General features: G+C 41.0%; 1 protein-coding gene across 1 annotated transcript; it reads left to right on the top strand.

Moving 5' to 3' along the window:
• Window positions 1–25643: 25643 nt before the first annotated feature.
• On the top strand, window positions 25644–63736 carry PLRG1 (pleiotropic regulator 1). Its single transcript, XM_075550903.1, is given in 9 exon segments — window positions 25644–25757; window positions 27302–27368; window positions 62103–62668; window positions 62670–62713; window positions 62715–62815; window positions 62818–63262; window positions 63264–63421; window positions 63424–63582; window positions 63585–63736. Coding segments are annotated over 9 exon segments (1806 nt in total).
• The last annotated feature ends 8353 nt before the right edge of the window (window positions 63737–72089 follow it).

Below are 72089 nucleotides of genomic sequence, written 5' to 3'. Positions count from 1 at the left end.
AGGCCCACCTTTCGCATCATCAGTGGCTATGTGTTGGAAATGTCAATATGTTTTCTTTGATTATTCCGGAAATCTATGTTTTTTGTTAGAAAATAAAGTAAACCCTACCTCTTTTAACCATATCACTACTCTTTACAAGGCATGTAGACATTCAGTCAAAAAGGATTGCTACAAAATCGTAGAAACCTTTATTAAACCATATTAAACAGTGTTTCTCGATACAGCCTCCATCTGGCTCTATACACGTCTGAAGACAAGAGATTTTATTTCTCCAATCCTTCTCTGAAAAGGTTTGTGCTTTTTTATTTGTACCACATCAAAACAGCAGTCTTACCAGAGCGATTCAAATCCTGTTCCTGTTCAGTGGTCTTTGAGTTTCGGAAACAAAACCGAAGTCTAAAAGGGCAAGGTCAGGGCTGCAGGGAGAATAACGTAAGGTTTCTCAACAAAATTCTCACAGGAGAGTCCTGTTACCTTCCAGTAATGTTGTGGTGGTTAGGGACCACAGTCGGCTCCACCCCATAGCAACCCTATGCACAACGGAACAAAACAGAACAAAGTCCTGAGCCCCATTGAGGCAGCGTGGTGTCAAGCCATCTTGTCCAGGGACTTCCCCTTTTTTACAGCCCCTCCACATTACAAAACATGATGCTGCTTTCCATTAACTAGTCTCTCCTGACAATATGTCCAAAGTATATAAGATGAAATTTTGCCATCCTTGTCTCTAATCCTTAAAGAATGCTCTGGCCTTTCTTCTCCCAATAAAGATTCATTTATCCATTTTACAGTCTAGCTCTAGCAAAATTCTTCTCCAACACCACTCTAAAAATGCATAGATTCTCTATGATTTTCCTTATTGAATGTCCAACTTTCACATAAATATGATGCAATGGAGACTAGCATGGCTTGAGTCAGGCACCACTCAGTCCTCGAAGGAACATCCTTATCCTTCAATACTCTAAAAAGGTCTTCTGTATCAGATTTAAAATACATCTTTTGATTTGCAATATATCTTTTGATCTCTTGACTGCTGCTTCCATGAACATTGATTGTGGATCCAAGACAAAATTCTTAACAACTTCAACCTTTTCTCAGTTTGTCATGATGTTGTCACCTGTCGGCCCAGTTGTGAGAGTTCTACTCATTCTTACCTTGAGTGGTCATCATACTGAAGGCTACAATCCATGACCGTAATCAATAAGTGCTTTAAGTCCTCCTCACTTTCAAGAAGCAAGGCTGCCATCTGCAAACCACTGGGTGTTAATAAGCCTTCCTCCAATCCTGATGCCACATTCTCCTTCATACAATTCAGTTTCTCTGATTTTCTAAGCATATAGATTGAACACGTATGGGTGAGAGGATACAACACTGATGCACACCTTTTCCTATTTTAAACCGTGCAATATTCCCTTGTTCTGTTTGCAAAACTGCCTATCAAGTGCTGAATTAACCCCAATGAAGCATCCCAGAATTCCTATTCTTCTCACGGTTGTCCACAGTTTATTGGGGTTCACACAGTCGAATGCCTTTGCATAGTCAATGAAACACAAATAAACATATTTGTTGTATTCTCTGTTTTCAGCTAAGATCCATCTGACATCAACAATGATATCCCTCGTTCCACATCCTCTTCTGAATCCTGCCCAAACCGGCTGTTCCCCGTCAATGTACTGCTGCAGCCATGGGTGGATGATCTTAAGCAACCTTTTCCATGCATGTGAAATCATTACAGAGTTTGAACATTCTGTTGCGTCACCTTTCTTTTCAATGGGCACAAATATTGTTCTGTTCCTGTCGGCTGTCTTCCAAATTTCCTGGCCTAGACAAGTATGCACTCCCAGTGCCTCTTCAGCTTTCTGAGACATTTCCATGGACATTCCGTCAATTCCAGAGCCTTGTTTTTAGCTAATGCATTCAGTGCAGCTTGATCTTCTTCCTGCATCACCATTGGCTCTTGCTCATATGCTACCTTCTGAAATGGTGGGATGTTGAGTAGGTCTCTAGGGTACAGTGACTCCATGTTTTCTTTCCATCTTCTCTCGATGCTTTCTGCATCATTCAATATTTTGCTTATAGAATCCAATAATGAGTAGGCACATTATAATTGGGGGAGGGGGAAGTTCCTTGGCTCATCTCTCTTGATCTGTGCACCAATGCACTATTTTATTTTCTTAGAACTTCTTCAGAGTAAGACTCCTTGATCATCCTGTGTCCTTTGAGAAAACCTATCAAGATTGGGTGTTTTTTTGGAGCCACCCAAAAAAGTCTACATAAGCCTCTGGAAAAATTACAGCCACCTTGGAGAGGAGGGTGGAGAGACCTGTCTCATCGACTTTGAAAAGACATCATGCTTGATAAAGTGGATGGGCAGCAAAAACAGGAAGAGCCGGGGCAAGATGGAATGACAGTGAGTGTCACAAACATCACAGCTGTGACAGCGCAGGATCTGGCCGAGTTTACTCGGCTGATCATTGATGCTTCTGATTTAAAATGGACTCAATAGCATTGAGCTACCACCATAAGGTTCTTATGAATGAGCTGACTTCTCGACCTTGAATTTAACTGGCCCAGCCGATCCCCTCAGTGGTGATTATTATTGTTATTATTATTATTATTACTCGACTGTTTTTCTAAGGCACTTTAATGAGACTGAGATAAATGTATTACCAAGAGAACTTGTCTGTAGCCACCCACTGAACACGGAGACCTGTTAAAACACAGTCTGTCGGAAATAAATCCATGCCTGCAGGAACTTGGACCCTAGTGGCAAGGCTTTTTGACTTACTCTCAAGCTTATTTCTATCTGTCACTGTCAATGATACCAAAATTATTTAAATCTTTTCAAAGTAACTTTTATTTTGTACATGCATGATTTGTGTTTGATGTTGAGCTGTTAACGAACTCTTCCGTTTATTCTACTATTATTCTAGTTTGTTCCTCTGTGCCGGCACATTCCATTTTATTCCTCTTCCATGTTGCAAACTCCACGGAACATGAAGATTAGAGGGGAAGACTGCAGTTACCTTATTCAATGTGCAGGAACTAAGCATAATTAGAAAATTTTTACGGTTGAAGAATTTAATCCCATTGTTTTACTTTTTCTTCTTGTCAATAAATAATACTTATATTTGTACTCATTTAACTAACTTATTAATACATTGAAATAGAGCATGCCATCCACATGTTTTACATGTACATTTAGAACTTTAATTTTTTGAACAAATAAGTTCTGTGTGCTTAAAATTCCTGACACTAGATAACCTTAAATTCTATTTTTCTTCAGTGCAGATTTTTCCTGACTCCCATGCTAGCTCTCCATCTTCTGCTCTCTCAGGTGCAGGAGCAGCTCCATCTGCTCTCTTGTTTGTATACCAATACTCCACAATATCTATTTCTGCAGATGTCCTCTCAGAGTCAGTCCTTTGAGAGATATTTCACTGAACCCAATTGCCAACAGAGAAAGTTTTGTGATAAATGGAAGTATTTCCTCTTTAGTTTCTCATAGCAATTTCTTGAATTGAACGACTCCAAAATAGTACTGCATACCAAGAATGTATACTTTTCCGTTGCCCATTTAATGTTTACTAAAGTAGTCGAGCTTCACGCTCATGGAAGCAGCAGTCAAGAGATCAAAAGACAGGTTGCTTTGGATTAATCTGCTGAACAAGACCTCTTTAGAGTCTTGAAAAGCAAAGATATTACTTTGAGGACTGATGTGCGCCTGACCCAAGTCATGATATTTTCAGCTGTCGCATATGCATAGGAAAGTTGGGCATTGCGTCAGAAAGACCTAAAAGAAACAACGCACCTGGGATGTTATGCTGGCAAAGAATATTGGATGTACCATGGACTGCTGTAAGGACAAACCTGTCTGTGCTGCAAGAAGTATGGCCGGCGTGTTCCTTAAGGCTAGGCTGTCACACATACTTTGGACACGTTGTCAGAAGAGACCAGTCCCTGGCGAAGGACATCATGCTGGATAAAGTAGAGAGGTGACCAAAAAAAAAAGGCCCTAATTGCAATGGATTGGCACAGAGGCTGTAGCAATGGTCTCAAACACAGGTACAATTGTGAAGACGGCACAAGGATGGACAGAGTGTGGTTCTGTTGTACACAGGGTCACTATGGGTCAGAACGGACTCAATCGCACCTAACAACAGCAACAACAAAAGGATTTTACCCTTGTGATTGGCTGCTTTACAGCTGCCAAATCTGGAGACATAAATTCTGTGCTGGGCCCGGCATCTGGTAGGGCTATGGGAATGTGGAATCAGGCATGAAGTATAGACTATGGTTACTGAATCATTGTGAACTTCTTGAGGAATGGTTTCTGGAGTATTTGTCAGGTGAGAAAACCTCTTCCTACGACATTCTAACCAGCTGGCGATGCGTCTGTTGATTTTGAAAAACTGCGAGACAAAGCACACTTGCTTTGCTAAATTCAAGGACAAGGTCAAGTATTTAGAGATTTCTAAAAGAAAATAAATGTTACCATATTCTTATTTCTACTGCCTTCAGTTGACATTGGGAAAATTCTCATGTGGTCTACTATGCAGAATGCCTTCCCAGAATAATCCAAGTGCTCGGTAGTACAGCTTACACTGTGAGCTCTCTCTCCGCCTCGCCATGTTCGCAGGCACAGCAAAGATGCACTCTAAGTACACGCTAAATGGACATCTTGGCCCAGGAAATGACAATGTCAGCAGCAGCGGCAGCATCTTTGGTAATGAAGGACGGTGGTATAAACAGGGATCGAAGCAGAAAAGTACAGCAAATTGTCCTCAGAACTCCCAGCATGTGCTGAGGCTGTCCTGTTGTGTTGATGTCCTCTTTCTCATTCTAAAGCAGTGGTTCTCAACCTGGCTAACTCTGTGACCCTTTCATAAGGTGCCTCATGGTGCGGTGACCCCTGACCATCAAATTCTTTCGCTGCTACTTCAGAACTGTAATGTTGCTACTGTCATGAATCGGGCAACCCCTGTGAAAGGGCCCTTTGACCCCCAAAGGGGTCACAACCCCCAGGGTGAGAACCGTAAGGTTTTCTGCTATGATGGCCTGTTCTCTTTGGGATACTTGTATTTGGAGGTCAATTTCTCACATGTCAGGAATCTCACTGAACATGATAGTAATTTGAAGAGTTTTATGAAAATGCCAGCCCATTAGTGGTATTGTGTACTTAACATTTTGTCCAATAAAAGCCACCTTGTTCAAATATTTCAAGTTCATGCAACATATGGCACAAACCAGAGACCAATATGAACGCATTAAAATTTGGAAGATCAGAATGATTGGGAAATAATAATCAAAATATAAAATAATGATATTGCAATTGAATTCAATATTAATATAGTCATATGTTACCTTCTTGAAGATTGATAATTCATAACTGGATTCATAAAACTAAAGGTAGAACTAGAATACTAGAGAAATGGGTATTCTTTTATTTATTCAAATCTATGAATTTATTTTTTAATCATTTTGGGGGGCTCTTACAGCTCTTATAACAGTACACACATCAATTTTATCAAGCACATTTGTACATCAATGTGCCATCATCATTTTCAAAATATTTTCTTTCTAATTGAGCCCTTGGGATCAGGTCCTCGTTTTGCCCCCCCCCACCTAACCCCCATCCCCAATCTCCCCACCCTCATGACCCCTTGATAAATTATGAAATATTACTTCCATATCTTACACTGTTTGCTGTCTCCCTCCCCCATGTTTCTGTCATTGGTCCACCTCTAGGTGGGGGTTATACGTTGATCAATTCCCCCTTTCTCCCCCCTTCTGCCCCCCACGTCCCCTCCCCTCATGCAACACTCTGCATCTAGGACAAATAAACCTCTCAGGAGCAATCATGGGAGAAATGGGTGTTCTAATGATTAAAATACCTTATTTGCCTAATAAACGTGAATAATAAATCTTCCGTATACACTTCTTCATTGCTGTTACATGGCTAAGTTTTGATGAACGGATTCTAGATTATGTTTATTATTGAAGGTGGTATGCGTGGCTCAAGGGCATTGTCTCAAAGCTCAGCAGCACTATCCACCAGTAGATGTGGGTGTAGACACTGACATCTGCCTTGGGAGATTATCGTGAAGCGTAAGAGATGACTCTCAAAGTCTGATGATCCCAAATTGCAATTAATAATATCAATATTTTACCTGTCATTATCTTTAAAAGAGAATATGTGTCACAATTGGTAGTAACAGCGTACATGAAAGTGTCAACTGCAAATGGATGGAAGAAAATCACGAAGGGCACATGTAGACTGGAATGAAATAATAGTAGTCTCGAATCTCACCCCTAAAAAGAATATTATCAAGCAATCACCAAGATATACCTGCTTTTCTTTACTTCAAATTAGTCAGAAAAAGAATGCAACCCCTCTCCATGATAATGCCAACGACCACTAGGAAAACCTGTCGTGCCGCCCTGATGGCTTTCAAAGCGATCCAGGAGTAAGTAGCAGTCAAGGCCGCGGAGCCTAACACAGCCTACCCAGGTTCAGATCTAGCTCCTCCCCATTTCATTAGGCTATTCTGGGATAGTTCTTGAACTTTTCTCAGCCTCAGCTTCTCCACTCATAAAATAATACTCAATATATTATATAGTATATTATATACTCAACACGCTCCTTGAAATAATTCAGTGATATCATTTCAGACAATGCTCTTAGTACACGTTAACTGTTGTCATTATTGCCAGTACCTCATATTTGGGTTCATGGTGTACTTATAAAGCTCTCCCACAGTAGTGGCATGGAAGCAGTGACCTTGATAGGTGAATTTGTGGTTGATTGAATGGTAAATGTCCTCCAGAGCAGGCATGGATTTGAATCATTCTGGAAGATGGTGGCCTGTGGCAGGGTTTTTCCTGGATGCATGCTCCACTATAATATTTGTGAGTTAGCTAGATGAAGACATGAAAGATACGTCCTTGAATGAAGAATAGTTCTCCTCTAAGCTAGAAACTCAGAGCCTTCCACTGAGAGTACATTTAAAGAGAGGGACAAGAAGCTTCCCTTGCACTCCTGAAATGCTGATCCAACACCAATAATCAATGAAGAAAAGACGTTTCAACTGATCAGGCACGAATTTTAAAGTAACATGGTCCTCCAAACTGCAGAGGACACATCAAGGTAGAAGAAGTATCAATAAATTAAATGATGGATCGTGGTCCAAAGATATCTCAGAAAGCTGGAATGATGAAGGTAAAAGTGCTACTCTTGGGTTATCAAACTTAATGCCAACTTCTGGGCTGAGAAACTGATTTTACCTCAACTCATTAAAATGAACAAATAAAGACCGCGTTTTTTATAAGTTGGATGGTAAATCTTAGTAGACTACCAGGAGATACATGTTGCACACAAAAAGAAATTTCAAATCCGTCAGCATAAATAACACTATGGATTAAAGAAATAAAGAAAACCATCATCCCTTTCAATTGCTGGATCTTCAAACTCTAGACATCAAGCGTGACTGTGTGGTTTGAAGGGCCAATGCAGAACTGTGTTGGGCCCAGCAAAGTTGGACTGTCCTAAATAGTGATGGGCAGTGACACCACCTAGTCCCTCATTGACTTGACAAGAAACATTTTCTGTGTTGAATATATGTTGAATGCATGCAGGGCTATTCCTTCAGAATTTCTTATTTTGTTTTCTAAACAAAATCCTAGGAAATGAATTTTTGTGGCCCTATTCTACACGTGAAAAGCAGAGCCACCTCATTAACCACTAGAATGTTAATTAGGTTCCGAATCTCCTGAAGTGACGTCAACCCAAAGTCTAACTCCCACATCCAAGTTCTTGCCAGCACGCAAGATATTCGCAGTCAATAAAAAGGGGCAGTGGAACCTGGAAAGCACATACTTATCAAGGTGGAGAAAGTCACACTGACTTTCTTCACACGCGGAGGTGCTTCCTGTGTGGTTGTTGTTGTTGTTGTTAGATGTCCTCGAGTCAGTTCCAACCCAAAGCAACCGTGTGCATAACAGAATGACACCCTGCCTGGCCCTGCGCGTCCTCACAATGCTTCCGGTGCCTGAGCCCATGCGTGCAGACACTGTGACCATCCATCTCATTGAGGGTCTTCCTCCTTTTTGCTTTCTGTGTATTTTTTTCACAAAAAATAGAAATAGAAAAATTAACATAAATCCAAAAGGCCACATCTTGGGCCCAACATAAAGACTCCCAGTACTCTGCGGCAGTCAGGGCTGATCACTGGAAGGACAGAGGTAGAACCGGCCACTTGCAATAATAGCGGTGATAAGGGGCATATTCCACTCGCTGAGAAGCCGGGTTTTATGACGTTTGAGATCCCTCCCATCTCGTGTAGTTCTATCACGCATTTTACAGATGTGGCTATGCATGTACATTCCCTCCACTCCTGGCCCCTAGTTTGAGGCCAATGAATGCATTTGATAAAGTGGATGACAGGTCTATTCGTGTGGACTCTTCACATGTAGGTAAAGGAAGTCTTTTTCTTACAATATAGAATTTTTCAAAGAGCAACCGTAATAACAGCCTATTTTGTAGACGCTATTTCTCCATCTAATCATGCTCTTGAGCCTGATGTTCGTTCCATTATCAAATAACTGCTTTGAATGAACCATTGTCCCTTGGTATTAAAATATCTGCTGGTGACATTTTAGGCTTTCTCTCCTGACTACTTGTGGGAAGGGTGGCTCAGCGTTTTGCAAGAAGACGGGGCAGATGGATTTGGACGGTGTGTGTGCAGGCTGGCACTGTTTGAGGAGAAACAGCCCTGGCTTTTGCAGAGCACACATGGTGTGTGTTTGGGGTTCTGCGACAGACAAGACGGAATGGCAACTGAAGGGAGAGGAAGAACTGCACTCAGGGCAGATGTCTCTACTGGACAAGTGTGTTTCTCTCCACTGAGCGCCTCCTTTCCTTGCAGTGTCCCGCATCGGTGGGAACACATCATTCCTGCCCACCTTCCTCGTTGCCGGCGTACTTTTGACTCTTGGACACAAAGGACCCTGTTGTCGAAGCGCATCATGTGGAAGAGCAGAGGGGGCTAATTCAGGGTGATGGAGTGGGTGACGGAAGAGAGGAAGTGACTCCCTACACTTCCCATTAATGCCTGGCTATGATTTTTCTCAAGAGCTCCTGGAGGAGGCAGCACGACACCTTTAATCATATTAAAACGTTATCCCGAGACATAGTTAATAGCCATCAAGTGTAATGAGTCCTAAGATATGAAAATGGAGGGTCTAGTGCTATAAATGGCAGCTCATTACCCAGCCCCACATTTTAAAGATAGATGTGTCCGTTACTTTGAAAAGGAGAGGTTGCACGTGAGATGGCTAAGAGAAAAGGAATATCGGTGTGACGCCGAAGGTGAAGAGATATTTGCAACGGTTGAGATTTTAAGCAGGGAACTGAGTGTGTGTGTGGAGGGCCAGCACTAAGCTAATTCCACCTATTTTTATAAATATTTACTGAGAATCTACTCAGTGGTATATACTTATGAGTACTTTCTGGGATCTTAAAGGTAGACAAGACAGGTCCAGGTCACCAAGTACCATGGGTGGGATATGGATGTGGATAGATAAAGTGTATTACGTATGATAAATGCAATGAAAGAGATGCTGTATGGTGTCAGAGAAAAGATTTCTGAAACTGAGAGAAGGAATCGATGATAGCGTTAGTCAAAGAAAGAACTAAAATTGAACTCGTAATGATGATTATTATAATTCACTCCTGGCTGCCTTGTAGGCGCCATCTCGGTCTCATGGGGGGCCCTGTGTATGTCAGAATAGAACTGTGCTTTATAGGATTATCAAAAGCTGATTTTTTTTCCAGAAGTGGATCACCAGGCCTTTCCTCTGAGGCACCTCTGGGTAGACTTGAAGCACTCAATTTTCAGGTAGTAACTGAGGGAGCCCACAATTTTAATAACAGTTAACATTTATGGGAGGCTTAGTAGGTGTTAGTTACTGGGTTAAGAATTTACATACCTCATAACAAGTCCAGGAGGAAGATGCTATTAAAATCTCCACTGAGATGAGGAAAATGAGGCTTAAAATGACTAGGAACTTGTCTGCGGTAACACAGCTGAGAAAATCAAGTAGTGCTGTGCTTTGAATTCATGCAGCCTGGTGCCAAAGGCAGATTCTTAACCCCTGGTCTGTAATGTTTCCCATTTGGGCTAAGTTTGGCAGGGTAACTAATAATGCTGACAAGCTCAGGTCAGGAGCATCATTCCAAGAAGAGAAGAAGAAGTAAACGTAAGGTACCAGAGAGAGCCTTTGATTTAAAGAACTGCCCATAGCTCTCTCTAGCGTGTACTGGGAGAAATGATGGAACAATGAAAATGTGAATTAATCTCTAATTAAGGGGCTTATATGCTAACCTAAAGGGTTTGAATTTTATTACTCTGAGATAGGAGGAAGCCACTGAAGATTTTTAAACCATAAAGTGACAAAGTAAAATCTATTCCTTAGAAGGTTGATTCTGGGTGGGAGAGGATGGAGCCTGGAAGTAAGAAAATCAATTAAGAGCTATTGCAATAATTCAGGTGAGAGGAGATGAAATGCGGACAATTTGAGGTCTATGTAGAAGGAAAATTATAGATCTGATAGAGATGACTACTGAGTGAGAAAGCATGGACAAGTAAGAGATGCATGTTTAGAGATGGGGCCTTTGAAATACACAGAGATGGAAGTACACAGAGCGCCTCCTCTAACTGCGTCTCCACCAAGCTTCACACACATCTGTAGCTGCTGTTGGGAGGGGCTGTCGAATGGATCATGATTCATAGTGACCTTCTGCACAAAAGGATGAAACCCTGCCCTGTCCGCCACCATCCTCACAACAAGTGACTGCTACGTTTGAGCCGGTTTCATTAAAGCATCTCATTGAAGGTCTTCCTCTTTGTCACCGGCCCTTTGCTTTACCAAGGACGAAGTCTTTAAGAGACTGCTCATGATGGAACGACCAAAGTGCAAGAGATGAAGTCTCACTGTCCTCAGATCTAAAGAGCACGCCAGCAGCATGTCTTCGTTCTTCGGGTGGGCCATGGTATGTGCATTACTTTGGTACTTCGGGCCAACATCGAATTCAAAGGCATCGATTCCTTTTTTCTTTTTTTAACATTCCGGATTGCTTGTCCAGCTTTTGCAAGCACACAAAGTGATTTAAAATATCGTGGCTTAGGTCTGGCACATCCTGACCTCTTTGGGCATCCTTGAAATGACACCTTGGGTTTCACACATTTTCAACAAAAGGTGTTTTGCAACAGAGTTGCTTAATTATGTGAATATATCCTCGGATTATTGCTTCCATGAGCATTGATTCTAGATCCAAGTAAAATGAAATCCTTGACAACATCCATCTTTCTCTATCATGATGTTTAGCTTTGGTCCAGTGGTGAGGATTTTTATTTCCTTAGGCTAAGTTCACTGCCATTAAGTCCAGTCCAGTTCCGAATGATGCTATAGGACAGAGACTGTAATTCTTTATGAGAACAGAAGCCTTCTCTTCTCTCCACAGAGTAACTGGTGGTTTCAACGCACTGACCTTTCCGTTAGCAGCCCAACTCCTAACCCATATTGAAGGCTATTGCCTTCCATATTTATTAGTAAGTGCTTAAAATTCCCCTTGGCTTTCAGCGAGCACCATTGTCATCTGCATATCACAAGTCCTACTGCCTCATTTTTCTTCACATAATCCATCATTTTGGATGATTTTCTTAGCAGACAGATTGAATAAGTATTGTGAAAGGATAGTACTCCGACACACTCCTTTCCCAATTTTAAGCCACGCACCATTCCTTGGTTCTATTCAACTGTTCCACAGGAACGTAATGAAGGGTTCTTTGTAATGTCACCTACGTACGTCATGATCCACATAGTCATGTGTCTTGGCCTACTCAGTAAAACACAGATAAACAGCTTTTGCCATTCTCTGTCTTGAGCAATGATATCACTCATTCCGTGGTCGCTTCTGAATCTAGCTAGAATTTCTGGCTGCAATGTTTGTGGAATTAACTTCAAATCTATTATTGATGGGGGATATTAATGGTACTGGTCCCTCGCTCGTGTGTTCATCTGGTTCCTCTTTCTCTGGCCTGGGCGTGAGCGTGGCCATCGTCTACTCCGTGGGCCTGTAGTTGCTCTCTCCATTTCTTGACATAGACACGGGAGCATCTGCCGCGTCGCATCCCTCTGTGCAGTGTTGAATTTACTATCCCATCCTGTTTGGAGTCTGATTTCCCACAAATGTCTGTAGAGCAGCTTGGACTTCTTCATTCATTACTTTACTAGGCTAGGTTCTTTAGAAAAGGAATGTAGTTTACATATGCTTACTTAAAATACATTTATCTCAAGGAAATGGCTATCACGGTTGTAGAAGCAGGTTTGAAGTTCCATGAGTCAGTTGGCCGGCCAACTTGGGTATGATTTGATGAATGGAAGATCAACAGGTAATAAAGCAGCCTGCTGACACAGAGGCTGCAAAGGCTATCAATTCTCAAGATAAGGAGGCAGTAGGGTAGGTCCAAATTCAAAGAACCAGAGGTCAGATGATAAGTCAGATGCAGGATCTCTAGTCATCCTGCAGGATCACTAGATGTAGGAGATCTAGTAAAAAAAAAAAAGAGTTTTGCCAGAGCTTCCATGTATCCTGGAGCAGGCCCCCAAGGAAACCCCTTCTCAATGGATTGGATGGTCATAGCTGATTTGATAGTGGAGTTGATCTAATTATTTCAGATCTCCTCATGGACATGACTGCATCATAACTGCCAACCCACTGAGAATCAGAGGCCAGTCAATTGACACACCATCTGAACAATCACAGGTACCATCTTGATTATATGCTACCTTTTGAAATGGTTGGACATAGTCCAATTTGGGGGGTAGGCAGGGACTGTGTATCCCTTCCATCTTCTTTTGATGGTTCCTGAATTGTTCAGTGTAATTGGTTCATAAAATAATTTAATATTGCATCCCAAGGCTTTTAATTTTTCTCCAGTTCTTTCAGCTTAAGAAATTCTGAGCATGTTCTTCATTTTTTATTTTTTTAAAAATAATTTTATTGGGGGCTCATACAATTCTTATCACAATCCCTACATACATCCATTGTGTCAAGCACATTTGTACATTTGTTGCCATCATCATTCTCAAAACATTTGCTTTCTATTTGAGCCCTAGGTATCAGCTCCTAATTTTCCTCCTCCCTCCCCACTAAACCCTCCCTCATGAACCCTTCATAATTCATAAATTATTTTTTTCATATCTTACACTGTCCAACATTTCCCTTCATCCACTTTTCTATTGTCCATCCCCCAGGGAGGAGGTTATATGTAGATCTTTGTAATAGGTTCTCCCTTCCTACCCCACCTTCTCTCCAGCCTTCTGGTATCGTCACTCTCCCCACTGGTCCTAAAGGGATCATCCGTCCTGGATTCCCTGTGTTTCCAGTTGCTATCTGTACCAGTGTCCATCCTCTTTTGTTTGTTTTTTTTAACCATGTGTCTCTGCAGAGTTCATTATAATACTTTTGTTTGTCTTATCAAACCACTCTTTGGGATCCCCGTTCAGTTCTTCAGCTTCATGAATTTTTCCATTCCCTTTAGCTCCTCTATATCCTAGAGTAAGTTTCAGAGTCTCTTCTGACATCCATTTTGTTCTTCGCTTTTCTTCTTAAGGACCTTTTGATTTCTTCTTGTATCATGTCCTTGATGTCACCCACGTTTTGGCTTCTCTGCAGCCATTGGTGTTCAATGCATCAAATCTATTCTTGAGGTGATCTCTCAACTCAAGTGGGATATAGTCAAGGTTGTATCTTTACTTTCATGGACTTGTATTAAATTTCTTCCAACTTGAGCTTGAACTTGCATATGGGCAATTGATGGCCTGTTCCAAAGTAAGACTCTGATTTCATATGTAATCAACTTCAGACTGTAGATATTGATGGAAGCTTTCCATTTCTTCATCTCTATCTTTAGTACTCGATATATATTTGCATAATGTTTGTATTAACTGGTATTCACTGCGGGCACATAGATATTTTAATTTTACTGACAACATTGTGCTGCAGGAGAGATGTTGAAGTAGTATTTTGTATGATGAATGTTAGGCCATTCCTCTTCCATATGCCATTCTCAGCACAGTAGACCATATGATTGTTCAATTCAAAATGGCCAATCCCAGTTCATCTGACTCCATTAATGTCGAGGATATTGATCTTCAGGTGTTCCATTTAATTGTTGGCAGCTTTCAATTTTCCTAGAATCAAACTTTATACATGCCACATTTTAATTATTAACTAATTTTACAGCTGCTTTTTCTAATTTTGAGTCATTCCACACCAGCAAATGAAGATCCAAAAGCTTTGTCCCATTCTTATCATTAATTCTGATGCTAAGGAGACAGCTCGTCCCCTGTCACATGCTGAGTACCTTCCAACCTGAGGGGCTTGTCTTTCAGCATGACATCACTGTTCTGATGCTGTTCCTAGGTTTTTCAGTGCCTTACCCATCCTGGAAGTAGACCACCTATTTCTTATACTTAGTTCTTAGTCTGGAAGCTCTACTGAAAGCTGTCTTTCATGGGCGTCCTGAGTGGTATTTGAAATACTGGTGGCACAGTTTCCCACATCCCAGCAATGCATAAGTCACTGGAGCACAACAAGGCGACCTGGGACCTTTTGAAACAATGTCTGTGCCCTTGTTACATCCATTGAGTGATACTCTCTGGGGGTGGGCACAGGTATGTGCAATTCTTTAAAGCTGAGGGCAAGGATCTACATGTGTACCTCCTCCCTGGGGGACGGACAACAGAAAAGTGGGTTAAGGGAGACATGGGACAAGGCAATATATGACAAAATAATAATTTATAAATTATCAAGGGTTCATGAGGGAAGGGGGAACGGGGAGGGAGGGGAAAAATGAGGAGCTGATGCCAGGGGCTTAAGTGGAGAGCAAATGTTTTGAAAATGATGAGGGCAACGAATGTACAAACTGTGCTTTGCACAGTTGATGTCTGTATGGAGTGTGATGAGAGTTGTATGAGTCCTTAATAAAATGATTGTTTAAAAAAGCTGAGAACCACTTGATTTATCTTCATCCTTTCATTTTAATGATAAAAAAGCTATAGCTCAGGAAGGTGAAATAATTTGACCATGGTTACAGAACTAAGAGGCACTGACATTTGTATTAGTTTCCTGTGGCTGCTGTAACAAAGTACCACAAAGCGAATGCCTTAAAACAGCATCTAGTCATTGTCTCGTAGCTCTAATGACTAGATCTTGGGATGCAGATTGTTGGCAGCACCATACTCTTTGCAAAGGCCCTAGAAGAGGATGCTTCCTGGTCTCTGTCAGCATCTAGTCGCTTCAAACATTCCTTGGCTTATAAAGCATCACTTTGATCTCTACTCTGCCTTTACGTGGCTGTCTTTCCTTGATGTTTCTCTCTGCGCCTCTTTTTATAAGGATACCAGGTATTGAATTAGGATCCCCCTACTCTATTAGGACCTCATCTTAACCAATTATACCTTCAAAGACTATTCTCACAGGTACACTGCATATTCACAGGTACAGAGATTAGAACTTCAACGTATCTTTTGGGAGGACACAATTCAACCCATAACAACATTAATAAGATCCATACTCTATAATAGGCATGATACAAGGCCCTATGTCTACAATTGTGCTTAAAGGTCATCTACGCAGCACCTTAAGGAGTTAAATGCATCCCGTCACAGTACCAGAAACCACAATCTGGACAGATGCACACACCTGCATTGAGTTTCACCTTTGAGAAGCAGTAGAAACTCGAAATCTTGACTCCTTCTTCCCTGAGGCTGCCTTCAGCCAGAAAAGGGAAAGGCAAGACAGAACCTATCTCTTGGCTTCTTAGGCGTCTCCTTATGCTCTAGATGCTTAGTGGATATTAAGGAGGAAGGAAGACGAGTGGCTTGTGTGTGAAGCCAGGAACAAAATTAATTATCTGTGGCGTCGTGGAGGCCCTTTGTATGTCAAATCAGAACTGAGCTTCAAAGGATTTCCAGGGACTCCTTTTTTTCAGAAGTAAATCACAAGGCCTTTCTTCCAAGGCGCCTCTGGATGAACCCGAACCCTCAACCTTTCGGTTAGCAATTGAACTTGCTAAATGGTGGCACCAGCCAGGGAAGTCTCTGTAAAAGTAGACTATAGTCAATACTACCCTTCCTGTGAAGAGTACGCAAAAAGCTTAGGATGTAAGCAGACATCCAGACATTGCAGGGCCCTGGGCCAATGGTGTAGGGAAGTTGGATTTAAGTAGGACCAGGCCTGAAAAAGAAAATGACCCTCCAGGGGCAGACATTGGGTGGAACTCACCTTTGCTTCAGGCCACAGTAAACACGTGAGGAATTCCCAACCTGGGATTGTCAAACTCTCTGCCATGGAAGGGATTCTGACTTGCACAGAAAAGTCTGAATGGCAGGAGACACTGATGGAATGCATCTCAATGATCAGTTATTTTACTCTAGAGTGCTAGGAAAAAGAACTTCTCCCAATATATGCACATATATTGGGGAGCACGGGGCGGGGGGGGGGCCGTGTTCCTGGGCTTTAAAGACCAGGCTAACTGCCAGAAGATAGGCACCAATGAAAGCTGCAGGAAATGCATGGTGGAAACAGGCTGTAAGGAGTGTAAGTCAAAAGATATTGCTACTAGAGTTCTAGTTCATTCCAAGTACATTCCAGTTTTTTTAAAAAAAATAAACGTGTTTAAACATGTCTCTGAGGTCAGTGGATGGTAGCAACGTTCTCTCAGGAATAATCAGTCTCCTTGGAGTGCCTTCAGAGAAGACCCAATCTTCCCAAAAGCTTCTCAGAGGATTTGTTGAGCCAGTTCAAGTCAAGGCAGAGTAGTCAGTTCAGAAAGCTAAAGAAACTACGTCTTAGGGGACCGCCAAGACATGGGCAATCTTGGCAGTTTTTGTTGACAAATATAGGGCAATTCTGAGAAATAATTATAGGAAGTTTTATAAAAGTTCAAAAAAAAAGCCTGGGAAGTTTCACCTGGAATTTTCCATCACAGCGACATGCCTGTTCATTCTTCAAGGACAGGGGCCCTCCTACAGGAATTTCACTAGGAAACCCGCTCCTACAGACCTGATTTGGCCCCTTTAGGCTACCTTTCATGCCCCCGACTCAACAAACATTGGAAATGCATACAATTGGAGTCCCCTGAGGATGCCCACACTGCCATTTTGACATGGCGCACATCAAAGAGCGTGGACTTCTCCAAGGAAGGCTGGGGGAGGTGGAAACATCACCCTCAGAAGTGTTTAGACCTAGATGGAAGATGCGTTAAGAAGTAGTGGTTTCATCTGTTGATAGTTTTATTTCCTGCAGGTTTCTATGGTTTTGGAGAATCCTTTGTGACTTACCCTTATGTATACCTTCTATCTTCGATGGGATTTTCCAGGAAATCTTCCAGGTGCTAAGCCTGTAGGAGAAGAAATTGGCAGGCATAATTGGGAGACATAATGATAGTGGGCCCGACTTGGCATCTGCCATGCCATGAAATTAACAGTTGCAACACCAGACCTAAAGAAAGATCATAATAGAAACCATGATCATTCGTTTAATTTTCATTTTGAAAGACTCATTTGTGTGACCTTTCACTTAACAGATCTGATTTTTTAAAAGTGGACAATTTTTCCATACAACATATTTCTCTCACTATTTCCTTTAAGTCGCTCTCTGAGCAGCCATGACCATTTGCTTCTATCTTGCTAATGATTTGCCAGGAGTACCCGGGGCAGACAGAGACTTTTTTAATGTGTTAGTAGCTGGTGTTGATTGAAAATCAATCAGAAATGAGGCTAGAATCTCCTTCTCTGAAGTGATTACACAAGTCCGTGGGGAAATATGTGTGGATTTTGGAAGATTGCATTTACAGGCTACCGTTATGATGACATCACTCCCATGAAGTCAACACTTGGGTCAGAAAATAGATGCTGAAAACAGACTCTTTTTTTTTTTTTCCACAGAGGTACCTCATGCTGTCAGGATCTTGCAAACATCTCCTGGACCTGGAGCAGTATTCCCAGATATTTCGAGGATGAAAAGGATGACCATTCAATGAGCCATAAAATCAGAAGTAACTGACTGCCGCGGGAAATATCTCCAGCCTACCTGTGCAATCTTTTCATCCTTTCCTCCCAGGTCCTGGGACACAGTCCTCAGAGGCCATAAGACATGCTCAACAGGTGTGGTGGGGGGCCAGGTCCTGCCTTGCATAGGACGGTCAATTAGGATGCCAGGCAACAGGTTTTGCTGGGTTTCCAGGTTCAGTTCTCCTGCCGCCCTTCCCATCGTATGGTGCCAGTCCCCGTGACAAAGCCAGAGCAAAGGATGAGGAACATACATTGTCTCTTTCCTCTTAATGCTTACCTACCGCATTTACTTAGTCTCCCTTCCCTCATGGAGGGCTGATTTGAGAGTCAATCAACTAGACAAGTCATCAATTTATATGTATTGACCCCCTGCACGTATAGGAGAACATTGGTGATTCAATGGTTGAATTCCCAAATTTCATGTGTGAGCTACCAATTGCAATTCACGTGAAGTCGCCTCCCATCACTAAATGAAGGCTAGCATTTTGCTACCACACTATATTCAGATGGACTATAAGAAATGGTCTGGAAATCTACTTTCATATCATCCAGTGACAATTCTGGGGATCACAATAGTCTGACACACAGCTGATTATTGGGGTGGCACAGAACCAAGTAGGAATTTTTTTTCAGTTGAGTATGAGGTCACCATGAGTCAGAGGTCAACTAAAAGGCAGCTAACAACAATGGCACTCATGGTTATACACTATGTCACGCACAATGAAAGCAGAAAACACCAGAAAATTGTCGATCTGTGTTTCATTGACTATGCAAAAAGGATTCTACTTCATGGATCATGACACACGATGGGTAACATTGAGAAGAATGAGATTCCCAGAGCATTTAATTGTGCTCATCTGGAACCTGTTGAGACAGAACAAAGTTATACTGCATGGTTTAAAACCAGGAAAGGTGTGTGTGTGATGGTATCCTTTCATCTACTAATTCAATCTGCATACTGAGCACATCTTAGAAGCTGCACCATATGAAGAAGAACATAGCATGAGGACTGGAGGAATTCCCATTAACAACTTTGCTAAAAACCAAGATCTTGAAGCATTTACTGAAAAAGATAAAATCACAGCCAGCAATATAAATTACACCTAAACTTGAAGAAGACAAAAATCGTACAACTGGACCAATAAGCCATATCATGATACACGGAGAAACTATTGGTGTTGTCAAGATTTATTTTACTTGGATCCACAATCAGTGCTCATCCAAAAACAAAGAAGGTATCATTACATTAGGCAAATCTTCTTCAAATGATGTCTTTTAAATTTTTTTTAAAGTAACAATATCATTTTTTATCATTTTATTGGGGACTCATATAATTCTTATCACAATCCATACATATATCCATCGTGTCAAGAACAAATGTACATTTGTTGCCATCATCATTCTCAAAACATTTGCCTTCTACTTGAGCCCTTAATATCTGCTGCTCATTTCCCCTCCCTCCCCACTGCCCCCTACCTCATGAACCCTTCATCATTCATAAATTATTATTATTTTGTCATATATTACACTGACATCTCCCCCTGCTCTCTTCTCTGCTGTCCCTCCCCCAGGGAGGAGGCTATAAATGGTGCAATTGTTTCGTGTGCATGTGAAACAAGGACAATTAATTAAAAAGACAGAAAAAAATGAATTCTTTTGAATTATGATGTTGGTAAGGAATATTAAATGTGCTATGAACTTCCACAGAAGAATGGACAAATTTGTGTTGAAAGAATTGCAGCAACATTTTGCTTAGAAGAGCGAATGATGAGACTTCATCTCATGCATTTTCGAGAAAACATCAGGAGAGAGAAGTCCCTGGAGATGGTCATCATGCTTGATAGTGTCCCAGCTGTGAAGCCACAAGAGGAACGGATGCGTGCTGAGAATAACTGAGACAAGGGGTTGTAGGGAATGCAGGGGAGGTGGTGGGTGATAGGGAGGGAAAGGAAATTTCCGGAGTCAATCATTAAGGTGGGAGAGGGGAGAGAGTAATCGAACTGATTGTGGTTATACAACACATTTTAAAGGTGAGTTATTACCTTTGATATGATTGAATGATTGAACTACTGAATTGTATGATATGTAAATTATGTGGCAATAAAACTTTGGGGGTGGGGAATGAAAGTTGATGAACACGGTGGAATTACACAGTGGCGGCCGTAATGAACTCAAACATCGCAACGATTGTGAGGATGACGTAAAGTAAGATAGCATTCTGCTCTCTTGCATGTGGGTCAAATGGACTCAACAGCACCTCACAACAAGAACATAGCTTTGATAAAATCAAGTATTCTTTTTGAACATATGACAAAAGCTAGCACACTATAAATCAGGCTTACCCTACAAATTCTCTCCACACTGAATTTTAGGAGTCAAGTAGAAAAATCGTGAGGACTAAGGGTACTAGGAAATGCCTAAGGATTAACTTCGTGTTAAACCTTTAAGGATAGACAGAAATCAGACAGGTATGGAAGAGGACAAAAGACAGTAGTGGTGAAGAAAATGGAAGAGCTAAGCCTGAATGCAGGAAAGGCAAGAGTATGCTCAGCAATGCTATTATATAGATCCTATTGACACATGGATGGCGCAAGAGTTTGCACTATATTGTTAATCTGAAGGCTGGTAGTGCTAACCCACTCAGTACCTCAGAATAAAAGGACTGAAAATCTGCTTCCACTAAGATTACATCCAAGGGAATGGTGGGGGGTGGGGGTGAGGAAGTGGATATTGGGGAAACAAGACACGAATGAGGTACACATGGGGAGGGTGTTGCTCATGTTTCCATAGGAAAGGGAGAAAGGGGCCAGACCTCAATCTGGGGCACCAAATCTCAAGGGCAACATACTAGCATAAAGCAGCAAACTAACAGAAAGGGCTGCAGAGCTGACCCCAGCTAAGTCGACCCCTCCCACAGAAGAATGCACTACAGAGGACATCATTGAAGACACAGCTTGGGGACAGTGGCGGGTCTGCCCAGACCACACGGGAGCAAACTAAATGGGAAAGAGAGAGAGAGAGAGAGAGAACTGCAACCTGGCCCACCTAGCCTCGAGAACAACATTGCTGCTCAGAACAGCTAAGGCACAGAGAGGACCGACAGGCTAGCCCCACCAGGAGACACAATGCCCCTCACTGAGCCACAGTGCCAAGAGGAACAGCACTGGAGACACAAGAAGAGCACAGCAGAGCACCAAGGGGAGCAAAGCAATGAAGTTCCCAAGGAAACCCAAATATAGACTTTGGAATCAGTGGGCAGGGTGTGGCACTTCACCAGATCCAATTGGAAAACAATCAGAAGGGCCAGCAGACAGATCTGAAACTATTTATAAGAATTTTTCTTCCTTCTCTCATGTCTATCCATGTAGGATAGGCAAGACAACCGATCCTAAGGAGAAAACAATGGGGCCTACATCTCTGGGGGACAAGGGAGAGGAGGAAGCGGGAGAAAAGGAGGGGGTAGCCAACAAATTCAGGGACAAGGGGACAACAAGAGACCTAAAATCAATGAGGAAGAACATGTAGACTACCTGGTGGGGGGTGATCAAGTGCAATGCAGGTAAGAGAAAGTACTGAGAGTCGAATGAAGGGCGAACATGATAGTGGGGCAGAAAGAAAGGAAAAAGAAATAGAGGAAAAAACTAAGATGCCAAAGACATTTATAGAGGTACTAATATAGGCATGCACATATGTAAATATATGAATATATTAATAGTGATATAGGTCTATGAACATCTATTTAAATGTTAAGTATTAAGGCAGCACACAGGCATTGAGTCTCTACTCAAGTACTCCCTCAATGCAAGAACACTTTGTTCTAATAACCTGGCATTCTGTGATGCTCACCTTCCTGACACGATCACTGAAGTCAAAATGGGTGCATAAACAAATGTGGTGAAGAAAGCTGATGGTGCCCAGCGATCAAAAGATATAGCATCTGGGGTCTTAAAGACTTGAAGTTAAGCAAGAGACCATCTAGCAGAGAAGCAACAAGCCCACATGGAAGAAGCACACCAACCTGTGTGCCCATTAGGTGTCAATGGGATCATGTAACAGGCATCAGAGGACCCCAAACAAATATACTGATGCAAATGATGAGGGTCAGAGAAGAGACCCAAAGCTCATTTGTAGACAACTGGACGTTCCCTCACAGAAGGATCACAAGGAAGGAACGAGTCAGCCAGGGTGCAGTATAGCACCAATGGAACACACAACATTTCTCTAGTTTTTTAAAGTTTCCTCCTCACCACTATCATGACCACAGTGCTACCTAACAAATGCATCTAGACCAGAACATGTACACTAGTACAGATAAGAGCTCCCAGCACACGGAATCCAGGACAGAAAAACCCCTCAGGAGCAGTAATGAGAGTTGCAATGCTATGAGGGTGGGGGAAAGGAGGAAGAGAAGGGGGAGAAATGGGGAACCATCTACAATGATAGATGTATAGCCCACCTCGAGGAGGATGAACAATAGAAATGTGGGTGAAGGGGGAGAGTGGATGGTGGAAGATATGAAAATAATAATAATTTATAATACATCAGGGATCCATCAGGGTGGGAGGATAGGGAAAGAGAGAAACTAATGCCAAGGTCTCAAGCAGAAAGGACATGTTTTGCAAATGATGACAGCAACATATGTAATAATGAGTTTGATACAATTGATGTATGGATTGTTATAAGAGCTGTAAGAGTCTCCAATCAAATGATTTATCTGTAAAAAAAAAAAACTTACAGCCAAGAATCCATGTTTGATTTTATAGCACATGGCTTCTTTGATGGGAGTCTATTATAAGCCAAGTGGCAATGGCAACAATTGCTCCCTGCTTCCGTGTCTAAGGTGTCCCTCTTCATCTACAGGGAGGGCATCTGTGTTAGTCCCAACATTGAGAAGTATTTATTGGAGTAAGCATTTATTTCCTTTTAATTTCTTATTAATCCTGCTGTGAAAATCCCTGGGAGAGGTCATCCTGAATAGAGAAATGATTAAACTGCTCGTGGCCCCGAGAGTATTCGTCTGCAGACGGTTCACAAAGTGGGCCTGTTGTTGTTAGTTCTTGAGTCAGTTCTGATTCATAGCCACCCCATGTGCAGCAGAACAAAGCCTTGCCAAGTCCTGTGACATCCTGATTGCTATACTTGAGACTATTGCGTTGCTCACTGTGTGGTTTGAGAGCCTTCTAGCCCAGGACGATATTCAGCAATGACTCATAGGGCTTCCATTGGCTAAGTTTTCAAAATACACTGCTAGGTGTTTCTTATTATTTCTTAGTCTGGTAGCTCCACTGAAACCTGTGTACCATGTGCGGCCCTGCTAGCATTTGAAATACTAGGGTATAGCTTCTAACATCTCCACAACATATAAGCCACCCAAATACAGCAAAATGGCACAGGGCGGTGGATAAGGGAGCTTTGAGGCCCTGCCCACATATACTCTCCAAATCCATGCGCCCCCACCCCCTACACACACACACACACACACACACACACACACACACACCTATCAAGCGCTAACTAGCTCAAAGCAGCCCAGCCTGCTGGAGCCCCCGGGGTAACATGGAACCAGTAGTCCATTAGGGTCCGGTAATCACCAAGGCACTTCATTGCTTCACTGAGTTGGGTGTATTGCTTGGGGAGATTTCTGTAAGAGAGTGGCATCAGTAGCTGCACAGATGTCAAAAGGCATCAGAAAAAGGATCCATCATGGGAATTATTACTACACCACCATGTGCATCGCCCGGGACAAAATACAAATACTGCTGTAAACACAAAAGAGCTGCTTGGAGCTTTCTTTGTCACCCTAATGGGATTGAGAGCAGTTCTGCTCACTGAACACAAGGTGGAAAAATGTTGGGCTTCAGTTCTAGTTTGGGATTCCATGCATCACTTTACATCATAAGCCCTAAACCTTAACATGAGTTGTGTGTGTGTGTGTGCGTGTATGTATTTCCTAAACAGTAATATGGGATATGTAAGTATATATGCTTTGAAGGTAAAACTAGGTTTGGTGGAAACATAGTTTGACCACAGATAAGGAAAACATCCCATTATTTTCATTATATTACTGTTAATAGAAATGCAATTATTATCCAAAAAGATGTAAAAATACACACGTCTTTCTAAACATTCTAAGAGCTAATTCCCTATCAAGAGGAAACCTTTCAGCAAAAACAGGAAGGTTTGAAGGTGACTTTACACTCCTTAGTGAGACTCTTTCTAGAGCTAGTGCATTATTAAGAAAAGGTCAGATTAAGCTACGTCCCAAAGTGCTCTTATTTGTAAGGGTGACAAAATTGATAAGGAAACTACCCAGTCCTCGGCCACAAATTCCAGAAGCAGATGTCAGTGTCTCCTTCCGTTTGGAACACATGCCTGTTCAAGGAATTCTGCTGATGGGAAAACCCCGCCCCAGTGCCTCTCTTGGGTGCTGGAGCACTCTCCTGCATAGCTCTCCTGCTCCAGGCCCTACTCCCTCTTGCTTCTAAACCTTAGACCAAGACAGAAACCTCCGATCCAGCTCAACTCCCTGACCTGCTTTTGTTGTTGTTAAGTGCCAACAAGTCGAGTACACCTCATAGCCACTTTATGTGAAACAAACGACACATTGCCAGGTCCTGTTGAATTCTTAAAATTGTGTTAAGTTGAAGCGCATTGTGCAGTCACAGCATCAGTCTATCTCACCGAGTATCTCCCTGGTTGGGCTGACCCTCTGGTTCACCAAGGTCGATGTCCAGGCCCTGGTCTCGCCTTAGAGGACGTCCTACGCCCATGAAACAAATTCTCTCCACCTTCCTTGTAAGGAGCATTTTGACTGCTCTTCTTCGACGGCAGATGTGTGGGGTCTTTTGGAAGTTTGTGATCCATTTAATATCCTTCACTCACTTCAAAATTCCAACGTGTCACTTCTTCTGCAGATTTTCTTACTTCTTGCCTGATTTTCACATGTCTATGATGCAAGTGAAAATACCGTCGTCGCTTAGATCCCAAGTCCTCCAAGTGCCATCTCTGCTCTATAAGTCTGGCAAGCGATCTTGTGTGGCAGGTTTGCCCAGTGCAATATGATGTTTGAATTCTTGACCGCTACTTCATTGTGCTTTGATTATGGTCCAGGTAAAATGAAATCCTTGACAGTTTCGATCTTGTCTCTTTATCAGGATGTTGTTTATTGTGTGCGTTGTGAGGAGTTGAGTCTTCTTTCTATTGCGTTCTAATAGACACGGGATTACTCGTGAATCGATGCTCCAAGTCCTCTTTGCTTTCAGCAAGCAGAGCAGTGCCATCTGCATAGAGCAGGTTGTTACTAAGCCTTCCTCCAGCCCAGTTACTGCAACCGCTTCTGACAGTCCATTTTCCTGAATTGTTTACACAACCTACAGATTGAGCAATATGAAAGGTACAGCCTTGACGCACACCCTTCCCGATTTACAACCACGCAGAAGCTTCTTGTTCTTATAGACTGCCTTCCAGTCCTCCCGGAAAAGGAGTGGCTGCCTTTTGCAGACGCGATGAAGTCCTGTTTGACTGAGTCCGACCGCCTTACAATGTGTCACCTGTGCTTAGAAACGTCCATTCAGAGCCCCAACAAGAGGCTACGTCCCCTAACAACTCGCCAGACATGCGTCAGTTGCCCTAAAGCAAGTTGTGTCTGTGACTCACCTTCCAGTCGCACTTGCTGAGTTGAGTCAATGCAGACATGAAGAGGCCTGTAAATCGTATGTGAGTGTACTCTACTACAGCAGAGACGAAAGCAACACGTGACATGTCTCCCAGTAGTAGTCCCAAAATATTGCTCCACTGACCTACATCTCCTGCTCCAATTTGCCACCCAAAGAAACCTTCTCCATGCACACAGAATCTCAGTGCTTTTGTACCATACGCTAGACAAGTAGAGTCAGGTTTTCTTAAGGTTCCACCACTAGTTAATTAATCCATTAATTAAGCTTTCCAACCACTTTTAATTAAATGCCTACTCTGCTGCCAAACACTATTGTATGCAATGTGTCCCAAAGGTCATGAGAGGAAACGCTTCCCTGGTAACATAGGTCTTTCTAGTACCCAGCCATTCCCTGGAATGCTTTCCTGGAGATGGGCATTTATATCTCATCAGGGAAACCCACAGAGACCGTTCTACTCTGGCTCAGAGGGTTTCTGTTGACTCAGAATGGACTCAATGGCAGTGATTGGTTTTGTTGTTGTTGTTTTTCAGATGGATTACTATTTAAGTTGTCACAAAAGGGAGGAGTTTGTTTTAGGAACCTTCAGGATAAACATTAGTAAACAGTAGGCATGGATGGGGAAATCTGACTCTCTTCCTCTAGTTGAACATGAGCTGGATTGTGTCCAGAAGTAGTGCTGCCATCACTGTCTACATGCATGCCAAATTCTCCAGAGACTCTCCAGCAGGCAGTCACTTGGAGAAGTACCTGTGCTATTGTACTCACTTAGAAGGGGGACACTTCTAAGTTAGGAGGTTCAGCCCCTGGTTTCTCCACGGATTGTTTTAGCAGATCCATGAACAGGGCACTGAGGATGAAGCCAAGAAGAGTCATTCCCACCTGCCCACTTGCTAACCATGTACCACTGTGAAACTACTGGTCCACTCTCTTTCAATTTCCTTGAGTATAAAATGAGGATGAAAATGCGTCTTCAAATAATTTTGAACTCAAATTAGAAGTGAACGTGCTTTGTGTGAATCAAAAGAGCCCATTCGGGTGTAAAATATGAGACTCGCTAATAGGGCAAACTTGAAAATTGTAGCTTGCTGTGTGAGGTCTGTAAGTCATTGTGCCACGAAGTCACACTTTTCAGTGTTGCAACAGAACCAAGGAGTGGACTTTACCAGGGCGAAGACCGGGAATACCAGAAATGACCACAGGGAGGTAGCCGGATGAAAGAAAGGTCACAGATGATAGAATGAAATAAGAAATAGTGATGTCTATGTTGTGAGATTCCAAGGTTTCCATGGTCTCTCAAAGAGGCAGGAAGGGCAAGGGTTTTGTAATCTTTCTGGTCAAGTTAAGTATTGACTGTTTTATCACTCATGGGAAACTAGTAACAACATTTATGGTGAAGGTAAATGGGATTATAATTATTTCATAGCATATAATGTACACAGTAGGTGTCCGGTAATTATTAGTTCTTGTCTCTTCACCCTCTTCCCTAGGGACTACATGCAGACTTGGAATTTACGTATGCTGATGAGAGGGAATATCTGCGAAACAGTTTTCCGGGTATCTCTCACAGACTTTTGCAATTACACATTTGAATGGGCCCCTCTCATGCATGCAAATTCAACGCAAGCAATAGACATAAATCACATGCTGACCCCCGTCCCCACAGACCTGCCACTGTTGACCTCAAAGTGCCTTCAAAGCAGCAAGGTTGCTCATGAATGTGGTGTTTATTAAGGACACAGCCACCTCCTCACTGGCTCCAAGTCCGTTAGTTATCTGTGCATTTTAGTCTCTGCTCTCTGGAATTGAAAAATAACCGAGCTGCAAGAAACTTGAGACAGACTGACGACCCATTTTGATACACGGGGAAACCGAGGACCAGAAAACTGAAGTGCCAGCAAACCAGAGACCCCAAAGCACTCATTTATTGTTTCAGAAGACAAATAATTCCGAAGACCCTTCCCATTTTAAGGCCAGCATGGGCATTTTATTTTCGTGTTTTAAACAATTTTTTAGATGATCAAGATTCATCTTTTTATTTACTGGTGTTTATACATATATCATGTCATAGTCCCCACTAAGAGGTCATTGTAGAGAAGATGATTGAGCTCCACTGGGAACAGCAAGGTTTGTGGTGCCAGTCCTTTCAAAGGCTCCCGGAGCAATGTCTGGGACGAGTTTCTGAAAGGTGACAGCCAGAAACAATTCTATGAAGTACATATCTACTCTGACACACGCAGGGGCATGCGTTAGAGTTGACCCCGCAGCAGCTTGTGAACTGTCTCGTTCCTTCAAGTACAAGCAAGTCCTTCAGGCATCATAGACCAGAATGTTCATCCCCACAAACGTCGGCAGGAAACAGGAACCTGTTCATCTTGCCAGGCTTCCCCTGCTGACCCTGCTCAGCCGAAGGTCGTCAAAGCCTTTCTCGGGTGGCTGGTGGCACTAGAAACTTTCCGTTGGTTTTCAATGTGGCTACTCTGTACTTGTATCTTCACTGGACTAGCCAATCCTCTTTCTCCATTTGGCAAAACTTCTCAGAAACCTGCCTAGAGTTTGAGCCGAGTTGTAAGTATCTGGCAGATGCCCATTACGCAAACGCTTTATTATAGTGCATTAGGTTTTTCCTCTAGAATTCTGATCTCAGTTTGTGTCATGAAGGCACTCAATCCCACAGTGACTGCTCCCTGCTGTTGAGTTCATTCCAATTCCTAGAGACCACATCAGGCAGAGTGGAGTTGTGTTTTTTAGGATTTCCAGTTTCCAAGGGTGCACATCTGTGGGGGTGGGGCGTGGGAGAGGGCTTTGAATAACAGATATTTATTTCCTTTCAGTAATGAAGGCCAAACGTCCAACTCAGGGTCTTGGGTATCTCAATCAATTCCCTGTTGATAGCTGGGTTGTTTCTTGGTTTCCTGGCTTGTGGCCAGTCCTCCGGTGGCACTGGTCTCCCTCGGTGTGTGCGCCCAGAGTTGTAAGTCTTTAAAAAGGCAGAATGCCTCATCTTCTTTTCTGCCAAGGGATGGTTAGTTTGACTTGCTGACCTTTCATAGAAGCAGACCAATGCTTTGCCCTCAGTATAACCAGGGCTCCTTCTAGTGACTACAGAATCAAAACTAAACTCACTCCCATGGAGTCAGAGACAGTGCAGCGTGATTCTGGAGGACAGGGCAGAGCTGCTCCTGTGCGTCTCTGAGACTGTAACTGTGTAGGGGAGTCGAAAGCCCCATCTTTCTCCCAGTGACTACAGGAAGCTATAATAAAAAGAAGAATTACTATGCACCCCCACGTGGTAGGCACATTATATGCTAACCAATTTAACTCTCACAAATAATCCTGTCAGGAGCGTGTTTTACCCAAATCACAGTAGGTTTATACGGAGTCAGGACTGAACCCCTGCCTACCTAAGGAAAGGCTGTTTCTGGGTGCATTCTTTTCCTCGGTGGTTAAACTGCCAAGAAACTGAGGCCAAATTCATACTTTCATTTCTACTTTAATTCTGGGCAAAACCTCTGGTGGTAGACATGAAGAATGTGATGAGCTGAATTGGCAGCTTAGGTGAGCACAGACCCCGCGCTAGTAGATCTTGGCTCATCGTACTCTACTCACGGTACAGAAACACAACAACACACGCATTGCTATTGAGTCGGTTCCAGCCCTGAACAAAGCAGATCTGCCCTCCAGGGCCTCGGAACCAGGAGCACTGTCGCTTCTTTCTCCCATGGAGTCCCTGGTGAAGCCCAACTGCTGACCTTGTGGTTCACAGCCTAGTTCAAACCCACTACTTCACCAACACTCTTATATCACAAGTTGGGTGAATGTACGCAGCTCTTTAATCTGACTGGACTTTAAGTCCTCATCTGTAAAAGGAGAAGGCTGACTGGAGACTTGAGAAAACAACAGTAACAACAAAACTTTGTGTTACTGTGAAAAGGTAACTGTGCACAACTAAGTCCACCCTTGTCTACAGAGCATGTGTTTTTCTTTGTGTTGACTAATAAACTGATATCGGAATGACAAAGGGGGTGTTTGTTTTTCAAACACATCATTCCTTTAGTTCCTGATGCTTCCCCCTTTCTCCTCTTCCTCCCTCCCGCCCCCCCCCCCCACCGCCACTACCATGACCCAGTTCTACCTTACAAATCCGGCTAGACCGGAGTACACACATTGGTACAGATAAGAGCTGTCGACACATGGAATTCAGGGCAGATAAAACCTCAGGAACAGTAGTGGGAGTAGCGGTATCATGAGGGTAGGGGGATGGTGGAAGGGGGAAGAGGGAGAAAGGGGAATCCATTATAAGTTTGGATATATAGCCCTCCCCCCAGGGAGACAAATAACAGAAATGTGGGTGAAGGTAGGCAATGTCAGTATAAGACCCGAAATAACAATAATATATCATTGATCAAGGATTCGCGATGAGGGTGGGAGGGTGGAGGATGTAATACCATGGGCTCAGGTAGAAAGGAAATGTTTTGGAAATGGTGATGGCAACATATGCACAATTGTGGTTAATACGATTGAATGATGGATTGTCATAAGATTTGTAAGAGCCCTCCACTAAAGTATTTTAAGAAGACAAAAGTGGACACATGACTCCTTCTTCTTCAGATGGGCCACAGGGAAGCAGGTCTATCCCTGTGCCCACATCCATGGAGGCCTCATTGGGGGAAAGGCAGTGCCAGGGCTGCAGGCTCCCGTCCTCCCAGAATCCATGCGCTTTCCTTCACATTCTTCAGAGCAGTCGTCTTTTCATCTCAATCTGTGGCCACACAGACAGGATTTCCCTGCTTCCAAAGGGGATTCCTCTCCCCCTGGAAGACATTATGGGAGGTGCCCAAGTGCCCAGACAATGCAGCTCGGCATTCTTTGGAGGTTTTCATTCTTAGTGACTAATTGGCTCCTTGCAACCATTCATTAGGATGACACCAGGTCATGGGAGACACAATGGCTTGAGAAACATCGGAGCGGTTCTAGCGCCCCCACTGCCCAGGTTTACTCCGCAGCAGCCATTGTGGCATCACTCATCGCTGTACCACACGTGCAGCTGGTCAGGAGATTTAGCTTCACAGGAGAACCAGGAGAGCAGACACCACAGAGCCTTTGCCCAACCTCTTACAGGATACTCTATTTTATTGTTCTTGGTAGCAGCATAGACTCTGCACTGGGAGGAGGATGAATGATATAGTCTCACTTGGTCACATTGCACAGGAAGAAGCCAGTAGGAGACGTTTAATTTTTATCCAAGGTCACATAACAGTTAGTAGAGATTCGAACAAAAATCCAAGTCTCCTTTTTTCTTAAACTATGATTTATATAGCATACTGCGATGTCTGTTTAATGTAGCCCTATAAAGGGATATTATTTTAAATACGAATGGAGAAATGAGTACAATAAGCACAAATAAAACTTTCCCCAAGTTTGATATCACCAGTAACTTCCAAATAGTGCTTCTCCCGGGACAAGGACAATTAAAGGGAGAACAGTGTAACTTATAGGCATCTTGGTGGCACAGTGGTTAAAACTCGCAGTTCCTAGCACAAAGGCTGGTGATTCACACCTACCAGCAGCTTAGAGGGGACCAGACGAGGCTAGTTAGTCCTGCAAACATTTACAGGCTTAGAACACCTATGGCCTGGTTCTCCCCTCCCCCACGGGGCTGCTAACCGGAATCCACTCTGTGCCACTGAGGTATGAACACAGCAATCCAAAGGCAAACAAATTGAGTAAGTTTAAGCGGGTTCCAATTGAGCATCTGAGCTACTTCTACACGTCTACCTATGTGCTTGAGAACTTACAGAGTCATTAAAAGGCATCTAGTAGTGAATCACCACAGCAATATATTTCAATGGAGAATGCCATGGTGGAAATGAAAAACATAGATATTCTGTACCATCAAATACCCTACAATTTTAATAGAACCAACTAGCTAGAAAAAGGGAGCACTCTGAGGACAGGCTGAGATAAGTGTAGTCAGTATTGAAACAAGTGGCCAGCTAGAAACTTGAAGGATGAATAGTTGTTGTAGCTCTTGAGTGGCTCATATCACATGTCTAGCCCTTAATTCCTCCTATTATACATTTACATCATTTGTAAGACTGAAATTTTCTTTTCCAGTAGGATTTTGGGAAAATTTTTTATAGATGAGGTCGCACTTATGAGGCAACTTCTTAGTTAAATGGAAGAAGAGGAATTTGGGTAAGCAGCCTTTGAATTAATTTATACCGTATCAGCCGTCTCTTTCCATCTGTGCGACATATATAATCTTTAAACCTCTTTATTGCTTTTCCTTTTAAAATTTCCCTCTCTAATTTTAGTTGTTTAAAAATTGTTTTATTGGCATATAATACATATCATACAACTCAAAAGTTCAATCATCCTAAGAAGAGTTGTGCAATCATTTTCACTATCAATTTTAAAACATTTTCTTCTTTCTTGGACTTATTCTTGTTGGCTCCCCAATTCCCCAATTCCCCAATTTCCCCAACCTTCCCTGCCATGCCTCTCTCAAAAACAAAACGCATTGATACCGAGTCAATGCCAACTCATGATGACCCTATATGACAGGGTCGAAGTGCCCTAGCGAATTTTTGCAACTGTAACTCTTTATAGGAACAGAAGAACCCCATATTTCTCCCACATACCAGCGGCCGGTTTCTAACTGCTGACCATGTGATGGTAGCCCAATTCATATCCACTAGGACTAGGAAATTATTATTCCACGTACTGACTCTACAGATTTTTCTATAGGACATAAAAGCATAGGACAGATTTTTGGACCACAATACAGGAATTGTTGACTTGTACAGATTAAAAGCATAAGTAACTGGATATTATTTACACAACAATGCAGCTCGGAGAGAGGGCAAAAAGTTCAGTAGCACTCATTCGCTGTTGATCATTCTATAGGGTCATATGTTTTCAGTGTTCAATTCTCCTTCCAATCCTGGAAAGTCTTCTTAAACTATATACTTTAAAACTTGGAGGGTCAATACCAACTTTGGTTCCTCCTCTGGATATACCAGTATAGAGATTTTGTTTCTGTCATTACTGTCCATCAGGTGTGCTAATCCCTAATTTCCATATCATTTTGCTCATTTCCCCTAGTCTTCGCTTCCATGTTTCTGAGAGCGTTTGCAGAAGCACTTCTTGAGGCTTTCCATTTGACTTTCTGTGATAATCTTACATTTTACTTCAACTCTTTCTGGGATTCTGACAGCCTTTATCAGTTCTATTACCTGGCTTTTTACAATGAGCTCTTCCGTCTTATACCTGTGCTCTTGTTTTATGTGGATAGATTACTTTATTCATTTTTAAAGTTCATGATGACATATTCGATCACAATTATTGATTATCTCAAATCATTATTTTTCAAATAGGAGCTTTCCTCTTTTATCTGATCACCCTATCGGCTCAATACCTTTTGTTTTCATTTGAGGGCTTCAGATGGACCTTTTCAATAGCAGTTATCATTGAATGAGCAGAGTTCTCATGCCACGCTCTTTGATGGTGGCATATGTTCTAAACAAGTAGAAATTCTCTTTATGTTTAAGGTTACTTGTATGGGTAAATTTATTTCGTTTAATTCTCTTCCATCAGTTTTCATAGAGCACTTCAATGCTGCTAACACAGAATGATCTCACTCTCCCCTGACTCACCAAACATTATGATGCTTTATCAAAATAGCTCACAACCAAATTCCTCTATTGTCCCCTATCTTGTCTGCTCCTTGAGATGTTATGCCAAACAGCATCCAGAGAAACGCCTATGCCTGCCCGATCATTGTTTTTCTCTGCTCCAAAGAAATGATTTTCGTGCTCCCCCACTCCCCACCCTGAGGAGGACAATTCTCTCTGCATCTCCTGGAGTCTGCGGCTGAGGGGGTCCTCCCGAAAAGTCCTCCTGAGCCTTTCTTTGCCCTTCATGCTCTTCGGCAGCTTTCCCTTGTAGATTGTGTTTCAGGCTTACAGATGTCTCCTCATTTTGTTGTGAAGATGGCACTTGCCCCTCTCTTCCCCTCTTTTGTCTGTTGGTGACTTCCAGTGGGATAGCTTAGAAAATGTCATATATATGTAGCGGGTTTAAAACTAGAAACTGCTCAATAAACCATGAATAAAAAGGTAAGCCCATAGAGAGAGAAGGGGTGAGACAGTGACTGACAGAGGTGCAAACCCACAGATGCCTTTAGAAGGACAGAAGACAGGCAGGCTGGGCCAGCCCAGGCAGACCATATGCCCAGTGGTGGACTTAGGGAAAGGCTTTTGTCCCTTGAGACCCGTGCTTAGGGAGCAGTCACGGGGTCCCAGCAGCTCCGCAGAGATCAAGTGCAACCACTCAGAGATCTAAAATATGCTGCTATGATGTCACCGGAGGAAACAAAATGGTATCCTCTTAGGGACAAGAGGTCAGATATCAGGAAGCTTGTCGAGGTATTTCAGCTGTATAGGACTTACCCTTAATGCTCAGGTGTTAACAAGCGTGAGAGTAGATTTCGATAATTTTACTTTTTCTGGGTCTTTTATTTTCTTCACTCTCTAAGGAAGTTCTTTTTAAAAATAAACTTCATCATTCTTAGAGAATGAAATAAGTAAATTCTGCTACTTTTTGGTTTACAAATAGAAAAGGTAAGAGAGGTGAATTATGTACTCCAGAAACAACACCAAAAACTCCAACAAGTGGCATAAGGCACTGCCGGTTGTATGTCTGTCTACATGTGTGTATGGTTTGTGTGCAAGAGAAGAGAAGTTCCTTCCCTTCTGCTTATACTGTTGTCCTCTCGAACCCAACTGCTCCCCTCTGACCTCTTAGGAACTCAGCGGGACACACGGTAAGACGAGTACATTCTGTGAGGAAGCGTGTTGGGGAGCTAGGAGCAAGCGTGGTGGGGTGGAGTGGAATTCTATGATGCCCTAGGAATAGCTGGGCTTGGGGCTAGAAAGTGAAGTCTTGAAGGTCACATGGCTCCTCTCTGACATATGGTGAGGCGTCTTCTGGCTTTATCTTGCCAATCATCTAATTATCTCTCAATCAAATCAGCATTCTCCATTCTAGAGACAAATAAACTGAGGAAGCTACTCCCAAGGTCAGCCTGGTGCCATTGGGAGGCTAAGAAATGAGACCTTCTGCTTTCGTATTCCTCAGGCTTGTATCCACGCCACCGAGCCATGTGTTCCTGATGCATAATTAATCACGGGAAGTGCATCACTCCATTTTCTATTATTTCTGATTCCCAGATGGCCCCTCTAATGAATTTTCTTTTCTAAAGGATCTCAGAGATGGATATTCTCCAAAACATCTACATTTACCTTCAAGAAAGCCAACGTTAAGAACCTAAGTACTGTAAGGAGATAGCTCCTTGCGTGAAGATCAACAGGAAATGACATTGAATAAGAGATTCCATTTTTCTCTGATCAAATACTCTTCCCCGTGAGCATCCCAATACCGAACACCTTGTGAGTATCTATTAATTACAATGCCCGCCCATCAACCTCTCTGGGTTACTCATGCTCTGTCTTCCTAATGCCCTTTGAGAATGGCTTTTCACTCTATGGGTCTCATGTGATCGATCAAGGCATGCCAGCACCTTTCCTTCTGATGAGTTTTCACGTGTTCAACTAATGATACATTGTATCTCATTTCTAATTTTTTTCCCATTTCAAAGTATTCGATAGGTACCATCCAGTGACGGTAAGTGTCACACAGGCATCACTAGTATCCGTTCCATATTCCACCATTGCGCTTAGCAGAAGCACGGTATTCCCTGCGCAACGAGCTCTCCTTTCACCCTCAGTTGCTGCTGTGCTAACCACAGACACTGATGTCTATAAGCTTAGCGTGTCTAGATATTCCCGTGGAAGTAGCACTACGCAATATGTGTCCTTTCTAACGGATTGATTTTATTTGAAATAATGTTCTCAAGGTAGAAAATGAGTATATGCTATTCATTTGATACTCTGATTTTTCAATGATGTAGAAAAGTGTCATTAGCCAGACTCACTAATGCCAAGAAGTTTCATGAATTAAGTTTCTCAGGAAAATCGAGCTGTGGTAACCAATGGGAAGTGTTGTCAGCGGGGTGTTTCTTTGGGTGTGCCTTTCCTGGTTGCTGACAGCGTGAAAGGAACATCAACCTGCCTGCCGTCAGGGAGTGCCAATTCTCCGTGCTTTTAAAAGATGGAGGCCCAGCTCTGCTCCTGAGTATGACCTCTCAGCAATAATTGAATTCACTAGCCAGAGTTTCTTTCTCTGCAGAAGGATGAACTTCCCTGATTCACTTAAAATCTGCAAATTCTGCAGCATAAGCCAGACCCAGAGTTAGGGTACCAGGGAATAGACTGATGAGTAAAATAGGCCCCGGGGCTAGGATAGCCCAGAGGCCAGGGGAAGAGACAGAAATGTAAAGAACCTAAGAATGCCATGTGTCTAGAGTCCTAGGAAGGAGCCTTGGAGGTAGAGGGGGTTAAGCATGTGATTACTCACCATAAGGTTGGCAGTTCAAATCAACTAGCCCCAGAATTCTGAAGGCAAAAGTTGAGACTGTCTGTTCCCAAATGAGTTCATCACAGACATTCTCTGGAGCAATTCTCTCCATTCTACAGGGTCACTATTAGTCAGAATCCACTCCGGGACAGTGGATGGGTTAGAGTCCTGGGATGTTTTCTGTTTGTAAGGTATGAAGGAAAGCAAACGTCACTACAGTCACTCTCTAACCATATCCCAAAATCCAAGCAGCTCTTTTCCTTAATGAGGGTGCTATACGTGAAGATTTTAGATTTACACACACCCATCAGAGAGGATGTCTCTCATCCAGACAGCAGATCTAGCATAGCGTACCCAGGAAAATAATCAAAACCTTTTTAGATGTACATTTTGTGTTCCTTCATGGAGCAAAAATGAAACCAAGAGAAATACTCATCTACTCTGAAATGTTATTGAGAGGATTGTAGCTTTGCCCTCCTGCAAACAAAATGTACTTACCTATAATTTAGTACAGACCAAATGATCAATTCTTATGCTAATCTTGCAAGAAGCACCAGCATTCTTGTCGCACAGTTGAGTTTTTGACATAAATTATTTGAGGCCATGTGTATTTCATCTTGGTTGACTCAAGAAATTACAAGTGTCCTAAGACTTAGTGACAGAAGTTGACATATCAAAGGATTCATAGGAACATAAACAAAAAATAAATCACCATTTCACTGCCCCTCCCCAAAACTAAATTCCTCATTTTACAAAGACCATATAACCCTTTCATTTTCAAACAAATACCCCTGCACCATTGTTATTCTAGCATAAGCTCGCATAAATCTTACAACAAGGAGCATGTTTAATGTGCTTTTTAATAGCCCTGCTTCAAGGCTCCTAACTGACATCATACCATTGCAGAATCCAAAGGGGATTACACGTGTCAGCCCAATCAATTGGTGGCAATTGTAGTACAAAAGATCTACCTGAGAACTTGCCACAGGAAACTATGCACTATATTTACCTGCCTTGTAAAAGGAAGAAGAAGGAAAAAACAGCTATTAAATTAATTGACACTAAAAGCATGTAATAGATATCTAATCTATTAATTTTTAGTTTAATATTAACCCAAGTGTCTGCTAGGACATGCATTTGACCCCTGCAGGGAACCAACTCACCATTTCAATTTTTTTGAAAGGAGAGAAATGGTTGAAGTGGGGGGGGGGTTGGAAAGGGGATGACATTCTTTCCCTTTGACCTTGTACTCAAAGATTGCATTTGTTTTTAGACCTGTATTGACTTTATGTGAGGCCAGCATCTTTGAGCCTGATGTAGCATGCTCCTTTGTAAAATTCTAAGGACCACAGGTTCAAGAGGCAGCTTTGAACGCTTAGACATTAAAAAAGGAGACATCATGAAGAAACGCTCAGGGCTACTCAAGAAACAATGAAGAATCTGGTTTCCCAGATGTCTGAGGTTTTTTTTATGCTAAGTTTTGTTTATTTACAACCCAGAAGCTGTACTTAAACTTTCGATTCCATTCCATGAACTATACTGAGTCCTCTAAGGAAAACCATAGAAATAATAATCATTCAGTTTGGTTGTATTGTACCAGGGCTGCCTGAAACCATAGAGCCTTAGTGGCTGTGAGCTGAATGGTTGGTGGTGGGAGAAAGATTGGACTTTCACTCTGTAAACAGTTCCAGTACCCACAGGGGGTCAGTATGAGTCAGCATTGACCCAATGGCAGTGAGTTCAGTTGTTTTTGGTTTTGTTGTTGTTGTTGTGACTAAAACCACAATCAATTGCCATCAGTAAGTAAATAGAGAAACACTATAGAGTCTCGTGGACCTATTTTATTGTCTGGACTATAAAAAGACCTCCTGCGCGATGATCTGGAATACTAAGCTGAAACTGAGAAGGCCTCTTGCCAAAGACTCACGAAGACATGATGGGGTCATGCTTGTTATTGGATTCTGACACCATCTAGTCCAGTGAAACCATAGAGCCCTAGGATTCTGAATCCCACAATGTTAGGGTCCAGTACAGTAAAAGAAACGCCATACTTTTGAGAGATGCAACTATCAAGCGCGTACCTTCTACAACCAAGGATGTGGCTTTCAAATAAAATGTAATCTACCGGAAAGTCAAATACTAAAAGTACAAAACAAGTTCAAAAGCAAAGCAAGATGGTCAAAGGAAGACGGTAACTTGCCACACATTCAAAGGTGGAAAAGAGGAAGATTAATGTCATGGTCTTTGCAATAAAGCACTGTCTGAACTTCGAGACTACGCAACAGAAAACTTTCAGAATCAACCAAGTTTTTCCTTCAACTGTGCAAGAACATCATTTTGTTTCTCTGCAGACAAACTGTGTATTATTTGAGATAGCCAGGTATCAACTCTCAAAGGTCAAAGAATGCCTATTAAAAGTCCATTTGTCCTGAAATCAGAAATGTCCGTGCCCTACTTTTCAGCAGCGCTGCCTTTGGCAGTCTTCCCTGAGGGACACCAGCATTTCTGTGGTAGCAAGAGGTGCAGGGGACCAAGTGCAGAACCACAGTGAGTAGTTTCACAGGCCAGGCTATCAGGGAGAAATCCACGGAGATCCGTCATTCAAAAGCACACTCCCTGAGCCACAGGGCTGTCCGTAGCATTCCACGTTCCCATCCTGTTACCACCTGCACTTCGTGGTACAGTTGCAATATATACAATATATATTCATATATTATATGTACAAGTCAGACCAGAAGCCCTACAGCATTTCCCTTACATTAGTTTTGCAAAACATGGATTTCTCAACTGGCTGGTAACCACAGACAACTAGTGTTAATTATAATAATATCAAGCAACATTTATTAGGTGCCCAAGTTTAATGGTCTTTTTAACAATCGTAGTAATTTGGAAACTTGCAATGAAGTGTTCACTTGAATGTTTTTTTAATTAAACCAAATAACTACTGGTACTTTCTTTTTCATCACACTCAAAGAACAATATAAGGCCAAGGATTCATTTTCTCACATTCCTGTCTGGTGGAATATCAGTGTACTTCAGAGGTGAGAACCATGGATTTCAGAAGATGTGGAGATTTGCAAGTATGTCTGGAATTCAAAAGAACTATAGAGTTGCTGTATTTGTCTCATTCCAGGCCCAAAGTCCTTTGCAATGGAATGGAACGTGAAAATGCAAGGCAAAAATTGCCTTCTTTTTGTATCATGTGGAAGGAAATGCAAAACATTTCTATGGCATCTCCCTCAGAAAATACAACCTATTGATCCATATAAATATATACATATATTTATATACAATTTATATATGTGTATTATATATTATATAATTTATGTATAAACACACACAAATTTATATACAATATAACCATGCATTATTTCATATACCAAACAATATTTTGTGTGAAATGTAGCATGCCTTATTATAGAGTTATCACAGAAAATTGTGTACTTACTTCACAAAAACAATCAATATTTCATTCTAGTCTCTGTTTTCTGTACACATGGCCAAATTCAACAAGTCTGATAGACTAAGTTAACACCCAGGTGGTTCACAAAGAACAGAGGTTCTCTGGCCAGCTCCAGACTCACATCGCTCACTGAAAGGGAAGAGGGAGAAGAATAGAGCCACAGAGGACTTTTTCAAAAATATTTCTTAAAAAAATAATTGCTTTCAAGTAGAAAGCAAATGTTTTGAGAATGATGAGGGAAACAAATGTACAGGAGTGCTTAACACAATAGATGTATGCGTGGATTGTGATAAGAGTTGTACAAACTCCCAGTAAAATGATTTAATTTTTAAAAGGCTTTAATAAGAAGTATCATCCAGCAGAATTTATGAATGCAGTACAAGGGGGACACAGGGCATGCATAGATGAGGCGGAACCTATGGCCAGATATTCAAAGGAACAGGTCATTTGGTCAAGTGACTCAATGAATTGCACTGGGCACCTTCTTTTATGACCTGGGATTTATTTACTGGACAAGTAGCAGCTTCATACTCGAATGTCTGCCTAAGTTCATGCCTCTTCATTCTCAAAAGATGACATAGTGGTCTTTGATGAGTGGCTCCATACAGTCTCTTCCCAAGCTTCGCTTGGACCCCTTTCCAGCCTGTGTTCTGGAATGCCCAAGACTCTCTCTACCTTGAATTATACATTCATTTTTAACCTTTGATTAATACTATCAATTTAGGGAAGTCGAAATGCTTAGTAGTAGATCACAGAGTTCAAAGGAAGATTTTTTCTATTAATTTAGCTTCTATTAGAATACATGAACAAGTACATAGCATTGAGATTGGATGAAGACCCAATAGCAACCTGCAATATACAGATGACACAACTTGCTTGCCAAAAATGAAAAGAACTTAAAACATTTACTGATGAAGGTCAAAGGCTACAGCTGTTAATGTGAAGTTGACCTGAATCTGAAGACAATGAAAATCTTCACAACTGATCTGACAAACATCATAATAAATAGGAAAAAACTGAAGTTGTCAATAATTTCATTGTATGTGTACCAACAATCAATGTCCAATGAAAGAATCAGTCAAGAAACCAATGTTATTGCAAAGGGAAAATCTACTACATCTGACCCACACCATGGTCTTTTCAATCACCTCACATACTTGTAAGAGCCAGACCATGCAAAAGGAAACCAAAAAACAGGTGCATTCCAACTGTGGAGTTAGCAAAGACTATTGAATAAACCATGGATTTTCAGAACAGTCAAATCAGTCTCAGATAATGTACATCCACAATGCTCCTAAGACACACCGATGGCAGACTTAAGCTCACTTACCTTGGACATCAGGAAAGATCAACCACCAGGGGTGAGGGAAAAAAACAACTTTATGTTTGACAGAGACTCAGAGGAACATCCTAAGCCAGATACAACAGCACAGTAGCCATGATCGTGAAGATAGCACAGGCGTGGGTAATGTTTGCCTTGTTAGGAATAAGGGCACCACAAATTGAAGCGGACTCTTCAACAAGCCTCCATCCCAATGCATCAGCACACCCAAAAGTCCCTCTTAAATTTTGGAATTAAATATTGCTTTCGGAAGTAAGTACAACAAAGTATATTTTCCCAATGCAATTCAATTAAGAAAAAGAAAGGCTAAAAATGGAAAAAGAAGATGAAAACAAAATTCCTAGGAATTTATTCCACACATACTGTGACATCCTATCCATGACACAAATCTGGATCTAAGTGCTCTGCCAGCCAAGGCAAAAGAAAATAAGGGGCATGATTGATGGCATCAAACAAGCAGCCAATTGATGCAAACAAAATACGTTGTGCCTCAGCTCATCCTGATACATAGAAAAGAATGTTCTCGCGCAGATCCTCTTCAAGACAGCTGTGCTGCAAATAACAAAATCAACTACTCAAGTCTCACATGAAGCAGCTAGTTTATCTCACTCTTTCAGTTGCTGGAATTCAGTTCAGGGTAGAGCACCCATTCCTACTGTCAGCAGTTAGTGGCTTCTTTCCACGTGATCAATACTATGCTTGGCAATGGGCACACTCTGCCAGACAAAACAGACCTCCCCCTTCCCCTCAAGAGTCTGACAGCAAATAACTGTGGGTCTATGTGCACACGATTTGATAAAATATATGGAAGATCTAAACGGTATGTCAATAGAGAACAGTGAGGGGTGTACACAGAATCAAGAAGGCGACATTTTAAAAATGTATCTTGAAGTATGAGAAGACAGGTGTGCAGAGTGGTAGGAGAGGCATTCCTACAGAGGAGAGGAAGGAACCTGCTGTGCAGGGAGGCACCCAGTCATTGGGCAGTGTTGGAGAGAGAACAAAGTGTGAACTCCCGCAAGCTGAAGTCTCTAATGACCTGGGTCTCCCTAAGCATAGATTTAGGATCTCTAGTTTAGGGATTCTTAGCAGGAGTTCATAGAAATAATTCAGGGGTATGTGAACTTAGAAAAAATGACATCTTTTCTTTTCACGAACTGTTCTGCTGACTAACCTTTAGCATTCCCTCCATTATGAATGTAGGCACCAATCCAGAGATCAATGGAACTCACAGAAATATCTGTGTGCATGACCTTTGTTGAAAACATTGCAAAATAGCATTTAGTCTCAACACTACTTCAAAATGACGGCCCTTGTAAACTTGCCAATTGGTATTACTTATTTAATGTCACTTTAGAAGTTCGTATGCTACTCAAGACCAATTTGCATTATATTTTTACACCATACGGACTTCCTTCAAAGCAACAGCCTTCAGCATAACGTGTATCCTCTGAGATGCTCTTTCTATTTCATGCATTGAGGAACTTTATCCTAAGAAGTTCAGAAGCTTCACCGGATTTTAATGGATAACCAAGCAATCAATATATTATTATTAATAATAATAATAATAAAAGTCAAACCTCTGTCCTAGAACAACTGTTCTTAACATTTTTTTAGTATAGTGAATGAACTAAATTTCACTTTTCACAAATTACCTAATTATAATCTCCGAATGGTAATGGTTCCAGGTAATTATTTAATATCCATTTAATAGTTAGCCTGCTTCATTGTAGAGATTGATAGACATTGTCAAAATTGGTCAAGGGAATACCTGGGGAATGCACCATGATGTTTCTTGAAATGTTCTATTCTAAAATCAAGTTTCGAATTTCATTGCAAAATATGGCAACAATATAGTTAAATGGTGAGTTTTTACATTAAAGAAGTTATGTGAAACTCCCAACCTAGTCGTGAAACACTCAGTAAAGATTCATAAATGTACTTTGGACAACTATTTATTTGTAGAATTCTACTGATGGACTTTCTTCCATTTTGTTGAAGCATATATACTGACATATAATGTAGAGAGCATGCTTTCATTCCCACAACTAAGGAGTAAAGAAGATATTGAGTTTATTATTTAAATATTCCTGGGGGTGGGGAAGACGGGGTCTATGGTAGTACCAAGACTCTGGGAGCTGAGTGTTGTGATTTAGGACAATTTTTCCCATCAAATTAGTTCATTCCAGGAGAGTATCTCTGAGACTGGTCATAAGTTCGACAACTTCATTATGCCAGTGGTTAAAATTTTGGGCTCTTAAAAGAAGTCTCGTGTAAATTATTCCTGCGTTGGTAGGGTACTAATTAAAGAGTTGCACATTAGAAGAAAGCATTAAATATAAGGAGAGAGGCTACTTCATATAGCATCTCAAGAATGTGATCCTAGTTATTAGAAATCTCAGGCATGGCAGAAACACATCAATCCATTATGAAATAAATTAACTTCCAGTCCTAAAAGTATTACCAAAAATGCATGCAATAGCTGACCTATAATACATATAAAAAGCACACCAAAAAAACAACAAAAAATTAACAGATACATATATTAGGAACACACTTTTAAATAATATGATTCTGTGAAATGTTAAAAAATAATAAAATAACAGTTTATAAATTATTAAGGGTTCATGAGGGAGGGTAAAAAGGAAAATGAGCTGATTCCAGGAATCCAAGCAGAAGGCAAATTCTGAGAATGTTGAGGGCAACAAATGTATAAGTGTGCTTTACACAATTGATGTATGTATGGATTGTGATAAGAGTTGTATAAACAATAATAATAATAACAATTTGTATTTTTACAAATAATAATTTGTATTTTTCAAACAAATAAAGCAAATATTAAAATTGAGAGCACAAGATATAGGTTTATTAAAAGGGGTGATCAGCACTAAAGACAAATGTGTGTATAAGCAAATGTGGTGAAGAAAGTTGATGGTGTCTGGCTATCAAAAGGTATAGCATCTGGGGTCTTAAAGTCTTGATGGTAAACAAGCAACCATTTAGCTCAGAAGCAACAAAGCCCACATGGAAGAAACAGAACAGCCTATGTGACCACAAGGTGTCAAAGGGATGAGATATCAGGCATCAAAGAACAAAAAATCATATCATTGTGAATGAGGGGAAGTGTGGAGTAGAGACCCAAAGCCCATCTGTAGGCAACTGGACACCGCCTTACTGAAGGGTCGCAGGGTGGAGACGAGCCAATCAGGGTGCAGGGTAGCAATGTACACTGGTACAGAAAGGAACTGGAAACACAGAGAATCCAGGACAGATGACCCCTTCAGGACCAGTGCTGAGAGTGGCGATAGAGGGAGGACGGAAGGAAGGTGGGGTAGAAAGGAGAACTGATTACAAGGATCTATATATAACCTCACCAATGCCTCCCCAATGCCACATTTTCCTCTTTGCTTCTAACTTTTGCATTCCAATGGCCAATAATGATCAAGCCACCTTGAGATATATAATTCTCAATAACCTCACATGCATGTGAAAGTTGGACACTGAAGAAGCAAGGCTGGAGAAGAATTGATACATTGGATAATTGTGATGATGATGAATATTTAAAGTACCAGGAACTGCCAAAAGATGAAACAAACCTGTCTTTGAAGACATACAGCCAGAATGCTCCTTAGGAGCAAGGGTAGCACGACTTTGTCTCACCTCCTTTGGATGTGTTATTAGGAGAGATCAGAACCTGGAGAAGGACATCAGGTTTGGTAAAGCAAAGGGAGAGTGAGAAAAATAAAGAAGACCATCAACGAGATGGATCAACACACTGGCTGCAATCATGGCCTTAAACATAAGAACAGCTGTGAGGATGGAGCAAAGTGGAATAGTACTTTGCTTTGTTGTCCATGGGCTTTGGATGAGATGGAATGAACTTGACAGCACCCAACTACAGAAAATATGCATATATGGTTGTCCGCTGATGATGAGACCTTGTTTTCACAGTAATACCATGAAGGATCTATTGTAAAAGTTACTAAAGGATGGAAAGTAAAAGTTTGGGGGGAAAAAAGGTATAGCATAGAAAACTTAAAATAAACTTGGCATACACTTAGTAATATTAGACAAAATGAGACAACTAGAAACAAAAGCTACAGAACTAAAAGAACTCAAATAATTATAATTATCAGGAAAAGATAACTATTTGAAATTTATGTACATCTAATAATATGACACCCAAACCTATAAAATTAATATCAAGAGAAATAATCTCCATGAGTGGAAATAAAATCCACAGTTAGTGTAAGGTTTTATACTTCACATTAATTAATAGTTCAAGTAGAAAAACAGCCCATTAGTACAAGTATACAATATTTGAATAACATGATGAGAAAATTTTCCCTATTTGACACTGTCTCCAACATATGCAGTTCAACCATTTTTGAAGAATGCAGAAAATGTTTACAAACATTAACTATGCATGGTACCAAATAATAAATATAGATTGTTTTCAAGTTACTGAGGCATAATGCAATTACTCTAGTAGTCAACAATGAGCAAATTTAATAGAAAGTTCTGGTATACTGAGAATTAAGGTGTACAATATTTTCTTTTATCACATGGGTAGAAGGAGACCTTATGGGTTATTAGAAAAATATTGTTATCTTAAAATCCATTTTAGTATCTTAAATACTTAAAATACTAAACAAAATCTGAACATTATAACGTGGTGGAAGGAAATTTATTAATTTCATTGTTTGAGCCATGCCTCTGAAACTCCCCAAAATAATTGGGGAGACCATGCAAATGCAGTGCTTTAATTGCCTCTCCCATGGCCATCTTTGGAATGGAAGCAGAAAGAAAGACTTCTCAGGACAATTGGAGGCACACTGTCTTCAAGGTCTCTGTCTGAAATGCCAGAGGCCAAGACCAGAGACACCAGAGGAAACCATAAAACAAAATAGCGGAGGAACACGAAGTCTATGAACCTGTGCAGGAGAGTAGAAGACTGGCTTGCTTCCTGGATCAGGGAGGCAGAGGTAAGGGACCATGTGGCTGAGAGGCTGCGCACTAGAGAGAGAGACTTGACTGCTGGCTGAACCAAGGAGAGGTATGGCATTGGACCAATGACTAGATCTTTACTGTTTACTAATCCAAGTTTATGCTAAACTGCTTACTAATCCTAGTTTATGCTGAACTGCTACCTCCCTAGTAAATCCTCTTCATAGTGATTACTGTTTGTGAATTCTCTGAATTCTCTGTGGATACTGCAACCAATTCTCAAACCCAGCACAGAAGCAGAGTGCCATGGGAGAATAATGGGGGTCAGAATAGGTTAAAGAAGGATGGAGGGCAAAGGCATGTCTGAGCATGACAACAGGGAAGCCAGAGGAGGTCAGATATGATCCCCATGCCATTTTCCCATAAGAAAAGCAAGAAGAAATGTATAACCTTATATAAATACATATGCAGATAAAAAACCTAGACATATGTTAGTCTGGCAGGCATGGCTCTGCCTTTGTGAATTAGTCTTATTGAAAATATTGCCCTATCCCCAACCCTCATTGTTCATGTAAATAGTGTCCAGGTACTTAAGCATTTAATCTGTACAAATCAACAATTTATGCATTACAGTTTATTATACAAGTCTAATTTCCTTTGCTTAACAATATTTAAAATTCTTTACCATTGGCTAAATTAATGACACTATCATTAATTACTATCAATAGAATTACCATATATATGCCCCACAGGGATGGTTTATCATGTTCCCTATTATAAAATCATAATGATGTCTCTAAAGTGAACCAGAGGCATAGATAAACTGTAGAAATATGAATAGATTTGGGGCTTACACTTAGGCACAGCCCTCCGCTAAGAACAATGAGTTCTTAGGATATGGCCATACTCAATACTCACCCTCATGACCATATGGGTGCTCTAGCAAAGTGTGGTGAAAACACTAGATGGTGCCTGGCTAACAGAACGAATGGCATCAGGGTTTAAAAGGTGTGTTTTCAAACAAGCAGCATCTGAATGAGGCCTCAAGGAAGTTCACATGGAAGAAGTATACCTGCCTGTGTGATTCAAGGTTTATAAATAATGTAATCCAAATCAGGAGCGAATGGTATCAGAGATAAAATTGTGAACACCCAGTTTGTAGAAGCCTATGAATGACGGTGGACCCAAATCAATGTATGCCATCCCTAGATGGATCAAACCTCCAGTGGGCCCCTGCAAGGGCTCTTATATCAATGGCTGTGAATAGTCCTGCTCTCAGACAGACGGCATTGTAAAGTGGGTTACGGCAGAGCTAGTGAGGTTAAAATGTAACATCTTATCATCTGATATCCCTTTGGACCTAGTTTAAAGTTGTTTCCGTTAATATTTTCTACTTTCTTTTCCATTGAGGTTCCCCCCCCCACTTCATTTTGTTATTATTGTTGGTTTTTGTTGTTTTGTTGTCTTGTTTTGTATATTGTTCTGTATATAAAATTCAGAATAATTAAATCTCTAGAGACAGTAACTGGATTCATAATTACCTAGCGGTAGAGCAGGGGAGGTTGGCCAGAAATGAGAAACCAACAACGAAGAGTACCAAAAAGAAGAAAATGTTCTCAAAGTAGTTGTGGTGATGACTGCACATATGATTGAACTGTTGAATTTTATCATATGTGCTTAATATGCCAAGAAAACTATTTAAAATTTTTAAATAAAACCCTTTTATTGAGAATAATGTTTATATAATTAATCTCTAACATTTCTTTTCTATTTCAAAATAAATTTTAGAGATTAATTAAGTAAACATTATTTTCAATAAATAAGAAAAGGACTAGCAAACTATATCCCCAAATCACAATAAAATAGATATAAGGCATATTCTAAGTAAAACCAAAGATTATTCAAGAAAAGTCAAATGTACAGTAGGAAGGATCAATATTCCCAAAAGTTAGTTCTTAGAAAATAATGACAAAATCGATAAACAATGCTATAATGCTGTCATTTGGCATTGACCCAATGGCAGTGAGTTTGGTTGGGTAGATACAATATCCACTTATGATGAAAAATTCCTAGAAAGCTATGTATACAACGGAATATTCTCAATCTGACCAAGAATACCTTCCAAAATTCTATAGCAAATATCCTAATTTTGACAATTTAAATGCATTCTGTAAAATAGGTAACATTGTCTCTTCTTATCACTTCAATTGAACATTGCACTACAAGGTCTAGAACAAGAGTTGGCAAACTTTTGAGATGTAAGAGTCAGTCTTGTCCCTCACAACAACTTAAAAATTATTTGAGCCATAAATATATGTTTACAAAGGAAATCACCATTATTTGGATAATATCCCTTGAAATTTGGAATTTTACTTCAGAGCCATGTTATGAACTGAAAGAGCTGCATATAGCTCGCAAGCCAGAGGTTGCCAACCCCTGGTCTAAATAATGGGGAAAAGAAATAAAAGGCCTGAAGATAGGCACATAATAAATTAAATCGTCATTATTCACCAATGTTATGGTCATATGACAGGAAATCCATGATAAGCTATGAATGAATTATAAGTGAATTTAGCAAGGTTACTAGATACTTGATCAATATGTAAGGATACATTGAATCTTTACTGGATAAAAAACAGAAATACATGTAATTCATGAGGAAAAGATCTTATTTGGCCAACGCGATTTCAGCACAGCAATGGTGGACAGTTCCATGCATATTACCAGTGTCCCAACACCCACAGACTTCATGGGAAACACGTCTTTGTACAGATCCACTCCAGATGTCCCGTAATAAATAGTAATGCTCCTGGGGACAATGGTCAACTGAAGGAATTCATCCTCAATTTGTTTTCAGACCAAATCCCAATTGTCCATCATGGTAGTAGGTTATTAACACAGGCTTATTGACTCTTCCTTTGCACACTCCGACCCTCACCTCTCTGGTTCGTGGAATCACGATCTAAATACACAACATGTGTTCATAGCCTCATTGCCAGCTTTCCTTCCTGGAGAATTAAATAAGATCAGTAACTAAGCATGAATCTCACAAGGGAAGTGTAACATCTCTCTACAGGAAACTACAAAATATCACCAAGAGAAGATAAAGAAGACTAAAACAAATGAAAGTTTACAAAGCACTGTGGGACAGGGAGACTATATATTATACCCATATTCACCCAAAATTGATCTAGGCATTAATTGCAAATGCAATGAAAACTCAACAAGAGACATTGTTTTCGACATTTGGCAAGCTGAGAGTAAAATTTTACGGAAATTAAGAAGTCAACACGTAGCTAACCCACTCTTAGAGAGTCATCAATTCAAGAGTGGCTTTGATGGACAGTCCTGTCTGGAGGTCTCTCCTGAAGTGGCAGGCAGATGGTACCGGGGCTGGGATCCTCTCATATATTTCCTGGCTCATAATTCTGATCCTGAGCCTAAGAAGACTCAAATAACTGAGGGATGGAATAGCTGAGGCATCCTTGCCATGTCTTCATCTGGATGTGAGTTCTCCACACAGGCCAAAAGGCATGTGTCCCTACAGAAAGGGAGAGCCACTGTGTCCTAGCGTCACTCGTTCTACTCATTGAAGCAGTCACAAAGTCTACACAATACTCAAAGGAGGACAACTCACTTCCCCTTTCTGTGGGAGGAGTATCAACTAATTCATGTCAAATAATTTCTGTATTAAAAGTATCACAGAAATGCTTCGCGTCCCAAATTATTTACACTTCTTTCATACACAACATATGGGCACCACTTCTTAAAATCCACACAAATCTTCCATGCTAATGCCCTAGGCGCAGGCTTGAGGGGCAGGATTTTCTCCTTTAAATCGGAACTCGGTGCAGAGGACATCTTTGGGTGTGGTGTCTGGAATAGGGTGCTTTGATACAGTTTCTCTCTATGTGAAGATCTGAAAACTATAGACACATGTTAGTTTTACACACACATGGTATGAACAAGAAGCCCTTGAAAAAGGACCAGTCAGGAGGTATACGTTATTAATATTAAGATTTTGAAAGGTACAGCCTTTTACAGGTAGCTCGATTAGGAGAAAGGGAGGTTGTCTCCACCAAATGCGTACCCTAAATGAAACTCAGTTGGCCCTGCCACAAGACACGCGGTTGCAAAAGAATCAGGCACACTACTTAGACCCCTATGGGAAAATCCAGAACTGGGCATGCACAGACCCAGGCCACCTATGTATGCCCACGGGGAAGCCAACCTGGGCCCATCCCCAATAGGCACCAGCAATGTTACATCACACAGGTGTGCCAAAACTCAGCCAATAAGGTTTCCCAGTGCCCCCAACCATGACCCCCACCCCAAAGTGGGGATCTGAGGGGGAAATAGCACACTGAGGTAAGCCACTCCCTCTTGTTCCGGTTCTCTCCTGCAGGTCAGAGGTGAGACTTGTCCCTTGTGCATGGCTCGCAGGCACCTCTGTGCCCTCTGGGCCCGTTCTCCCTTGGTTGTCCTGCTCTGGGTTCAGGCACTCTCTTGGCTCTGTGACTCTTTTGCCATCCCAGCCATTTTCAATCACAAACTTGCCCAGGCCCCCCATCCAGTGATTGTGTGGACTTTTGGAGACTTCCCTTACCCTCCCTAAAGTTACTTCGATTTACAAAAGTGCTTCTGCCATGTGCCATGCTTCTTACAGTCTTGAGAAGTGAGAACCCAGGTAAACCACCCCAGAAACCCAACATGAGGTGGAATTGGAGTTAACGTATGTTATTGAGAGACATGTAGAAGAAGCGCTATTGACACTCACTTTGAAAGTGGAGGGAAATTGGGAGGCACATAGAAATCATTGGTCTATAGAAATTCAGAAATACATCTCAGCACAGGTTGTCATTTCTTTGATTTAGGTTAAGTGCTCTACCCCAGAATGATTCGTCCCAGCTCTTGAATTTTCCCAATGGATTCTTGGCTATGTCCTCTGAGTCATCTTCATTACACACACACACACACACACACACACACACACACACACACACACACACAGAAAAATGACTGAGGTTTGTATTCAAAAAGTTTCTCAGCTGGCTGACTTTTTCTACATAGAAATTTAGGATTCCAAAGGCCTCTTTCTATATTGTACTGTTTCTAGATTTTTTTCTATCAGCTGATATGATTTTTTAAATATAAGTTTTAATATATTTGTTATTAACTCCATTGGGGAAAAACATTATGTATGGATATGTATATTATATATATATTATTTATATATATTTAAACTCTTCTCTACCCAGCGCTTCATAAAAGGCTGCGTGAGAAAATGTCCTTAAAACGCTTATAAATTCCATTGCTTAATAAAGACTGAGTCTCACTGATTAAATTCTTTCTTCCCTTTTCTTTTATTCTTTAAATAGCAACAACTTATTCTCTCACAGTTCACAAGGCTAGAAGTCTGAAGTCAAAGTGAAGCTCTAGGGGAGGTCCTTGTAGGTAGACCCTTGAGTTCCTTGGTGTTCCTTGCTGTTTCTCCGCATCTGTCTTCTCCATCCATTTGTGTCTTGCATCTATTCTGTTGCTATGTAGATAGTTGATAGATAGATAGATAGATAATAGATATAGATATATGTGTGTATGTATATATAACTTTATATTATTCTTTGAGTGAAAGTTTACAGAGAAAATTAGTTGTCCATTCATACACATTTTGTTTCCTGACATTGATTACAATCTCAACAATGGGAAGTATTCTTTCTACTTCTTCCCTGTCTGTAAGATTTCTAATTTTCTTTCTTCCCTATGGCTTCTAACCTATTTCTATGCAAATGCTGCCCTTTTGAATTTGTATGGTTGATTGTTCTAATGAGTGCACACCTACTTGATGTTATTGTTCACCTTATGGTCCCATTTATTGCTTGAATAAAAGGTGAGCTATTGGGGTAAATTTAGTTCTAGGATTGAAGGAGATGAAGGGTCATAATCGGTCATTCTACCAGTGCCTAGGAAAACAGTAAGCCTGATTCTTTTTTCTTAATAGCCTTTTTATTGTGAATTGAGTGAAGGTTTACTGAGCCGATCAACACTTTTAGATTCAACAATTCATATATATTCTTTTTCTTCTCATTCACTGCAATCCCTTCAATGTAGCATCACCTACACCCCCTCCTCCCTGCCTGTCCAAGCTGCAGCCATGCAGAATGCCTCTCAGAAGCTAGAATGCTGACACTTCAGCTCTCTTACTTTGGAGAAGTTATCATGAGGGGCTAGTTCCTGGAAAAAGACATCTTGTTTGGTAAAGTTGGAGGATTGGTGAAGAAGAAGCAGCTCGTGAGGAAGATGGATTGAAACAGCGACTGCCTCAGTGAGCTCACAACAGCGAGGCTGGCCCAGGACTACACCGCTGTTTATGCTGCTGGACATGGCATTCCTATGAGCCAGAATCAATTCTGCAGCAACTAACAACTCTCAAAAATTCCCATTACTATTTCATGAAAGGTTGACTTTTTGAAATAAATCATTTTACTGGGGGATCTTACAGCTCTTATAACAATCCGTACATCAATTGTATCAAGCACATATGTACATATGTCGCCATCATCATTTACAAGACATTTTCTTTCTACTTGAGTGAGCCCTTGGTATCAGCTCCCCACCCTCATCCCCCACCCCAGTAAACCCTTGATAAGAATTTTTTTTACCATTTCCTTTCATATCTGTTTACCTGGAAATTTCCTAGTTTCATCGAAATATTAAGCAACAATGTAATCACCTCCACAGGGGATCTGCTGAGCAGACTAAGTTGTAAGAAGATTAGGGTGATGGGCTGCAACACCCTTACTTGGACCACAGATACAACTGAAAGGAAGTTTCCTCAGGGGTGTGGCCTGCTTCCAGCATAAGTGAGTACTGTGGAAAGTTTTCATGCTTTTTGCTGACTCTGGATACAGCATTATTCCAACTCCAGTTCTTGGAATTAAGTTAAAAGTATGCCTTATTGTCTGCCAGTCCTGGAAATTGTCAACAACATACCCTCCTTGAATTTGGTCACCTCTGCTGCCAGAAGTCTTTCTTTTGACCTGTCAATCTTGGAATCATCAACCCCTACACGTTAAGAGAAGCCTCTAGTCTGACATCTGACCCATGAACTTGGAACTCGCCTGCCTTTACAACTGCATGAACCATTTATCTGATACAAACCTCTCTAGATAGATAGAGAGATAGAGAGATAGATAGATAGATAGAGAGACAGAGAGATAGAGATAGATATTATGAGTTGGCCTTAATGGCTTGATTGGAAGTTATGCCGCTGTATTTCAAATGTAAGCAGGGTCATCCATGATAAACAGCTTTCAGTGGAGCTTCCAGACTAAGACCTGACGGTGAAGAAGGAATAAGCTGCCTACTTCTGAGGGATTATTCACTGAAAAACTTATGAACAGCGGCTGAATACTGTCAGCTCTAGTGCTGGAAGATGAGCCCATCAGGGAAAATGTATTCAAAATGGACTGACGAGGAGCTGCTTCGTCAAAGTAGAGTCTACTGTGATGACACAGCTGTTGTAAAGCTTTTGGGTTTTCATTTGCATGACTCAAGCATCCATTGATAATTGGAACTTGCTTTGTAAAAAGTATGAATACATGAAAATTGGAAGTCATCGAAATGAAATGGCCAAAAGAGACTTATTGGACTTTTTTTTCCTTTGTAGTTATATTCACATTTGTTACTATTTCATTGCTATTTTATCTGGCACTAAAGGTTCCTGATTGCTATAACAATATTAACTATTTGGGGGGGAAATTAAGCTGGGAACCCATTTCAAATATTATATAAAAATGAAAATCTCTTACATTTTCATATAAAGTGACCAAAATAAAATATAGTTGTTTTATTTTTTGGTGGTGGGCATTGTCTATCTTAGCATAATAGCAAGGAAAAAAAACAGTAGGAAAAATCTTAAAAGAGTTTATTGAATGATACTTTACAAGAGAAAATATCAATACAAGCAAAAGTAAAACATCTTATTTTAAAAATTTATTTAAAACTAATAAAAATAAAAAATAACAATAGGAAAAATATAACCACCTCAAATGGCCAATTAATCATTTGACAAAGAAATATACAAAATCCCATATAATCATATAAAATATGTTTATCTTCACTAATATTAAAAGAAAACCAAAATTTCACAAGGTCATATGTTTCTCTATGAAACTTGCAAAGATTAAAATCTAGTTTACATAAGGTTTGAGGAAATGGAAAATGCCACATGCTGACAATTTACCTTCTTGTGGGTAAATTTGGAAATTATAGCAAAATCCTGAAAAATGCACTTTGATCAGAAACAATACTTCTAAGGATTTACTCTAGTGAATATGGATATCTGAAGAAGATAAATTTCAAAGTACTAATTTTAATACTGATAATTGTAATAAAGAATATTCAATTAAAGGGTTGATTAAATATATTTTTGACCATTCCTTTCACTAAAATCATATGATGCTTTAGAAGAATAAATACTTGGAGGAAATGTCAACAATATAGTATTGAGCAAAAAATTCAATTTACAACATTCAAAGATATGAGTGATTTGGAAACCAGAGGGAGAGAAACAGAAAAACAAGGCATAGGAAAATATTAGATTTATCAAAATGTGTTACATATCATATCATCATATGCCGCATCTAAAGCTGCTGGTATCATTATTGTTAGGTGCTGCTGAGTAGATTCCAGGTGAGTTGTACTTGGTTAGGTTCCTAGAAGTAAGTCTTGAAATGAAGAGTTGCGTTTAAGTAGGAACTCTGGTGGCATAATGGTTATGCCGTGGGCTGCTAACTATCAGGTCAGCAGTTCAAAACCACCAGCTATTTCATGGGAGAAGACAAGGCCTTTTAACCTCCCCAAAGAAGTTCAGACCAGATTCTGAAGAGGACATGGAACAAGGGAGATCACTACTGATGTCAGATGAATTTCAACTCAAAGCAGAGATTAACAGAAAGATGCTTACTTCTGTTTTATTGACTACACCACAACATTTGACTGTGTGAGCATAACACAACTTGTGGAGCATAACCTTGAGAAGAATGTGAATCCCAGAATACTACATCGTGTTCATGCAGAACTTGTACATAGATCTCTTGATCGAGTTATGCGAACAGAACAAGGACATACTGCATGATTTAAAATCAGAAAAGATGTATGTCAGAGTTGAATTTTCTCACCATACTTATTCAATATGTATGCTGAGCATATCATTAGAGAAGGTGGACTATATGAAGAAGAATATAGTACTGGATAGGAGGAAGGCTTATCAACAATCTTTGATATGCAGATGACTCAACCTTGCTTGTCAAAAGTGAGGAAGACTTGAAGTATCTGATGATACAAATGAAGGATTGAAGCCTTCAGTATGGATGACAACTCAATGTAAAGAAAACCAAAATCCGCACAATTGAACCAATGGTTAACATCATGATACACGGAGAAAAGACAGAAGTTATTAAGGATTTTGTCTTGCTTGGATCCAAAAGCAATTGTCAAGAGATCAAAAAATGCATTGCATTTGGTAAATCTGCTGCACAAGACCTCTTTAGAGGATTGTAAAGCAGGATTCAAGATCTGAAGTTTCGGGTGCACCTGACTCCAGCCATGGTATTCTCAATTGTCCAATGTGCATGTGAAAGTTGGACATTGGATAAAGAAACCAAAGAAGATGAATATTGAGAGCACCACGTATTGCTAAAAAGACAAACCAGTCTGTCTTGGAAGAAGGACAGCTAGATTCTCCTTAAAAGCAAAGGTGATAGGGAGACTTCCTATTCGATCCAGGGACATGTTGTCAGGAGAGCTCAGTCCCTGGAGATGGGCATCATTTTTGGCAAAGTGAAAAAGAGGAAGGCCCTCCATCAGATGGATTGCAGTGGCTGCAAAAGGGGCTCAGGAGGACCGGTCAGTGTTCCATTCTGTTGTCATACGGTCACTACCGATCAAAACCAACTCAATGGCACCCAACAATAACAACAAAAGAGTTACAGTCTCAGAAACCCACCGGGGTGGGTGTGCCCTGTCCCACAGGGTTACTGTGACTCAGGATGGCAGTGAGTGAGAGCTGCAAATGTATGGGCCAGAGAAGTGAGTGAGATAAGAGAAGGAAGCCAGTACTCGGTGAATTAAAGACTAAGTTGTGGCTGTGTCCACCTGGGAGTCAACCTTGCAGGAGGTCTTAGGGAAGGTCCTAAGAACTTGTGTAATGGGAAGATGATGGAGGGAGCAAAAAGCTCTGCATTTTATTAACCACATCCATCAATGGTTGAAGTCTATGGAGGAGTGGCCTTGGCACGCCCTCCAGTATATCTGACTTTCGTAGCGATAACATATGTCGGTAGCTAGAGAAGGTCTTAGGCACAGTTAGGGTGGCTTACAGGAAAATATCTAACTTGTAAGGAGGAGAAAACAATCAGCCAACAAACAAACAAACAATCAGCAAGAAATTCTCTAAAGTGTGCTCAAGGCATCTTTGGCACTGGGACAGCTTATTTCTGGGTGATGAAAATTATGTTTATAATGATTTTAAAAACAGTCCTATGTGCTTTATTCCTAAGCATCATATACGATGGCAATGAAAAATACAAAAAGAATGCCAATACACTTAAGCGATCCAATGTAACATTGGAAGATACGGTGAAGCAAGGGACGAATTGCGTAGGAACGAGAAAAGGCAGGATATTGTTCAAAAGGATGGTGCAGGACTGGACAGCGTTTGGGTCTTTGTACATCAGCGCACTCTGAGTTGGAACAGACTTTTTGACGCCTACAAACACTAGAAACAATGCGTGTCTTAGTGGCACCTTGGTGAATATTTCAGCTGCGATAGGGAAGATTCAAACCTCGCGCCAATCTGCTGGGAGAGAGACGTGGCAATCAACTTACATAAATATTGATGCTGGAGAAGACTACAGGGCCAACTCTACTCCACTTACAGTGTCATTATGAGTCAGAATTGGCTCTGTGACACATGACAATGTGTGTTAATTATATGTTGAACAAAAAGGCCACAGTACCCAAGGCTGTGAAGCTTACCAGCTCATCTCCCAATAAACCATATTTAAATTGCAATGAACAAAAACATTCGAATGTTTTGTTTTGGGTTTTTTAAAACACACACACACAATTCTGTTAAGCTGGGCTTTCTTCGATTCTTAGTGCAACTGGATTTTAGAACATAAGAAAGCTTTATGTCAATTTAGTTTCAGCGATTTGGCATATTTTCCTTTTAGCCTATGAAGTATTTATAACCCAGTCTATTTCTTTCATGTCTCAGCTTTGTTAAATAAACATCTGATGAACACCCTTTGTAATAGTTTTCTGAAATTGCTGACAAAAGTATTGCTCGGGAGACCTCCTTCCAGTCAGACGTTAAGCAACATGCGGACCTCTCACACACTCCCGTCCACGGCAGTGTCTTTGAAAATGCTGACTGGTTTCGATGAAGGCTCACTGCACTTGGAAACAAACCCAGTGGTTTGTTGCAATGACTTTTTTGGTAGCTTATCATGATCTGTGTTGGAGCACTGAGTGATATCTGCCTATATCCTGCAATAGATCTGTGTCTTTGTTCAAAAAGGAGAACCATCCTCCTCTCAGAATCACATCCTGAATGAAAGAAAGGGATAGCTTAGCACTCTCCCAGCCCCAATCCCAACTCAGTTTATCATCAGTCAGAAAGTCTTCAGGGAGACACACAAAGAACTTGGGATGAGGGTTCTGAAGGTGAGATTTCATATAAGGGATTCATTCTAAAGCTCCTGTGAATAATGGAACAATCGAAACACTGAGGTGAAGGGTAGATTTGTTCTTTCTAATTCAAATTGAACTGCAGTAGTAGTATCTGGGCAAGTTGAAGAGACATGATTGAAGCATTGTTCTAGTCTATGAGCTGAGTTTGGAAGCACACCCAACAGTTTAGTATGGAATTCAAAATATCCCCAGGTCATTTCACACCCCGAGTCATTTCAAGAACTCCACTGGCCCCTGTAAGCGTCTGGAAGTGTCCTCACTTTGACTGAAATCTCTGTTCATAGACATCGGAGACAATCTTTCAGACATTTAGATCAAAGTGTTTGAAGGATCATGCAGCTGTTAGTGTTCAGCTAAACATAAGTGCAGACTCAAAATGTGCTTACCTTGCCTGACTTAAATGTTTCCATAATCTTACATTCCATGACCTCATTTTCTTCATTGATTTTCAAAATCTTACATGTGAGTAATGAGGGAACACAGAGAAACATAATCAAAAGCCTGGAGTGGCCCTTGATAGGAAGGAGTCTCATAGTATACAAAAGTAGAGTGGCTATTTTATCCCCTAAACTTTAATTGAGAAATCTTGAAGGATCATTTATTAAAAGCAGTATTACCTTGCACCAAGAAGCATCAACAGTGTTCTCAGATATGGCTTCTGAATTTTGTCTGAGCACAATTTCAAGTTACTGAAAATTAAGCTTTTCTACTACTCATCTCCTTCATTAAGATTTGCAGTACTTTGCAATTATATATTAATTTGTTTGCTTTCTTTTTATTGTGTCTCTTTCCCCCATCAGACTATGAATTCCCTGACACCAGAAGCCATGTTTTGTTTCATATATTAATATCTATATGGCCCCTTGCAGAGTGCCTGTCACATAATAGACCTTAACTTTAAACCAAGGTTAAAATTTTAAGTTTCTATGGTAAATTGAAATTCAAACTTCTACTGCCAACAAAATCAAGCCAATGTCATCCTTATCATGTAGGTAGCTGGATGAGATCATCCCACACATTTAAGATTCTAACCCCAACCTGGGTTTTGGCCTACTGAGATGGTGTAGGAGCCCTGGTGGTAGAGTCAGGTAAATGTCAGGCTGTTAAGAACAAGGTCAGCAGTTTGAAACCACCAGTCATTCCATGGGAGAAAGATGAGGCTTTCTACTCCTGTAAAAAGTTGTAGTCTTGGAAACCCACAGGGTCTGTTTTGCTCTGTCCTAAAGGGTCACTGTGAGTCAGAATGCACCCAATGACTGTGAATCTAAGGTGGTGCAGTGACATCTCTCTGTCACTAACTGGAGAGCTGGGAGGTTGGAGTCTAGCTAGAGGTGCCTCAGAAGAAAGGCCTGGTCATCTACTTTTGAAAAACAATCCATTGAAAACCCTATAGAGCATAGTTCAACCCTGGCACTCATTGATTTGCCATGACTTGAAGTTGACTAGGTAACAACTAAGGTGCTCTGGTTGTGTGGTGAGTTAAAAGCATTGGACAGCTAACATTAAGGTTGGTGATTCAAATCCATTTGCTGATCTACAACTGAACTATAAACCAATCAGCTGTCTGCTTCTGTGACGATGTAATGTCTTCGGAATACAAGGGAACAGTACTTCTCTGTCTTTTAGGGTCACTATGAGTTGGTATCAGCTTGCTGGCAGTTGATTATTTTATGGGGATAGTAATGATTTAAGGTCCTACCTGGTGGTTGAACCTGCTCCTTGGTATTGTAGAAGTTAAAAAGAAAAAAAAGTAGACAATAAACTGAGTCTTAATAACAGTTTGAAGGTATAGATTCATTGATTAACAATGATTAACATTTAATGACAATGTATTATCAAGGGCTAATTGGACTAGGGCAATAGGAATTTATGGAAGAAGAAGAGAGAGATCCTTGTGGCCTGGAACCATGGCTACAAGTTATAGAGAAGTTATTGAATATATACTGATCACCAGGAAGGTCTATTTTATCACGTGTCTCCCAAACCAACCAATCTTGTCAAGTCCGTTTAACATGAGATTATGTCAACAGAATCCTGTGAAAGTTAGATTGATTGGGCTTTGATGACCTGGGTTAGGCAGGGTGGAAGCATGCCAAAGAAGACCTCACAGTCACCAGAAACATTAGGCTGTGGTCAATATCTCAGTGTTCGGAATGACTAACACCATATTTGTTGCCAGCACTTGATTCAACGCATAGCCTTTCAAAAATAATCAAGATTCTCAAAAACAGACATTTTTTTAAACTCAACTCAGCTTTAATCTTTTCACTGAAAGCTTAGACCCATTATGGCTTTAGTGGCAGATGTTGCCCGCTCACTGTAAATGGGTACGCAGGAACTTTCTAGTTGCTAGGTCCACTAGAGTTTACAGTGCAAGGGCCATTTAGAAAGCCCTGCTACAGGCCTTCTGTTTTTCCATGGTGGCCTATTCTGGCCATGGATCATCCGTAGAGCACTGGGTAAGCGCTCATGCGTGAAGGAAAATAGTACGGGAAAGCATAGTCAGCTCCGACATCTGCCCACTGCCAACCGCATCTTAGGAGAAGTTGGCTTTTGGAGTCCCCAGATGTAACCATTTACTGTCCACATGGAGTTACTTGATTAGCATATGCCCTTGCGCCGCTCGCTCTCTCTCCCTCAAGCAGAGTCTTCATGCTCGATTTTATTTCCTCTCTCAGAAATCTTTATTTCTACTGAGAAGCGCGGGCTGGACTTTGCTACAGTGATTAACCCCAGCTAGACCAGATCTTCTAGGTTGACTAGAATCTGGGAAAAGCAAAATCGGTGGCCACTGGGATCTTGGTAGACAATCAGCTTTGGAAAGGGAAGGCTCAGATGGGAAGAACAGTCACCAAATGGTTTAGTCTCAGGGTGGATGCTTGTAAGAATAAGGCATGATTCCAGTCATTAAAGATTAAATTCATGTCTACACATCTAACAGAAGACAAGGCCAGCATCCAGTTCTTAGAAATAGGGCTCGACATAGGGCCTAATGTTTAAAAATAAGGCAAACGAAAAGACCACCTCCCAGACACAGGGCACAAGCCAACACCAGGTCATACAGCAAGTGCATCATTTTGGTGAGTTCTACAGAAGTGTATGTTAAGCTTATTAAATCAATTTGTACAAAGTCAAATGATCGTATTTCCCTCTAGGCTTCAGGTGGCAGTCAATGACTGCAGCTATGGGGAAATGCATGAGAGGCTGGATTATCCCTAGCACTTGCCCCAGGAAGACATTTAAAGTAGTCTCTCTCTTCTAGGTATATTAGCAGTTCAAAGGAGGGATGGGGCTTTACATTAAAAGGATCAATCCAGGGATAAAGAAGGTCTTTTCCCATTCCACAAGGAACCTCTTATGTGGTCTCATTTTGTCTGAGTGCTACACTAGCTTGCCATCTGGAGTCTAGTGAGTAGTAGGTAGCTGCAAAATTCCAAAATTGGAATTATGCAAATTGCAATTATGTTTATAGAGAAATATACACTAAACTCTTATTTTTGGTGAAATCATTACCCGAGTTTGTTAATTTGGATGATAATCATCATTGGATAGTGTGACAAACTCTTTGCTTGTTCTGTGTGTGTGTGTGTGTATGTGTGTGTTGGAGGAATGAGGGAGACAAATAACATTTGAAAGTCTGTATCTTTTTACAGAAGAATAGTTTAGATATACATACGAATAACTCCAGAATAAGAGTGTAATTGTCCTTGAAGCAAAACTGACAGTATGGAGGAATAAGGCTATTAATTTTTCTCAGGATAATTGACTTTCCCAGGAAAGGTGGGTTCTTGTGTGGTCCTACAGATAGGTGCCATTCAGCGGCAGATGGGACCCATCAGGCTTTCTCTTTGGAGAGAATTATGCAAGGACAAGGAAGTCCTTAGGTACCGGGAGCCATTCATTCAATTACAGCATATAAGAATAAATCTGTAAATATAAGTTATTTTAAGAACATGTTGGTACCAAGTTAAAATGTTGTTAGAACTAGACTTTCACAACATTTGAATGGAAAATTATGGGTATGTGTCTTTATTAGATTATACTAGGGGTTTCCAATATGAGTGGATCTAATGTCACTAAAAAAATGAAAAGCATCATGGGTCTTGTTTTTGCCTCTGCATTCTATTGAAAGATATAAGATAGAAAAAAAGCATAACTTAGAGTTGAATTTAAATCTTACAATTTTTAGGTATGCAATTCTGGATAAGCAATTTAACTTCTATGTTATCTTTAACTTCATCTGGTAGAGTTACTGATTTAAAGTGTATATAGTTCAGAGAGTTGGTGTTTCTTCTGTGGCTGGCAGGCGAATTTCATGGTAGCATCACGGTTGAGGAAGTACAGAAGTGCTCTATGTGTACAATTGTGTTCAGGTCATTGAAAAAGACCCATGGCATGTCTGTAGCTGATAATGGAAAACCTGTGCCTTTGGATGAAGAGAGTCACAAATGAAAAATGGCAGTCAAACTTCACAATGAGTGTGGCCCTGTGTTGCATACGCCTACTTCAAAAGAAAATTTTAAAGAGATTCCTCTGTAAAATGCAGCAGATTCCTATGGTCACAAGCAATATCTTGCCATTTGGGGACAAGAAGTTGAATATTTAGTGACAGGTATGCATCCATATCCACCAGACCCTGGCGTTGCTTTGAGAGCAGATAAGAAGATTCAGAGAATGCCAAGGGAATCTGCTGCACAGCCATGAGCTGTGGCATCACCCCCTTCACAGAGCATGGTTGATGCAAATCGAACCACACCTGGTGGAAAGGCATACCGACATCCTGGCACTTCTGACCGGTCACAGCCTGCACCTCTGACTGCAGTTTTAGAGGCTTCCACTGCCCAGACCTCTGCACTCATGGCCAAAAAGGCCCCCCACAATGCCCAAACCACAGTGGCACCCACCTTGGAAACTCTATAGTTATCAGTGGGCACCTTGGCTGGGTTCGATGTGTTGCTGTGGAACCTGGAAATCAGTGGTTTGTTACTGGGTCTGCTGACAGAACTAGAAAGATCTGGGATTGGCTAGTGGCAAATTATAGCTGTTGTTGACTGGGCAGTTCAGTACAGTTCGTGGTGTGATGGTAAGCTCCAGGAGCCCTTATCTGTTCCCTTGTGGAGAAGACAAACAAGTGAAGTGCTGGGATCTTGAATATAATAAGGTGATAAGACACTATCATGGACATCTAAGTGCCGTGCATGGTTTGGATTTGCTTCTTACAATAGATGTGCTGGTAACTTGTAGCTGAGATTCAACTGCACGGATTTGAGATGTGCGAACCAAAGCCACTGTGCACATATCACCTGGACACACGAATGCAGTTGCCACAGGGAGATGTCAAGCTGCAGACCCACAAATCATTGCTGGAAGCCATGACACTTCAATCAGATTATGGGACTTTGTGGCTGGAAGAACAAGAGTCACGCTAGCAAATCACAAAGAAATCAGAACAACCAAGACATTCCCCATTTGCATCTGGTTCTCCAGCTAACATAAAACCATGGAAATTCCCCGATGGAAGTTTCATTCAAAATCTTTCTGGTCATCATGCCATTATTACCCCACTGACGGTGAGTTCAGATGGAGTGCTGGTATGTGGAGCTGACAATGGCACGGTGCATCTTTGGACTGGAGCACTGGCTAAAATTTCCACAGCGTTCACGGAGCTGTGCAGCCCAGGTCTTTAGAGAGTGAATCAGGAATCTTTGCCTGTGCTTTTGATCAGTCTGAAAGCCGAGTGCTGGCAGCAGAGGCTGATAAAACCATTGAAGTGTACAGAGAGGGTGATAAGCGACAGAAGAAACCCATTCAGTCAGCCGGAAACCAGAAATTATCAAGAGAAAAAGATTTTCATGTAGGCTTGTCTTCGTGGTGGGTCTACGTTCTGTCTTTTCCTTTGTGTTTAAACTCCCCTTACCTTGGCTTCATGAGGACATCTAGTTATTTTGTGCTCTGGCTAGGATTATAAAGCAGAAACTCATTTGCTCATATCATTGCTGCTTCATCATATTTTGCAATAAACTGTTCCCTGCCCTCAAAAAGTATATAGTTCATATTTATGGCTAGTATTTAATAAAATTAGTCATTATTATTTTACTGTTACTATAGCTATAGTTTACATACTTATTGGTGACTAAAAGAGTGAAAAACTAAGTTAAGGGATGGTTTTAATACTTAAGTACATTAACATAAATTCACAATTGAATAAAAAATTATGAACAAAACACATGTAACGGCAACGTCTTCTATAAACTCCTCATTCTTTCCCAGAAAGACATTTACATGTCTTTTATGGATTACACAGAAGCATTCAACTGTGTGGATCATAACAAACCAAAGAGAACCATGTGAAGAATGATAATTTCGGAACAGTTAGTTGTGCTCATGTGAAATCTGTACATGGACCCAGGGGCAGTCATTTGAATGGATCAGGGGATCCTGATAGCTTACCTTCAAGGAGGATGTGCACAGAGTTGCAAGCTTTCATCATACTCATTTACTCTTTACGCTGAACATATCCTCCAAGAAGCTGGACTATGTGAAGAAAAACACGGTATTACCAATGGAGGAATTACCATAGCTCATTACCAACATTCCATATGTTAATGACACATCTTGTTTGCTGAAAGCAAAGTGGACTTGGAAAAACTGGACAATGAATAAGAAAGATCAAAGAAGACAATACATTTGAATCATGGGAGGTGATCATATTATCATGGACTCTCAGAAGGACAGAGGCATCTATCTTGGGAAAAACTCAGTCAGAATTCTTTTTAGAAAGGAGAATTACAAGATTTCACTCACATTTGGGGACATGTTGTTACCAGAAGGGACCAGTCCGTGAGGACATCATGCTTAGTAAACTGGAGGGCCGGCGCACTTAGGAATACCCTCATGGTATGGATTGCCACAGGGCCGCAGCAAGAGACAGAACATAACAACTGTGAGGATGACATGGGATAGGGCAATGTTTTGATCTGTTATCTATGGGGTTGCTAAGGGTCAGAACAACTCCGTGGCACCTAATAACAACACAGACATGAACACAGGTCCCTCCCCCAGATATTAAATGCATGAAGTTGCAGGAAAGGAAACTTGGCAGTTCCCTGTAACAGGGTTTTTGTTCTATTAGAGGTCCAGTCCCAAGAGGCATCTGTTACTATTGCGTTTCATTTATGCATTTGATGAAATGCTACTTATTTCCAATGGTACTGACATGAAATGTGCCTCCCCTTTAAAAAATAGCTAATGTGTTTAAAATTGTTGTATTCAAGAAACATCCTGACACAGATGGTACTGACAATTATAAATAATAGTATTTCAAGTAGGTGAAACTACCTCCGTAAGGTCAGAATCGGTTTGGCTTGGGAGCTACGACTGTGGGAAAGGAGAACCATCAGCTCCAATGAATGATGCCATTTATGTTTTGAAAGTCAAAGCAATTTCAGAGATGTGCTTCTATTTTAATAATGGGAAAGCCAAATAGCTTGAGTGGAACTCTTAAAAAAAAGGTTCTAGGTATAATTAGAAGAATACTTAATTCCCTCATAACTAGTTCCTGATGAAAGCCATTCATCTTTCTGCCCTTTCTCGCAAGGATAAAGAACAAGCAATGTGATGAATGCCGATGCTTAACCTCAGTTGAAGTGGGATGGATGCAGCCGCTGTGTTCCCATAGAAGCTCTAAGAGAAGGGATCCAGTCACCAATGACCAACCAGAACACTGACCTCCAAGCCCATCTCTGTGCACCTGGCATCCGGTTTCATGGACTTTCCAGGGGTGAAAAAAATCTAATTTGTGGTATCAATTATCCAGGAAGACATATCCTCACTTGCACAGGGCATGTAGAAACATCCCAAATGGTCTCTTTTAAGTTACAAGTCTTCAGGAAAAGAGATTTTTTAAAAATTGAAATTTGCTACACTGGATGAAAATTGTCCCTTTAAAAATTTATTTGCAGCTGTGCCCAAATGATGATAGATATATCACATTAACGAGGGATTAGTAAACAATGTGTCCCCATAAAGAACTAAACAAGTCTGTGCATAACACAGCACTTAATTGTAGTGGTTATATCAAAGCCATATAAAATTTAATCACCAACCACAAGTAAGACTGTATATTTTACATATGTGTCTCTCTCCTTGTTTTTCCACCTGTTTAAATGAAAGATTCTTGGAATATCATACTATGTAAATCTTGTTTATGATGCAAATATATAGATGCCCTTTCATCTCTTAACAACTTTGATGTCATGATAGGAAACTTAAAATCTCCTCCCAGACAGGCCCCCAAGATGTTATCTGCTTCACAAACTCGTGTGTCCAGTATAAATAAATGGAAACCAATTACAAGGCATTTCTGCCTTCGGTACTTTTTATGAGAAATTTGTCCACTTTTAAATTAATGGAGATATGAGAAGCATTTGTTGGTGCAATTCTTTTTAGGCTTAGGATACTATCTGAAGCATCAAAGTTCAGGAAGCCTATTAAAGTGGGAAAATAAGAGTCAAAACCTCAATTGAAAATTCATTTAAATAGAAAGGCATGCCCTATGCTGGGAATTCTACCTTGAATCTCCCTCCACTAGACGCAGTCCTCTTCACACATAGGAACGTGAACTTCCTTCCTCCAGTTCAGCTCTGGCAAGTACCTTTCATTTAAATAAATATTTAGCAAAAAGCAGCCCAGTATTTTACTCACCATCTTAATTTTGGTTAATGTCTCTCAGAGTACTAAACATATTAAGCAAGGGCCCTGACCCTTCAACTTAAAAACAAGCAAACATAAACCAAACCTCTAGACTAGGGGCCTGGCACGATTTTTCAAAGGTTTCCTAGATCATTCTAATGTTTGAGAACCACTAATCTACTAAACAGTGAAGCCCTTGTGGTGTCGTGGTTTGCGCAGGAGGCTGCTAGGTCAGCAGTTTGAAACCACCAGCAGCTCTGTGGGAGAAACAGGAGGTTTTCAACTCTGGTAAAGAGTTACCATCTTAGAAACCTACCAGGAGAGTTCTACTCTGTCCTGTAATGAGTCAGAATTGACTTGATGGCAGTGAGTTTGGTTTTAATTTGCTAAATTACATGGAAGATTATTTTATTGTATTCATTTAAACTAAAAGCATATTTAGTATTCAAAGGTTTCTGAACCCATATTCCTAAATGAAGCTGGGTTTCTAAAAGAAGGATGGACCTGAAGCAGCAGCTGACATTTGTATTTGTTAGAATACTTTTGAATGAATAGACTCAAAGTTGCATAAAAGCTATATGTCTGAAGGTAAATAAAAAGCAATGTTATTAAATCGGAAACTTTTAGTAAACAAAAATATCAAAATGTAAAGCTATTGTTTCTCAAGATATACTCCCTCTAGGTTTTCACGCTTTGGAAGGCAGGGTTTCTATCTCTCCACCCTTTCTATGAACAATTATGTACTGTGCTATTTGTTCCCCACCAAAAAAGGCCGTTTGGGCATGCTCATGCGACTCCAAAGCATGTTCTGTTTCACTGATCTTTGAGTTGAGGGCAGCAAAACGAAATCTGAAAGGGCCGCCCAGGTCTGTCGTGTGGATGGCGGTTAACGTTCCCTAATGGGATTCTTGCAGCCCTTTCCACCATCGACTAATGAGCAGACGCACAGTCGCGATGTCGGTAAAACTTGCTTCGTGTATCTTTTCTGATGTTTTCTGACCCATTCAGTTTCCATTTTTCTTTAAACATCTTCCTAACCACCCCCTCCCCATGCTTCCCCTGGGCCTCTGTCAGAAGTACATCTTTGGGATCTCAAAAAAACAATGGTCTTTGTTTCGCCTCATTCTGCCGCCACTGTCTTGTATCTAACTGACCCCTATCTAGATCCTTTCAGAAGTCGCTGTTTCATGTGGACCTTACTTTGGTGGTACCCCGATGAGACAAAAACAAGTGTATTGCTGAGAAAATTTGTCAGCAGCCATCCACTAAATAGAGAAATATGCTCCAGCACATGTTGTTTTGAATAGCCCTGTGTGGTTCTGTACTGGAACCCTGGGGCCAATGCAATTTGGCTTGCCTTCGTATCGTTGTTGTGTACCATTGAGTCAAGGAAGCAATTAAGTTCAGATGGGTTTAGTCATGACCAACAAAATGACACCAGTTCTACTCCGTATTTTTAAAATGTGGATAAGCCATCACGCTAACCAGAGTGGGGGAAATGACAGGCAAAATCCCTGAGGGAACCTAATTCCCCTCTTAGAAAACAAAGGCATGTACAAGTTGCATGGCAACTGACTGTCTGTTTGGAGTGAGTTGAAAACAGCAGTGGCCCATTCAAAACTGGTGGCCAATGGTGGAGCTTTGTTGTGTGTTGCTCTCCACTGTCCTGGAAATATCCCAATCCTATGCATCAGTCTCCCAAAAGGGTACCCTATGCTTCTTCTGTGTCTCCCATTCCAGAGATTTGATCCATAAGTTCTCCCATTCCAGTTATCATTCCAGATGACCTTAATTTACAAATTCAGGTGTGATCTGGTTTCACATTGGTGAGCATGGATGCATTCGTCTGAACTGGTTTGAAGCCCTTCGGCAAGTCTTTTACAGCTCCCTCTGACTCTGTAAGACAGAGTAGAGTAACCCCAAAGATCTCCTGAGAAGATTGCCCTATCTTCCTCCGATGATGAGATTGAACTGCAACCTTCTCATTTTCAGTAGAACACTAAACAACCAGGCCACCAGGAACACATACAAGTTGTATAAACCCCGAAACCAAACTCACTCTCATTGAGTCCACTCTGGCATGGTGTTAGGTTGAGTTTTCTAGAGAAATAAAACTAATATAAGAAAGAACTTTATATCAAGAAAGAATTTTATATCACAAAAGCAGCCCAGCCCAGTCCAACTCAAGTCCATGGATCTGATGCCAGCTAGAAACTTCCTCAGCTGCTGGTGGCATGAAGCAGACAGGTGAAGTTTGAAGCTGAGAGATCATAGGTCATTGGATTCAAGGTCATGTGGAACAAAGACCCACAGGAACACGGCGGGGTGACACAGCTTTGACATGAGCAAGACAAACTCCATTTTATTTTACTTTAAACTTGTAAATGTGTTTGTTTTAAACTTTTTTTGGAAGATGATCAAGTGCTGTGAAAAACAACTACAAGCAGAGTCATGTTATATGTTCAAGGAAACCACCTCCAGATGCCCACTGGTAGAACTTCTCAAAACTGCCAGCTGGGGCCATTGACGTAATGTGTGACTAAGCAAAGTTCCTTACCTTAATGCATAAAAACCCTACTGGTGGCAGACGAGCTTCAGAGATTCCTCAACGCAGAGAGGACAGCACATCACTCTGAGATCTCCACAGGTAAGGGCAGTCACCTATAATGTATTGCCTGATGTGTAACTATGTAGGCCAAATTTTAAGTTAGAATACATATGGATTATAAAAGGTGTTATCCCTTTGATGAATAAATGTGTGAATTCACCCTCATGACATGTCTCGGGACTTAGTCCTTTTGCATGCTCGAGACAAGTTCCCAAGGTTGGCATGCTGCCTGGGCTACCAACCCTAGAGCCAGATGGAGCATCTAACTAAGCAGGAAGAGAGAGAAGTTCTCTATGTCTGGCTTATTAAACACCCACGCCCACAAGAAAGCGTCATCAGGCTGAGATGTGACTGAGATGTTAGACTCCACCCCTTCCTCCACACAAGTACCATCAAGTTGACATGAAAGCTACCCATCACAGACACATAGCACCCCTGTAGGACAGAGTAGACTGGTCTCATTGAGTTTCCAAGGCTATAGTCTTCATGGGAGCAAACTGCCATATCTTTCTCCCAGAAAAAACATGTCATCCAGTCAATTCTGATGCACAGTGACCTTATAGAACAGAGTAGAACAGCCCATAGGGTTTCTAAGACTGTAAATCTTTATGAGACCAGTCCAATATTTAACCCACGGTGTCACCAAGGCCCCTGTAGATATTATTAGTTGTTGAAAATTATGCTGATATTGAACATTTAATTTCATCGTTCTTTGGTAGGGTCGGGGAAGACTGAAGCCCAGATCGTTAGTTTGCTGTACCTGCAGGGTTGCAGATGGACACTCTCCTCATGCTGCGCGGGAGCAAAGATGGGGCTTTTGGATTATTTTTTTAAGGATATGATTACATAATGTTTGTTATCATTTTAGTGCTAAATATATCTTTTTATGTGTTCATTCTGGGAAAATGTGTATCTATATGTATATATGTGATGCACATATATACACAGAGAGACATATATAAGCCTTTTGCTAATGAGATTGTGATAACTAATTAGACTACTGCATTGTACCATCATCCTGCATAAGGAGAGTCTACTGTACTGCTATTTTTGGAAGCCTGAAATAGTGGAAAGCTATTCACAGTGATGAGCACCTAAATCTGCTGATTGTAGACACGAGTAATTCCCAATATCCCATCAGTAGTGATGGGGAACAGACAAGCTGATTGTAGACACGAGTAATTCCCAATATCCCATCAGTAGTGATGGGGAACAGACAAGCTGATTGTAGACACGAGTAATTCCCAATATCCCATCAGTAGTGATGGGGAACAGACAAGCTGATTGTAGACACGAGTAATTCCCAATATCCCATCAGTAGTGATGGGGAACAGACAAGCTGATTGTAGACACGAGTAATTCACAATATCCCATCAGTAGTGATGGGGAACAGACAAGCTGATTGTAGACACGAGTAATTCCCAATATCCCATCAGTAGTGATGGGGAACAGACAAGCTGATTGTAGACACGAGTAATTCACAATATCCCATCAGTAGTGATGGGGAACAGACAAGCTGATTGTAGACACGAGTAATTCACAATATCCCATCAGTAGTGATGGGGAACAGACAAGCTGATTGACCCACTTAAAGAATAGAGCTCCCCAAAGGGGGCTGTCTTTCATGGCTTAACTCCCATTAATCAACAAATACGTATTGCGCTCCTGCTGTGTGCCTAGCATGATGTTAGAGATCATGGAGTGCAAGACATAAATCAGGCAAAGGTCCTAGCAAATCTGTTGATTCCATTGCAGTAAAAGATGCACACATGACTTATACAAAATAAAATTAAATTTCTGAAAATGATCACATCCTGAGTTATGAAAGAAGATGCTAATATGAAAAGATGGTCAAAATAATTTTAAATGACATAAAACAGGACTGAACAAGATCACAAACTACAGAACCCAAGAAACGCTGATGTTTTCACAGGAGATGGACCTCAAAGAAAGGATAGCTGATTTGTTTTTGTGCCTCAAAGAAGAAATGGTTGTCAACACCCATGTTCCTTTAAAACAAAAAAGTCATCTGCTTGAGTTGTTGGCTTTTGGGGTTTCTCGTTGGCTCTCTTGTCTGTTTAAGGAATAGAAAATGAATGCTGTTAGGAAAACAGCCCTTTGAATTCAGAGAGATTTCGATCCTTCATACAAAACAAGCCCCCCGAGGTGTGGAGTACGTGAATGTGTCTTTCACGTAACAACATGCACTGGTCTTGTATGTGCTGTGCTGTGTGTCGCCACTAGGCTATAACTAGCTACACTTGTGGTAAGCTTAATTATATAGTTATTCACTTATATATTCCAGGTAAAAGTGACAATAGCATTGTGATTCAGTTAATACTCTCACCTTCTGAAGGTGTCCTGATGGTACAACAGGTGCTGACCCAGAAGATTAGTGGTTCCAAACTACTCCGTAGCTCTATAGACACAGACACGACAATCTGCTTCTGTCAAGATTACAGCTAGTGAACCCTGTGGGGTCACGATAAGCTGGAATTCCAAGCATTGGCAGCAAACACTCACAGCATCGCCCTCAGGAGTTCCTGTGGGGTGCTAATATTTAAGGTGGTGGTTGGCTGCTAACTGAGACTTAAGAATGTCAAGTCCACCCAGAGGCACCTCAGAAGAAAGGCCTGGTGATCGATTTCCAAAATGTCAGCTCTTCCAAACCCTACGAAGTACAATTAAAAAGTCAGAAAAAGAAAACCCTAGAGGACGCATTACTCTGACATGCGGAGTCCCCATGGTTTGGAATCTGAGATGTGTGTGTGTGTGTGTGTGTGTGTGTGTGTGTGTGTCATGGGATCTATTTTCTACTTCGTGATTCAATCTACCTATTTATTTCTGGTCTAACCACTTTTTAAATCTTATAACTTTTTGAAAGTTTGGCCATAGGAATTAGTGAAATGTAGTGTTTGGACATTGCTTGAGGGCTTTTTTGTCCGTCAATGTTTCTGCAAACGACTCTATTCAATCCACTGCTGTGAAGTCCAT

The sequence above is a fragment of the Tenrec ecaudatus genome, chromosome 5 (assembly GCF_050624435.1).
Source record: "Tenrec ecaudatus isolate mTenEca1 chromosome 5, mTenEca1.hap1, whole genome shotgun sequence".
In the NCBI taxonomy this organism is placed as follows: domain Eukaryota; kingdom Metazoa; phylum Chordata; class Mammalia; order Afrosoricida; family Tenrecidae; genus Tenrec; species Tenrec ecaudatus.
This window is presented reverse-complemented; position numbering and strand designations above follow the sequence as displayed.